Below are 72,089 nucleotides of genomic sequence, written 5' to 3'. Positions count from 1 at the left end.
TACAACAAACTTCCTTTGAAGGCACTTTAGAGGGAGGGTTTCGATTTTTGTTTCAACTGCTACCACCCATAAACCACCAACACTTAACACAAAATTTGAAGCAACAACAAGAAGAAGGGCCTACCTGGAAAATTCATGCAAGGTATGAGCAAATTGGTGAAGTTTCAAACAATTTTCAGGCTTGAGGCTATATGCGCCGCGCTAAGGACCCAGTGCGCCGCGCGCTTCCAGTGCGCCACACCACCTGTTATGTGCGCCGTGCTACCTTAAACTCACACAGTCAGCCTCTTTCAAACCAGTTTTGCTCTTACACTTTCAAAACACAATTTCTCCCTTGGATTCTGAAGGACACTTGTTGCAAAGGAATAAATAGCTTTGAGAAATATCTTGACAAGAGATGGTTTTGATTTTTACTTCTTCAAAACCCATTTTGTAATGTTTTGAATCTGGCACTTTTTCACAATTAATAGAACTCTGACCTTTTTTGTTTCCTCCTTGATTTTTGGTCGAAATGATGAATTTTGGCAATTTTTTGCAGGAATAGCTGACATGGAATTTGGCAAAGGAGACTAGGGCTGCTCCTGAAGAATTCAAGAACTGAAAATTTTGGAAAATTATTACAAAAAAATAAAATGTTGACTTGTCTTCAAAACAAAGTTTTGAAGAAAAGTGATAATCCATCCGTATGACGATAAAAATCTTTGAAATAATAACTTATCATGAACCTCCCTCTGGCCTGCTGGCTTTATTAGACCTTGTGAAGTCACAACTTGACTAACCCTGGACCTAATGACTAAAATGATTGTCATGACCTGGAAACTGAAACAGGACTGCACATGACCTTTAAGATATGATTTTGATGAACAAACCTGAGCTAGCAGTGTAAAGCATGAGGGGGATGAATGAAAAAAGCCCTTCCGACAGATTTATGGCATGCTCCTAACGGGATGCAACTAATCGAGCGAAATGGGACACCTAAACATGAAATGCAAAAATAGTTCTGATCTCTGACGGAGAGATGACCAGACCGACTCTAACACCGCACCCACTTGGAATTCATTCCAGGATGCCATCAAGGAGCAGTACTATCCTATCAAAAGCTATGAGGACAAATACATAAAGTGGACCATGCTGCAGCAGGGAAGGGACCAAGATTTTCTAGAGTTCACAAGCATTTTTCATACCCTTCGCACATAGTTGGGTATCAAGGACTCTGAGCTGCATTTCGTACTCAAGTACCGTAGCTGCCTACACAGGTACATCTAGGATGAGATGGAGTTCCTCAACATCGCCTCGCTCAGCACAGTATACCGATACACTGTCAAAATTGAGCAGAAGTTTAAACAAAAGAACCAATACTTTGGATCTGCGAATCCGAAGAACAAAGGACAAAGCCAAGGCAGGGTGACCCAAGACAACCCGTCGAAGCCGTAAGAAAATAACAACACCACGAAGTAAAAGAAGGAGATAGGAAAGTGGTGTGAGTTCCATAAGAGCATCACTCACAACACAAGTGAGTTTCGGACCAAGCAGTCTCTAGTGGCCAAGTTGAAGGCTTCCGAATCAAATGCATGTTCCGACCCTGAGTCAGAACCCGACAAGGGGAATGACAAAGGGAATAAAATCATTGATTCGGATCCCAACGCCAATGTTGCCACTACCAAGGTCCAGAAGAATGAGCCCAAAGATCCAAAGGAGGGGAGCGTCTTTTCCACTCACAGATGTGGGTGAAGGGTTCGCCACTGTAATTCATTGTTGACATTGGGAGCCAAAAGAACCTCATTTTAGTAGAGGTAGTGAAGCGGTTAGGCCTACCGACTACACCACACCCACAACCATACAGTATTGGGTGGCTTCACCATGGATTAGATCCCTGAGTTCGCCAGCAGTGCCACCTTCCCTACTGCATCAAACCCTTCCTAGATGAGGTATTGTGTGATGTTGCACCTCTTGATGTTTGTGATGTACTATTAGGCCAACCATACTTATGGAGGCAACATGTTGTGTGTGAGTCAAGGCCTCACACTGTTATTATTACTTTGGGTAATTCATTATACAAGATACCAGAGTTAGCCCCATCTACCGCCACCTTTTTGATCTCTACTAAGAAAGGTAGTAAGATCATCTCCCAGACTAGGAAATTTATTTTCTGTCTGGTTTGCTCTCAAAGTAAGGGGAAGATTATAGCCACATACATGACCCCCACGAAGGGTTCCTCCACGTAGCAGCAACAACAGATGGATACGGTCATGAAAGAACACAGGAAAATCTACTCCCCACCCATAGTGGTACCGTTTCACTATCAGATCAAGCATTCATTTGATCTGACTCCCAGAGCACCTCTACCCAACGGGACGATATATCACGGCTCCATTCTGAAAAATGACAACTACAAGAAGTGACATGGTCCTTACACCAGTACCAAGGCTGTGGGGAACAATGCTTTGGAGCACAGAATTCCCGCATTCCTTTGCTTTCACCGAGTGTTCAATGTGGACTGCCCTCTACCATGCTTCCCACCATTACTGGACACATCAGACATTGGAGAATAACTCGCTAGGGACCAAGTTCAGCAGATGGAGGAACTCAATGCAATGGGGACCATTACTCCTTAAGGGGGGAGGAATGATCCAGGTGGATGTTGGTGGCCACCCACCTATCCCACTTGGACCCCCACAATTGTCTCTTTCAGCTTTTCAGTTTCCTTAATTATAGCACAGTTTACTATTTTTAGTAGTTTTTCAGGTCTTGAACTTCTTGAGCCATTTTGAGGACCTAAATGACGTTTTTTGGGAACACTAGGAGCAACATGGGTCCATGGACCAATGTTTCCCTTCCCAAAGTTGTAGTCCTCGGATAGATCTTTCTAACTAGCTATTGTGCGCATCAAACGAAGATTGTATGCCAAAGTTATGACCCCAGGAAGTTGACGTACCAAATTACACAAACTGGGCCCATAGTTTGGTGTTTCATCTCCTAGGGTTAGGTTTTTGGATGTTTAGGGTTTTCCATTATTTCTCAACAATAAATAGGCCTCTGAGCCTCATTATAAGACAGTTCAGAGGCATGTAGTCACCACATCTCTTCTCAGAGATAAGCTACCATCGCCCTAGCTGGTTTATTTCCATTTCTATTCGTAAGCATATTTCAGTATTTTACAGCAACGAAATGAAGTATTATTTCCGTTGCATATGTGTATTTATGGTTATCTCTGTAATTTGTTGCATTCCTGTTTAAATCTGGATTAGTGGTATCAGAGCGGTCTGCTCTTTCTCTGTCTTTCTTTGCATGTTCCCAACGAGGTCAGGATATAAGGAGTTAGGGCTTGAACTGGTCGAACCTTTGCAAGACCAGCCTCGCAAATCCCAACAGCCTCCCATGGCGGATGAAAAGAAAGACGATGGGGCAGGACATCCTATCAAAATCTTGCTCGAAGAAGCCATCAAGTGGCAAAGGAATGCGATGATGGACAGCTTTGCCTAGATCCTTCAGTGGCTACCCAGACGCGACGCATTAGCTTCCAACAACTACTCTGGAAATGCCACACCCTTTAAGGTACAAGTTAATTTTGAAATCCCCATCTTCGAGGGTCAAATAGATGCAGATGTCGTAGATAAATGGTTAAATATGCTAGAAGGGTATTTTCTTGTTCATGATTTTTCTAGTCGAGAAAATATTATTTTCGCTCTTCTAAAAGCAGCCAAGACGAGGTGACCCAAGACAACCCATTGAAGTGGCAAGAAAAGAACAACACCATGATGTTAAAGAAGGACACAGGAAAGTGGTGTGAGTTCCATAAGAGCCCCACTCATAACAAAAGTGAGTGTCGGACCAAGTAGTCATTGGTGGCCGAGTTGAAGGCTTCTGAATCAGATGCATGTTCCAACCCTGAGTTAGAACCCGACAAGGGGAATGAAAAAGGGAAGAAAATCATTGATGCAAATCCTAGCACCACTATTGCCACTACCAAGGTCCAGAAGAATGAGCCCGAAGATCCAGAGGAGGGGGAGCTTCTTTTCCACTCACAGATGTGGGTGAAGGGTTCACTGCTGCAATTCATTGTTTCCAGTGGGAGCCAAAAGAACCTGATTTCAGTAGAGGTAGTGAAGCGGTTAGGCCTATCGACTACACCACACTTGCAACTGTACAATATTGGGTGGCTTCACCAAGGACGAGATCTATGAGTCTGCCAGCAGTGCTGCCTTCCCTACAACATCAAGTCCTTCACAGATGAGGTATCGTGTGATGTTGCACCTCTTAATGTTTGTGATGTACTATTAGGCCAACCATACTTATGGAGGCGACATGTTGTGCATGAGTCAAGGCCTCATGTTGTTATTATTACTTTGGGTAATTCACTATACAAGATACAAGAGGTAGCCCCATCTACCGCCACCTCTTTGATCTCTGTTAAGATAGGCAGTAAGATCATCTCCCAGACTAGGAAATTTATTTTCTGTCTGGTTCACTCTCAAAGTAAGGGGAAGATTGTAGCCACATCCATGACCCCCACGAAGGGTTCCTCAACGCAGTAGCAATAGATGGATATGGTCATGAAAGAACACAGGAACATCTTCTCCCCACCCACAGGGGTACCGTTGCATTGCCAGATCAACAGGGAAAATTTTAGGGGCGAATGTTCGCCCTTTGGCGAAATTAAGGGGTTTTAAATTTTTAGTGGGCAAATATTTTGTATCATAGTACATTTTTACAAATCACCTCAAATAGCCCACCTTATTTTAAGGGAGAGGGTAAAAAAGGTAAATTTAGCCCTTGAAATTAGGAGTTACAACCTTCAATTCGCCCATTTTCAAGAATAGGTTTTATTTAAGTGAATCCATTCGCCCATTTTCAAGAATAGGTTTTATTTAAGTGAATCCTATGGGCCAAAGGCCCAAATACCATATTTATAAAAGAGGCATGGTAAATTAATAAAAATATAAATAAATGAGAGGTATGGTAAATAAATAAAACATTTTTTATATTTAATCCATAAGTCACCTTATATGCAAGGGTGTAAACAAATAAAAATATAAGTAAAGTGGAGGTATGGTAAATAAATAAAACGTCTTTTTATACTTACTCAAAAGGTATGGTAAATAAATAAAAATATAAATAAACTAGAGGCATGGTAAATAAATAAAACCTCTTTTTATATTTAGTCCATAACCCTCTTTCTATTTATGAAGGCTCAATAAAGAGGTTTTATTTAAGTGAATCCTATGGGCCAAATACCGTATTTGTAAAAGAGGTATGGTAAATTAATAAAAATATAAATAAACGAGAGATATGGTAAACAAATAAAACATTTTTTTATATTTACTCCATAAGTCACCTTATATTTACGAACACTCAAAAAATGAGTTATATTTAGGTGAAACCTATGGGCAAAATACTATGGGACAAATACCATGGACTAGATTGTTATTAATATGCAAAAAAACATTATTAACCCTAATATTAGTATTAATAAAAATAAAAATGGCACATGGTATTGACCCATGGTATTCACCAAAATGGCACATGGTATTGACCCATGGTATTCACCTAGAATGTAGCCTATTTAAATGGGGGAATTAAACTTTACTCTGGATCTACTAACCCCCGAGAGGTATCAAATATCGTGATATGCAAACTAGCATAGAGTGAAAAAATATTTGATCCGATATTAATTTTATTAATTTTTATAAATTACTAATAGTAATTTTTAAGCTCCAGGTTTATGATAACCCATGGTATTGACCCATGGTAATACCATGGTGTTCATGTGAGCATAGACTATTTAAAGGGGAAATTTTATCATCTTAGATCCATCTTAATTCTGGGTCTACCAAGTGCTCAGAGGGATAAATAGATTTAATCCCCCTAAGAGTGGTAGATGTGGAGTTAAGATGGATATAGGTTGGTTTTTATGATAATGAAGATATTAAATAGACTTAGGAAATTATATTGTAAAAACATCTTAAGGTGAATGGTTAAAGCATAGACATTGGACAAGTATATTTGTATACCTCTGTTTTAAACTGAAACAAATCCAGGGCTAAAAGGAATGGATTGATTGCACTAGTCATCCTTCTATAACTTCCCAACATATGCTGGAGTAAACAGATTGTAATTTGAGTAATTTTTCTAATTGCAAACAGGAACATACTTTTGTATTGGCAGGGTGGTTACGAGGTCCCTAGAAGTGATGAATTTGAATTTAGTGATGAATTTGAATTTTCTTGGTTTTATATATAGTATTAGGTTTTTTCTCATGCTTTTTGTGAATGGCACGGGTGAATTTTATCCTACACCCACTAGGTTATTGATATGTAATTTCGGTAATTTTGATTTCAAAAAATATTTTAAAGAAATGCAACTAGGTTATTGATATGTAATTTCGGTAATTTTGATTTTAAAAGATATTTTAAAGAAATGCAATGATTTCATTTGTGTATTCAATAAACACAAGATTTTATAATTGAGTAAAATATTCACCATTCCTGGTGAGAGATTCGCCAAAAAATTATATATACATATCATATTATTGATAAAATCGCCTTCCATTTTTCCTATATACCATGGAGATTCGCCCATTTATTATACTTGTAAATTTAGGGGGGGTTCTTAAAATTTTCCCTGCAGATCAAGCCTTCATTCGATCTGACTCCCAGAGCACCTCTACCCAATGGGCCGATATATCACTGCTCCATTCTGAAAAATGACAAGTACAAGAAGCGACATGGTCCTTACACCAGTACCAAGGCTATGGGGAACAATGATTTGGAGCACAACATTCCCCCATTCCTTCGCTTGCACCGAGTGTTCAATGTGGACCACCCTCTACCATGCTTCCCACCATTACTGGACACATTAGAGATTGTAGAACAGCTCACTAGGGACCAAGTTCAACAGATGGAGGAACTCAACGCAATGGGGACCATTGCTTCCTAAGGGGGGAGGAATGATCCAGGTGGATGTTGGTGGCCACCCACCTATCCCTCTTGGACCCCCACAACTGTCTCTTTCAACTTTTCAGTTCCCTTAATTGTAGCATAGTTTACTATTTTTAGCAGTTTTTCGGGTCTTGAACTTCTGGAGCCGTTTTGAGGCCCTAAATGACGTTTTTTGGGAAAACTAAGAGCATGAATTTGCCTAATTTTGCTCTTTGCTCTTCCTAACATTGTAGTCCTCAGATAGATAATTCTAACGAGCTATTGTGTGCATGAAACGAAGATCGTATGCCAAAGTTACGACCTCAGGAAGTTGATGTACCAATTTACCCAAACAGGGTCCACAGTTTGGCGTTTCATCTCCTAGGGTTAGGTTTTTGGATGTTTAGGGTTTTCCATTGTTTCTCAACAATAAATAGGCCTTCGAGCCTCATTGTAAGATAGTTCAGAGGCATGTAGCCACCACATCTCTTCTCAGAGATAAGCTACCATTGCCCTAGCCAGTTTATTTCCATTTCTATTTGTAAGCATATTTCAGTATTTTACAGTAATGAAATGAAGTATTATTTCTGCTGCATATCTATATTTATGGTTACCTCTATAATTTTTTTCATTCCTATTTAAATCCGGATGAACCCGGGCCCTGTCTATTCCTATGTTTCAAAGCATTGATTCCTCTTCTGCACTATTGTTGGCCCCTTTCTTTGCACAAAACTTTCCCTTGTTTCTGAGTGTTTCTTTGATCAGCCTACTTCTAGCTGTTCTTCCTTGAGTCTTGATTTTCTTGTGGTCTCTCTAAAGCCTCCGTTTGGTTTTCATTTGTGTTTAATTGCCTTTGGTAAGAATTCGTTTTGATTTTGCTTTGTTCTTATCATTTGGTCGCTTGCAAATTAATTTTGTTTGGTCATTAACCACTTGGATGAATTGTCGTTATACTCCTCATTCTAAAAAGTGCATTTGAATCAATGATTAAAAATTTGCATCTTATTTTTCTTCATTTCGAAAATTAAGTGTATTGAAAAGAAAATTTTTCATTGGCATTTTGGGTTTTGTGTCTGTATTGATATAAGAATAGTCATATTGAAGGGGAAATTGCATTTTGCATCTTGTTTACTACATGCTGTGTGTTGCATATTGATTGTTTCTTCCCTTCCTTGCCTACATTTTCATTGAAAGAGAAATATTTCCATTTTTTCATGCTAGATTTACACTTTTGGATATTCAGGTGACATTTGTGGTGAGCCCTAAATTGAAACTTAATCAAAGATAAACAATAAAATTTATTGAATCAACCTAAGGATCATTTGTAACATTAATGCAAACATTTAGAGGTATAGGCTCGAGATGTGTTTTGACGTCGTTGAAAGTAGGAGTTGTCGTTGTTTGTCAGCGTTGTATTCTAGGGGTGAAATCTTGTTCCACGTATGTGAGTGTATAAGATTGTTCTCCACTTACCTTTGGGTATATTGGATGGCACTCCACACATGTAAATTATATGGGAATGCTCTCATCAAATGGTTATGCATTAGACAACACTACTACGGACTGTACTTCCATGTACCTTTGAGTATATTTTGGGAGTCCCCTATAGGTTGTTATCCATTCATAGGTAACTGAGTCGGCCACCTTGTATACCGTGATACATCAAACACAACATTTGTGGAGATTTCCTACACGTGTGTTAAGTCCTTGGTTCTCCAAGGTGTATATTGAGGTTCATGGTTGCTTGCTAAACCTTTATGCCTAGTTACCACTTTGTTTTGTTTGTGTCTTTAATTTCTAAAATCAATTAATTGACTGAATAACAACATCCTCTTGGTGGAACAACTCCTTAGTGGATCTTAGGATTGAAACTAATGGCAAAATTTCTGGAGTCTACCAATCAAGGGAACCCCTTTGACAAGAATCCCAGTCCTTTTCCTTCTTTTGGAAATATTGGGGCTCCTCATATGGCAATGTTGTCCCTTCCCGGATTTACCATTGGTTTGCCAGTTTGGTTATTTTCAACCCTTATGGTTCCGAATGTCCAAACTGTTCCGAATGTCCAAACTGCTTCTCAACCAAGTTCTCGTCCACTTGAACAACATCAACCTCATGTTAATCCTAAAGTTGACCCTTTGGCTTCTTCACCTATTTTTTCTTCATCTATTTCTTCCTCTTCACTTGGTGAAAGTCTTGATTCTAGTAACCAAGAGGCTAAGAAAAGAAGAAAAGGACAAAGAAGAAGAAGAAAAATAAGCAGGGGGGCAACTAAGCAACCATTGCTACAAATACAACTAGTATGGATAAATATTCCAGTCAACCCCGTAAAGTTAAATTCCCTTGCATGTTACCCACCTTCTTAGAGATAGTCTCGGTATTCCCAAAGTATAAGAAGTGTGGTCCATAGGCTCACATCGACCTTTGTCACCAAGTTTTAGAGATCATGCTGGTGACAAACCCTCAACTAACGATAGTAAGGTCCATGGGAAAAAGGGTAAAGTCAAATTTCCCTATAAGTTATGTGAAGGGAATAATCCTATTCACCTTTGTTCTTATATGGAAGAAGCCTCAAAGTGTTGGAAAACCTTACAGCTTCTCAGCCGCGACTTCCATGTTGTTACCGGAAGCTTTCTCCCAATCCTCCACTAGTTGATGAAGTGATTGATCAGAATTCTAATCTAATCAATCTCGCTCTCTCTGAATGTGAATCCCATGAGTCCATTCCTGACCAATCATCGATTGAAAAAATGGTTGACTCGATTCCACCTTCACTTGATCGTACCTTTCTAGTAGAGAGTGAACTTCGTATTGCTCAGGTTCTTCTCATTTCTTCAGATTCCAATAAACAGGGGGGCAATCCTCCCATTCACATGGCACAAGGGGGAAGTTATCTCATTCCTACATTCCCCCCTCCAAGTAGTATGATAACTTCCTTTGATTGGAGTCGAACTGAATGATGTATTCTTCCCCCTTATGTGCCCTTCCAAGTCATAGTACATACTTATAATGTTCCCGTACCTGGAAAAATAATATATGAAGGTGCATCTGTTAGTATTCTATCCTCAATTACTTGGAAAGCTTTAGGTTCTTCGCAGCTTGTGCCTGTTACCTAGAATTCGATGGATTTTAACAGAGGAACTAGTCAACCATTAGGGATCCTTCCTAAGTTTCCTATTACTTTGGGAGGAAAGACTATCTATATCAATGTGATGGTAGTCCAAGGCCCTTTGGGTTTTAATTTACTCCTTGGGCATGACTATGTTTATGTCATGGCAGCTCTGTCTCTTCACTATTTCATGTGATGTGTTTCTTGCATGAAGGAAGAATCGTGACTATTGATCAACTTTCATTTGTTGTTCCTAATCTAATTCCCAATCAGCTAAATTCCTTAAATGGTCCTTATAAGAAATCGGTATCTTCCCTACCACAGATTAATTATGTGGCAACCTATTCCATGCCTGTGACTACTGATAATATAGTAGGTTATGTAGCGCATCATTTACTAGGGGCATTGGAGTCTGATCTTTCCAATGGATCCCTTGATATGTATCCCTTCTAGAGAATTTTTCTCCCATTTGATGAGAACCTCTTTGAAGCCATGGCCTCTTGGTGGTCATGATGAAGGTCTAGAGCAAAGTTCCTTTTCATGTGTCAAGCTCATTAAAAATGAAACAAGGTGTCGAAGTAGAGTTCCTTGTCTTGTGTCAATCTCCTTAAAAACTAAAACAAGGTCCTCGGAGCAGAGTTCCTTTTCTTGTTCCAAGATCCTTAAAAAATGATACAAGCTATCAGAGCAGAGTTCGTTTTCTTGTTTCAAGCTCCTTACAAAATGAAACAAGGTTATATGAGCAAAGTTCCTTTTCTTGTGTTAAGCTCATTTAAAAAAGAAACAAATTCATGAGCAAAGTTATTTTCTTGTGTCAAGCTCATTAAAACATGAAACAAGGTCATGGGAAGAGTTATTTTTATTGTGTCAAGCTCGTTAAAAAATGAAACAAATCCCCTTCCAATTCGATTCTTTGATTAGATCTCATAAATTCCTAGTCGAGTCTTTCACTTGATCTCGTAAATGAATCTTCATTCCATCCACCTATTATTACCCAATAATCTACTTAGGTGACTAAAATGAAGCTGGGAGGCATGTACCTCGAATTGAGTCATCATTTTAGGGGCATACAAACTTATTTAAAGCATATTTTTTCGTTTGTTTCAAGTTTGTGTAAAAAATAAACCAATTTCAAGCATAGTATCCCATGTTTCAAGCTTGTGTAAAAATGAAACCATTATCATTTTATCTCGCGTGATTTCCATTTTATCAGCCTATTTCTGCTAGATGAGCCCTTGTTTTTCTCATTCCATAGTCACCATCTTCTTGGCTAATAATATGCTTTGACTTGGTTTTTACCCCTTCTTGAGGAACCGTTGCGATGAGTGGGATTATTAGCCAGCCTCTTTACCTTTGCATTTTTTGAGAAGTTCCATCATGACTGGAACTAGTTTCTACCTTTTATACCACTCGTTCCTCCAGGAGGATTCCTCTTTCAGTGCTTTTCAGACTCCCAAAATTTGAAAATATCGTCGAGCACTTGTATTTTTGAACTTGGAAATTTAAATGAAAAGACATCTACAAAAAGTGAATACCTTAGTCGAATATGGCTGAGAGGATCTCTTGAGTATTTCTGTGAGGATCCCTCCTAGGGTCCTCTAACTAAAAACTAAATTTATCTAATTTTAAACACAATAAGAAGGGAAATAATTTATTTATATCTAAACATTTATTTGATGACAATATACCATTAAAATTTATTTACCACAAATTTAATAAGTAAGAATTTCATTGCAACCATTTACATAAGTAATCAATAAATGGAGGAATACCTATTCCAATAGCTTAGTTGAGATGCTCCTGAATCTGTTGGGATGCTCCTCTTGACTGCCCAACTGGATTTGTCTCCCAGCCAACTAGGAAATATTTCCTAGCCCAGGGAACCTTCACAGGTTCCCTAGCCCTCCGAGCCCAAGTCCAACCAGATGTAGTGTGTCCAAGTTTAACAAACACTCTCCAGATCCAAGTTTGTATTCCCTCATTTATCTCTCCATTCTCTCCCTTCTCTTTCTCCACATTCCTCCCCCAAAACACAATCCTCCAAAACAAAATCAAGACCAAGGATCCTCTCCTCTCCTCTCATCATCCTTCCCCTTTTATGTCTCTTCCTCCCATCCACCTCAACCACCTATCATTAATGTCATGACTACCCCCTCATCCTTTCATTTAGTATCCTTGAATTTTCTTACCATATCTTATTCAAAGTAGATTTGAGAAGACATTTTTGGAATAAAATATGGAAATTTAATTTAGAATTAAATTGGATAAGACCATATCTTCTCCCAAGTAGATTTGAGAATACACCTTGGGATGTGGATATTTAATTTGGAAATTAATTGGAGAAGACCATATCTTCTCAAAACTAGATTTGAAAAGACACCTTGGGATATGGATATCTAATTTGGAATAAATGGGAGGAGACCATATCCTATCCAAAATTAAATTTGAGAAGACAAGTTGGGAATTGAATAATAACAATAATAAAATTTATATCAGTAAAATAAAATTACAGTTTCACAAATGTAGGTATATACCAATATTTCTTGATAATTATAAGTCAATATTTTTAGGTAAATTAAACACTAATAAAAATTTGCATGATAAGATTAAGTAGGGCATTACATACACCCCTCCTTCAAAAAAATTTGTCCCGAAGTTAGAGTGAAAAGATACAAGGAGTTCGAAAGCAGGTTGACAATAAGGCATAACAAAATAGTAGTAAAATTTAGTAAGTCAGACAATGATACCAATTCCCATCAAGAGTCTCCAACTAATCTATATCCTCCTATCCTTCATAACCTACTTCCACTCCCATCCTATCCATCCTCTGTTGCTATATACTATGGCATCAGTTATACCAATCTAACCATTGATAAAACCAATATGGCGAAAGCATCGACTACATCGACCTAACTTCCCCAGTAGGCAACTAGCAATCATCATCACACATCTAGGGGATCGTGTCCATCACTTCCCTCCCATGATTCCAAGTTTGGAGGTTACATGGTGAGAAATACCTCCACCCCTCCTCACAACTAGGGCCAACACCCTAATATGGACCACACTACAACATTGGTTGCATACTTGTCATCGAATTATCTAGTCAAGTAGTCTTGTCACCTGCCATTTACATTTCACCCATGTCATAAGAGTGCATATCAAGTAGATACAAAATGTAATAGAAAAATGTACATCATACTTTTCCTCATTAGATCTCTCGACCTTCCCCAACGGAAGAGTAGATCTTGGCTATCATATAGTTCTTTCCAATCTGCAAGTTAGTTCTCATTCATGCATATATATAACAACAAAATATATATAGATAAGTGATCTTAAACATCATGTTATTAAGTCTAGTATCCACGTGTCAATTTTGTAGTTCATACTGGAAATAAATCTTACATTAGATAAACAATACTTTCACTAAGTCATTCATTAGATAAATCATATCCACTTAAGCCATACATAAAACAACAATAACTATGATAAGTCATGCACTAGATAAATCATCACCAAGTAAGTCATACATTAGGTCATACATTAAACATTCTAATCCATCTAATGATTTATATATGTAGTTTCACATGTCCAACTAAATGCATCAATATTACATAGAATTCATACATAAATAACATGGAATTGCAATAGAGCCTTAGCATAGGTAGCTATCTAAGTCAGAATGGGCACCAAAGATGCTCAAAAAGTGAGGGGTAGTCATGACGTATAGTCTCTGCATCCTCTTAGGTAGCAGATCTTGAGATATACTTGTCCCAGTGGACCTTAACCTAGTCCACCATGCGACGTCTGAGCTATCAAACCCTATGGTCTAAGATGCATAATGGTTCGACAATTATGGTTCACATGTCTGAGACCTGCAATTCCCTCCAATCCAGTTTGTGAGATTCATCAGAAACATAATGTTGTAAAACAGATATATGAAAAACATCATGAGTTTTATGAAAATGGGGTGGTAGTATAAGATGAGAGGCAACTGGTCCAATCTTCTCCTTAATCCTAAAAGGTCTTATAAACCTAGGTGACAACTTCGTCCCTTTCCCAAACCGAATGGTGCTTTTGTTGGGTCGGATATGAATAAAAACTTGGTCTCCTACTTCATAACTTCGATCAGTCCTATGTGAATCAACATAACTCTTCTAGTTGTTTTATTCTTAGGAATTCCACTTTTTGAGCTACGGTCTTGCAATAGTATCTACATCTTCCCAGGAATGTTTGTTTCATCTCTATCCATGTCTTGATCGAATTCCTTCCAATCCCATAAACTACTTCATCACATGAACCTCTAACATGGAGGGGAATATGTTTAGGCTTGTTTATACTCCACATGGTCACATTCATGTCTGGGTTGAATTCCTTCCAATCCCATTAACCACATTAACCACTTCATCACACGACCCTCTTATGTGGAAGGAATAAGTTTAGCTTTTGTTCCTACTCCAGATAGTCATATCCACAATAACCTCAAATTTGAATAGGAATAGAATAGATGCTTGCATAGTCTTCCAGCGCATAATGGTAGAAATTTGTACAGATTTCTTTCCCTTTTCTCTATAAATATTTGTTTTTGGGTGGCACAATAAGGAAAGAGATTGCGTCATCACTAATGTCCTTGGCTCTATTTCGGGTATTGGAAAATATGTCTTCCTCTGTAGGAAGGAATGGAGAATTTAATCCTTTTTCTCTAACCCTATCTTCAAATAATATTTTTGTTCTACCTTTTGATGTCTTCATAAATTTGGGAGGTACACATCCCCTATAACAATGTCAAAAATGTAAGGCACGATCCAGGGTTTGAAATACTTCACTCAAAATCCACCTAGAAACATGTCAACAAGTCGAATATGATCACATACACTTCTAACCACTCTTCCAACCCTTCAACTCTTCAAAGGCAGTGTTGGATTTGTTTTTGGAATTTTCTAATCTATTATTGTTAAAATGCTAAAATTAACAATCTAATTAAAAAAAAGAATGCTGCTATCTTCCAGCTTCATACGTTTAAGAGCTAAAACATCAACTGAATACTTGTGAAAACTTGAAGAAAATACTGAAAATAAAGAAAACCCAAGGGGTGGGTTCTTCTGTCATGATAGGGGCCGGTCCAATTAACGATAAACCCAAGTGCATCTACAAAAAGACAACTTTACCCACACTCAGATTGTTTTAAGCCATAAATAAATGTGTATCCAGTAGTTTCCTTCCTTTCCTTCTATGGTGAAAGGTAGGGTTAAACAGTACAAAATGTTCAAAAGAAAATAAATAAACTCCTTGAATTCTATAGGCCAAAACACTCATTTTTAGATGCAAATCTACGTTTATAAGCACATACTAGGAAAGAAAATAAACAAACTCGTGAAACTATGCAACATGCGGAAAAATAGATAAAAGTCTCTAAATTCCAAACCAACTATCCAAGATGATGCACATAATTTAGATTTTTAAATTTTAAACCAGAAATGAAGACATGGTTTTCAAATTTTAAACCAGAAACGAAGACATAGTTTTCAAATTCTAGAATAAAAATTTGAAATATCTAAATTATACCAAATTTTGTGTTTCACATTAGGAAGCAATATCTACACTATACAATTTGTGTTTCACAATAAAAGGCAACCCCATTTCATTTTTAAATTCATTCCTTATTAAGATATAAGTAGCAGGAGGAGTTACGTGGGGTTATCTTAGGTGGTTAGGTGGAACAATTATTATCATTCTAACCCAAGTTCAAATCCTTACTAGTGACATGATGAGCTTTGATGTTTTTTTATGCGGATCAATTATTATCCTTCTCACCCAGGTTCAAATCCTTGCTAGTGACATGATGAGCTTTGATGTTTTTGATGATTATGATGTAATGGCTTTAAACCTGAGAAAAGCACTCTTAAGTGAGTATAACTGTAGGCTGGCCTGGTACCAACAACCTCACTCTTGCCTTCAGGTTGAGAGCAAGGCCGATTTCTTTATAAGAAAATAAATAAGTAGCAGAAGGAATTTGAACTAGTTATAGGCCCAATATATAATTATAGAACTCATTCATAGTCATGGCCTTCTTTGCATATTTATAACCATGAATTAGAAACTCAGAATGCCACAATTAGTTGGTAATTTTCCATGGATGACAACATGTGTGAGTTGCCTCATTGGGCCAAAATATGCTTACTTGACAACCACATTGTCCAAACTAAAGCTATAAACAAAATAAAATAGTTGCACACACCTACCAGGTGCTCTTCAGACTGTTACATCATACATGCAACCAAAAATAGGCAACCAAGTCCAAGCAGAAAAACATATGTGCATTTTGTAAACCATTTAAGTGCTCATCCAATTCATGCTAATACTTTTTATGATCCAAAGGTTTCAAATACACATACTTATATCAGTCTTCTAAGCAATGAAAATATTTGACATTTAAACTAATGCATATTTAATCTCTAATCAATGCTCATCAAAATTATAAACCATGATATCCAGAGCAGTAAAGACCAGTGCATATTTATCAAACTTATATTTTGTTTACTTATTTATGTTAGTCTTTAAGGTGACGAGAATATCAGATATTTGAACTCATGCATTTTTAATCTCTTATAGCTTCTCAATAAGCCAACCTTTTTAATCTCTAATCAATACTCATCAACACTATAAAACATGATATCCATAGCTTAAAGATCAATGCAGATTAATCAAAACTTATATTCTCTATGTACTTCTTTGGCAAAAGGCATGAAGCACACAGATTGAATAGATATCCTAAATAACATTGATCGAAACACACAATCATGGACGTTCAGAGCATCAAGTAAAATCCAAGAAGAAATCATCAAGCAAGTATGCTGGTGCATGTTCTAAAATCATTAAATTGATCCAAAAATCTGATTATATGTCTGTACGCAGAATATCATTGCTCAATAGAGAGCCATCAATCCTTCCAAGCCTATTCAAATGTACCAAGTCCAATGTCATATATTCTGGAGATGAATATGAGTTCAAATATCAAAAGGCACACTGTAGCTGTGGTAAGAAAACGATCAAGCCATTCAAGTAAACACATGCACAGAAAAGGACTGCTATGGGCAAGAAGTTTAAGACCCAAAAGGCATAAAGTCTAGAAATTTGGACAGATATCTCAAAGAACATTGATGTAAACTCATAATCATAAACATTCAGAACATCCATGTAAAATTCCAACAACTGATTGAGCAAATGTGCTAGTGCAGGCTCTAAAATTATTAAATTGATCTGAAAATCTCAACACGTCTGTTATGAAACCAGATCACAAAAAGGTAGAAATGATAGATCAACGCCTTAGAATTCAACCTCTTTGATGGGGCAACCTCCTTTACATTACACAAATGAACAATTCTTGGATGATACAAATGACAAGACTTCCTTTCTATATATAGGAGTCTAAGGGGTCATAATATAACCAAAGCCGACATAACAATAATAATATAAGGGCACAATAATAACAATAGTAGGCTTCTATGGGGCACAATAATAACAATATGGGGACTACATGGGTACAACAACATAATAAGGGGGTTGTACTAATAACAATAAGGTGTTACACTAGTAGTATAGGGGCCTAACATGCCCCTCTCCTTCAAAAAGTGTTGTTCTCAATGCTTGAGTAGTTCTTGATGCTTCTGTATAAAATTCTTGTCCTCCCATGGGAATCTTCAGTGGGTAAGTTCTTCCACTTGATGAGATACTCTGAAATTGATTGATTTTGTAGTTGTCGGGTGTTTTTTTCTATGACTGCTCCAGGTTCCAATATGATTTTTCCTTCCTCTTCAAGTTCTGGAAATATTGTTTGAATTGGGATCTTCTGCAACTTTTGAATGAGTGGCCACACTTCTTCTTCCTTCTTCCATTCATCCCTTGCTTCGTTTATCCAATATGGTTGGATAATATAAATAACACAAAACAATGCTTCCACATCCTCATCCTTTCTTGAGAGTGCATCTGCAACAAAATTTTTCTTCTCTTTTCTGTAGATGATGTCAAAGTCATAACCCAACATATTTGTGACCCATTTTTTTTGTTCTTCTAAAGATAATATTTGTTCTAAAAAGTATTTAAGACTATCATGATCCATTTTTACCTTGAAGTGTCTTCCCATTGGGTAAGGTTGTTGTTTCTTAAGTGCATGTAGTATTGCCAACATTTCCTTCTCATAAATAGCTTGCTTGAGATGTAGTCGTAAAAATACCCAATCACCCACATCAAAACTTTTTTCACTACGATGTTGATCTACCTATTGTTTCATTCGATTCTGTACCAAAGTGGCGTTATCCTTTAAAAGTTGGAGAACTTGTTGTTGATGCTTGATGTGATCTTTCACTTCTTGAACCTTTTTATTCTTGATATGTCCTTCTATATTGAGAGTTTGAGGAGTGGTAATTTCTTCCAATGCTTTACAAGATATGGTTGGATTCATTTCTTGATGCTCGATGTGATCTTTCACTTCTCGAACATTTTTCTTCTTGATATGTCCTTCTATCTTGATAGTCTGAGGAGTGGTAATTCCGGCCAATGCGTTACAAGATATGGTTGGATTCATTTCTTCTTTCTCGATGTGATCTTTCACTTCTTGAACCCTTTTCTTCTTGACATGTCCTTCTATCTTGAGAGTTTGAGGAGTGATAATTCTTGCCAATGCTTTACAAGATATGGTCGGATTCATTTCTTCTTTCTTGAGGGGTTATTTCCTGGTGTATATCCTCTTCTTTTGACATTTCTTGATCCTTTTCTTCCTCCTCTCCACAATCAATGTAGAATAATTTCTTTTCAGCACACTTATGACCTTTAATGTATTTGTTATCACAATTGTAAGAACACCATTTTTCTCTTTTTTCTTCCAATTGTTGTGGTGTAAGCCTTGTAGGTTGTGGAAGGCTAGGAGAAACAACACTTCCATATTTATAGTTTTGAGGGGTAGACTTCCTTGTTGCCATAATTTTGCTTTCCACTTTGTAACAAAGCCCTTTTTCTCTTTTTTCTTCCAATTGTTGGGTGTTGCTCTAAAGAAGGCGTTGCTCTTTATATCCTCATAATGTGCTATCATTTCCTCCGTAAAAATTGACCACGTAACAAGTTGTTTACGAGAACAAAGCCCTTTATACCATAAAAATTGATCCGGTTCTAAATATGAAGATGCAATACATACCTTTTGTAACAGTGGTACACCATGTAGATCAAAATATTTCTCCATCTGTACTATCCAATTTACCGGATCCTTTGCATCAAACTTCCTCATCGTGATTTTTCTTGATTTTAGGAACTTGATCTTGAAAGGAATATAACTCTATAATTTTAGATCTCCAAGTTCTAAAATTTCTTCCTGCGGTAGCTCTCTGAGTTCTCTTTCTAACCCCACAAGTCTTATCAGAATTTGATTATCCAAGAAAGAGTTATGCCAAATCTCCCACGGTGACCTATTTATAGACTAGTTCAGTAGAGTGAACTTGTACGATGTGCCACGTCTCACTGTTTCGACCTTAGTACCTGAAACTACACCAAAAACTACAGAAAGTTATCTTTCTTAAACTTCTTACAAAATTTCAATATTGTTTAGAAAATCTTCGGCAAAATCACATAATCAATCTTTTGTCGACGCGTTTCGAACCAACCAGTGTGGTTCATCATCAGGACAAGTTGAAGGACTGATCTGGCTAAGCTTGATTAAATAGAGTGTGCAGAGATTAAAAAATTTTAAATTAAAATGATTTTTTGGTTTAAACTTTTACCTATTATAACTTGATTCTAAAAACAATAGTAATTTATTACCATTATAGGTAGTTTACCATTATGAATTTACCATAATTTATTAACTATTATATCTTTACCATTGGATCCTTAGGTATAAACAATTTTTAAATACCAATTACCATTGTAACTAAATTCTAAAGATTAATAGTATTTTAATACTATTTATTTGGAATTAATTAATTTAAGAATAATAATAAATATAGATTTTTAATAAATATAATGACCATTATATTTAAACATTATATTTATTATATTCAATTAACTAATAATAGTAGGTTTCGGTTAATAATAAAATTATTAGTTTGACTAAGTCAAAATTAGTCGTTGCAATATAACCGTTGGGATCTCTGCACACTCTATTTAATCAAGCTTAGCCAGATCAGTCCTTCAACTTGTCCTGATGATGAACCACACTGGTTGGTTCGAAACGCGTCGACAAAAGATTGATTATGTGATTTTGCTGAAGATTTTCTAAACAATGTTATGGATCACAGAAGTCTAAATTCCTTAAAAATTTCAATATGATGCTCAAAACAAAAGTTATGACGATTTTCCCATGGTCACCTATTTCAAATGTAATTCGAGAGTCTGCAAAAACCCTAACTTCCGCGGATCATATCTCTGCAAATATAGTGAGACAAGCTCTGAAATTTGGACCCGAAGTTCAGAACGATTTTGTCGCAAACGGGTTTTTTTTTTTTGTAGCTTTTGAAATGTCGTAGAAAAAATATTATAGCAAAAATTCCAGGATGACTTGTTTGGAGCAGAGAAACCCTAGAATCTAAAGCTCTGATACCAAATGTTATGAAACCAGCTCACGAAAAGATAGAAAAGATAGATCAACGCCTTATAATTCAGCCTCTTCGAGGGGGCAACCTCCTTTACATTACACAAATGAACAATTCTTGGATGATACAAATGACAAGACCTCCTTTGTATATATAGGAGTCTAAGGGGTCATAATATAACCATAGCCGACATAACAATAATAATGTAAGGGCACAATAATAACGATAGTAGGCTTCTATGGGGCACAATAATAACAATATGGGGATTACATGGGTACAACAATATAATAAGGGGGCTGTACTAATAACAATAAGGGGTTACACTAGTAGCATAGGGGCCTAACATGTGTAGGCTCTAAAATGATTAAATTGCTAGTGCAGGCTTGAGCAAATGTGCTAGTGCAAGATCTAAAATTATTAAATTGATTTGAAAATATCAACACGTCCATAGACAAAGTATCATGACTCGTAAGCGAGTCATCAATCCTTTCTACCCAAATGTACCAAATTCAATGTCATATACTCTAGAGATGAATATGAACTTGAATACCCAAAAGTGCATAACTATAGGTGTTGTAAGAAAATGATTAATACATTCAAATGCATACATGCACAAAAAAAGGGCTACAAAGGGGTGGGAGGTCCCAAAAAGAAAGAGTGAAGTTGAGTGAGGTAATTATTTGCTTGGATCCAAATCCAAAATAAAGAGTGAAGTAAAGAGTGAAGCAGAGCATGAGCTAATTATTTATTTGGGTGAAAATCCATTTTTAGGATAATAATAGCTTGTGATATTTGGATCCAAATTTTTTTTTTTTTTTTTTTTTTTTTTTTTTTTTTTTTTTTTTTCGTTAGCGTTGGCTAGATCCTTGATTAAGATAGATCTATACTAATAATAATAATTATACAAACTAGAGAAATACCACACAGTAGGTAAATAACAACCCTACAGCCTACTGCCTGTAATAAATCACATAGATAACAACCTCAACAAGAAATAGCATGCTTGGCATGACACCGATACCTCTAATACAACTGACGATATTCATCAAATGAAGGGTCAAGGGTGTGGATTTTAGGGCGGGAAACATAGAATCCTAGCACCCGGACAAAAGTGGCGAAGCATCTTACCTCTTCAAGGGCTCGTTGGGCATGAGGGTCTGCCTCGGAAGCTTCAAAATCTATATAGAAAATGTACTCGAACTGCCTTACGGTGGCACCACCCTTGGCATCGATGTCGAGAACTCTGAGAGGGGCGCTACCTTGCGGATTCACCTCCAATTTCGTCAGACTGATGTTGTGGAAGGAGAACATGAAAAGAAATTTCAGAAGTACATCCAAACCCCCTTCGTGCACAATCACGATGCTCGTCTTCCAGGCGCGGTCAACGCCAACAACGGCGCCAACCCCAACGTTGTCGTCGTCCGTATAGGGTTGTCTGGTGAACACTAGGAACTAAGTCACATTCCAGGGCTCATCCCGCACATTATGGGCCGCAACGTTGAGGTTGTTGATCTAGCGGCCCTACAACTGGCAATGGCAACAATGTCCCTAAGGTAACGAGAGTGCACGAACTTCGCAGCACCGACAGTGTCATCGACGGCCTCACTGGTGACCACATCAAGCCCTAGATCTTTTATACCATGGATGCAGTGCAACAATGCCATGGGATGGCCCATCACATGGCACACTTGCTCCTTCCGAACACCGGGTGCCACCAACAAACAATAATCAACGAAGAACTGAATGTTCTCCATGATGTGCAGGTTGTGGTGAAGCAATAGGTCGTAGTTTCGAACTGCGTTGCCCTCCAGAGAGCCCTCTAATGGAAATATGTCCTGATCTGCCTTGTGGGACTCCATGGCCCAGACAGCGTCCTCATATCCCTTGCAAGGCACCCCCTCGCAAACAGGGTGGGTTGTCGTTGCTGCCACCTCGCTGAAAGCACTGGGAATTGTAGAACTTCCCACTGTAGATCACCTGATAATGAAATATACTAAAGCGAAATACAAGATCTAATTCTACAACAAACTTTGCAGAAGCTTAATCGAATATGAGCAAGATCAATGAGAACAAATATAACTAAGAATGAGAAATCAATCACACATAACACAAATGAAATAACCCGGGGGAAGCCTCAGCCTAAAACCCCAATCTCTGTATTATCATACAAGTGGAAATATGTTCAAGTTACAAAATGAATCAGCTCTCAAGCTATCCTTCTCTCTCTAAAATCAAACAATACAACTCACAGACTAAATAGACACTAGATATGTCCTCCTCAAGCCCTCCAAGCCTCCTATTTCCTTGCGCAGTTTTTCTTGGGGCCCAGTGATGCGCATCATGTGTGAATTGGCCTCATCACACTCATAAAAACTGAAGAAGTAACTACACAATCCCCAAGGAAAGAATTCCTTCTACATGCAAGAGATATTTACAATGGAATATTCTTGCAACTGATAGTACACTACCCCTCCATCTGATCTCAACTAGGTCTCTGTCTGAACTGACATGCATGAGTTATTTATGAGAGAATATTCAGTTATCTGAAGTGCAACAGTTACATGCATGCATGCATTAACTAACTGAACTCACAATTAATTCAACAAACTGTTTGAATTAATCTAACTAGACTTGACTCAGTTAACTGAGCCAACTAATTACAACTCATCCTTATCTCTTTAACTGATGGATAAATTCCTCAATTAATGGAGAAACTGTTGCATGTCCTCACATAGACTTCATGTTTGATTTTCTACAACTAATTAACTCAAGGTGAATTAATTAATTATTTTAAAAATATCTGCTAAGATCAAATTCGAATTTTACTTCTCTATTTTAGTTCAGGGACTAACTAAAATAGGAAGGTATCCCGAAATGATATTTACAGTAGTACTGAATTTGGCACTTCTATATTTAGCATTTCTTGTTGCTATTTTCAACACTCCCTCTCAACAAGAAAGGGATTATCAGTAACCCCAATCCTATCTCTGTGGAACTCCAACTTGCATTTTGAAAATGCCTTAGTCAAAATATCTGCATCCTGTTCCTCAGTCGAAACATACAGAAACAACATGATCCTCTTGACCACACAGTCCCGAAGATGGTGATACCAGATATTAATGTGCTTAGACCTTTCATGAAAAACTGGATTCTCAGAGAGTTTTATACAACTCTTATTATCGCAGTAGATCATAGTTGGATCCATCCTTTGACCAAACAATCCCACTAGAATCTTCTGCATCCAAATGGCCTCACATGCAGCCTAACTAGCAGCCATGTATTCAACCTCTATTGAGCTAAGTGCAACTAACCTTTGTTTCCTGCTGTACCAGGAAACTGCACCTGAACCAAGGTTGAAGATGTAGAAATTTTGAATAATATGACACATATTCATAGAGATTATCCCGATTATCCACTATTGCATAATACATGCATAATACATAATCTCCTCTACGTTGATCATCAATTTACAGAAGCAGAAACAATAACATGCACACATAGAAGCATCAATCACACATATCAACACAGTATTTTCCCGGGGAAAGCATCTCGCTAGAAACCCCAACTATCTGTATATTATATTGATTGAGAACATGTAACAAACATAGTACAATACTCCTCACAAGTACTCAGAACTATCTCCACCTGTTACACACAATACAACTCAGATCTGATCTCCAAATCTCCCCCGCTGCTTTGCCTGCCTCCACTGCACAATCCTGCAAGAGAATGAATGAATCCAAACTCGTTCCAAGTTCTATTTACCTTGGGAAAATCACTCACACTGGAAATCACGTGAGCACATGCTATATCACTGGGCATATGCAATTCTCATGGGCATACTTAATCCTTTGATTGTGCAAAATCTCATGCACAACTATAGTCACAACTGATAACAATCTCAACCTCTAACACCTGTCTCCATTGAACTGTACATGCATTGAGTTAACTGATGTATTCTTCAGTTGCTTTATGAGTTAATAATTAGTGAATTAATTAATAACTAATTCACACAACTCATCACTTAGTCTATTGGCTAGTTAGACTAAATACAACTAGTTCAACTAAGTCAAATTGAACACAACTCCATTAACTGCTCATCCAACTCCATAGAACTCAACCACATGAGCTCTAACTAATGTCCTGCATGCAATAGATCAATTGACCGACCAAGAAAGCGTATTTCCTTCTGACAGCTGCATGTGCCACATCTGTAGCTCAAACTGAAGTGCTTCAAGAGGATAAGATAAAGTTTATAGTCTAAATATTATTATGAGACAATAATATTTGACTTTTCTATTTTTGACTAGTAGTCTAAAAATAGACTCTAATCACTCCTGCTGTGATCCAAAAATAGAAGTCCATTTATTTTTCCCAACATGACCAATCATCCATAAACAGCATCCTGCAACTCATAGACCATGATCCATATGTCTAAAAATAGACATAGTCTAAAAATAGACTTTGTGCCATAATTTGCCTGCGGGCCCACTTAGTGAAGGTGACTCCTTTCCACTAAGCTCCATCATCTTGTTTCATTCTCAACAAGAATTTCTTTTTGCACACTTTTCAACACTCCCTCTCAACAAGAAAGGCTTCCTCTCAAACCCGATCCTGTAACTCCGAAATTTTCTGCATGCAACACATTTGCCCGGTCCACTTGCTCCAACAATACTTGGAACAAAAAACACTCCCAACTGACCACTCTGATGGGCTAGGAACATACTCTGATGCTGAAGCTCTACCTGCTGCTGACAAATGTTCCCTCTCTGACATCTACGCTACTGCAACATCTCCATGCATCTCGCACCATTGCACACTTCTCTGTGCCACCTAGCACTGTGCAAAACACTTGTGCCTCTCGCATTGCTGCAGCCTGATAGCTATGCGCTGTCCTGGGATTCCCTGCACTGTCGCTCTCTCTGCCGCTCCATCTGCTTCTGTCTCTACTCAATCAGTCAGTTCCTGCTACTCCACGTCGGGGCTCCCGTAGCAAGGTCTCATCCAAGAGGTTGGGTACCTCAAGGATCTTGCCCCTCCTCCTTGGGACGATCAATCCACATCACCCCACCTCCTACCTGGAGGTATGAATGCATGCGATCCCTCAGCCAACCTGGCTCGAAGTTTCCCTCTACTGGAGGTCTCTGTATGAGTAGATGTCTCTACTCGATCTCCTCTCAGCTTCCCTTGTTGTGGCTGCTCCACAACCTTCTAAAGCTGTTGCACCAATCGTGGCTCCTCCACAATCGTCTGAGACTTCTTCTGGCTATGCATGTTAAGAGGTAATATACGCCCCTCTCAACCACCAAGTCTCCATCAGTTGCCTCGCTGCTCAAGGCTTTGCAAGCATCTACATGCAACTGATAAAGGTTCCTCACTCGAACCCCTATCTTCCGGGTTTCTCCAGTTGTCTTGCTACGCAGGAAAGCCTTTCCCTCACTGAAAACAACATCATATCCCTTGTCTTATAACATCGCCACAGAGATAATATTCTTCTTCAATCCTGAAACATGCATCACTTCCTTCAATCTGAAGGGTTTACTAGACTCCCTCTCAAAGGAAATGGTACCGATACCAGTCGCACTGTATCTACCATCATCGCTCATCTTGATGTGCACTCCAAAATCTTTCTCATCCAGATCAGAAAACAAATCTCGATCTCCTGTAATGTGAGAAGATGCACCACTATCCAAGAACCACACCGATCCCATCACACTTGATACCAAGCATGCGATCAACGAAAAATCCAGCTCAAACTGCGAGGCTAAGGCCTCTCCCGCTGCAAATCCAACAGCTTGCTTATTTTTCTTCTTCTGCGGACAATTTGTAGCATCTCCATTCTCAGCTTTGATGTTTCTGAGTTTATCCTTGAGAGCCATTCCACCAGCTCAAAACTCAACCGCTTCTGATCTAAAATTCGTGAGAACAAAGTATTTCTTGTACAGATATCGACTGTATGGGCATTCACCGGATATCTCACCTTCCAAAAGAAGGATGAATCCAGAGGCTACCTGGCCCAATTACAGAATCTGCCTAAAGAAATAGAATGTAAACACTTTCTGAATAATATATCTGATGATCAATCCTGCTTTGATATCCTATAGAAATTTTTCTACAAATCATGTAGCTCCTATAACATGTAGAAATTTTGAATAATATGACACATATTCACAGAGATTATCCCGATTATCCACTATTGTGGAATACATGCATAATACATAATCTCCTCTACGTTGATCATCAATTTACAGAAGCAGAAACAATAACATGCACACATAGAAGCATCAATCACACATATCAACATAGTATTTTCCCGGGGAAAGCATCTTGCTAAAAACCTCAACTATCTGTATATTATATTGATTGAGAACATGTAACAAACATAGTACAATACTCCTCACAAGTACTCAATACTATCTCCACCTGTTACACACAATACAACTCAGATCTGATCTCCAAATCTCCCCCGCTGCTTTGCCTGCCTCCACTGCACAATCCTGCAAGAGAATGAATGAATCCAAACTCGTTCCAAGTTCTATTTACCTTGGGAAAATCACTCACACTGGAAATCACGTGAGCACAGGCTATATCACTGGGCATATGCAATTCTCATGGGCATACTCAATCCTTTGATTGTGAAAAATCTCATGCACAACTATAGTCACAACTGATAGTAATCTCAACCTCTAACACCTGTCTCCACTGAACTGTACATGCACTGAGTTAACTGATGTATTCTTCAGTTGCTTTATGAGTTAATAATTAGTGAATTAATTAATAACTAATTCACACAACTCATCACTTAGTCTATTGTCCAGTTTGACTAAATACAACTAGTTCAACTAAGTCAAACTGAACACAACTCCATTAACTGCTCATCCAACTCCACAGATGATCCGGATTTAAACAGGAATGCAACAAATTACAGAGATAACCATATACACAAAGATGCAACGGAAATAATACTTCATTTCATTAATGGAAAATACTGAAATATGCTTACAACCAGAAATGGAAATAAACCAGCTAGGGCGATGGTAGCTTATCTCTGAGAAGAGATGTGATGGCTACATGCCTATGAACTGTGTTACAATGAGGCTCGAAGGCCTATTTATTGTTGAGAAACAATGGAAAACCCTTAACATTCCAAAACCTAACCCTAGGAGATGAAACGCCAAACTGTGGGCCCCGTTTGGGGTAAATTGGTACATCAACTTCCCGGGGTCGTAACTTTGGCATATGATCTCCGTTTGACGCATACAATATCTCATTAGAAAGATCTATCCGAGCACTATCATTGTTGGAACGGGCAACATCGGTCCATTCCATGGACCCATGTTGCCCTCGGATTCCCCAAAAAACGTCGTTTAGGGCCTCAAAACGGCTCCGGAATTTCAGGACCCGAAAAACTGCTAAAAATAGTAAGTTGTGCTACAATTAAGGAAACTGAAAATGTTGAGAAAGAAAATGGTGGGGGTCCAGGTGGACTTGGCAGGTGGCCACCAATATCCACCTGGATCATTCCTCCCCCCTTAGGAAGCAATGGTCCCCATTGCGTTGAGCTCCTCCATGAGATGAGGAAACTTCTGCTGAACTTGTTCCCTGGTGAGCCACTTGCCCTGCTAAAGGAGTTGGCCTGCTTTGACAACTCGATACAGTTGGATATTCTGTTGGCGAGTGTTCTTGATCTGTGTGTCCATGATCCGATCAGTTGCAGCTTGTTCCATGCAATCTGGATATAATTCTGTGGGTTTGAGCTGTTCTGCAATGTCGGATGTGTCTAGCAATGGTGGAAAGTATGGCCGAAGGCGGTCCACATTGAACACTGGGTGCAGGCCAAGGAATGGGGGAATGCTGAGCTCAAATGCATTGTCTCCCATAGCCTTAGTAATGGTGTAAGGACCATATCGGAGTGGTCTCAATTTCCGATAGGCTCCAGTAAGGCGTTCCTTTTGCAAATGCAACCAGACTTTGTCGCCTACCTGAAACTTGTGTGGCACCCGATGTTGATCATGTCGTTGTTTGTACTTGGCATTTGATTTCTCAAGAATGTCATGGACCTGCTGGCGAATATTTTGGATGTGCTCAATGAAGCTGGTGGCCTTATCTATTTCGGACTGGACATGAGCTGAATTCATGTGAGTAGCTGCAAGTGGCATGGCCACATCAATGGGGCATAGTGGCTGGAATCTCAAACCCACCTGAAAAGGGCTATGGCCAGTGGAGCTGTGAAGAGCTCAGTTGTAGCTATGCTGAACATAGGGGAGGCTCTCGTCCCATGTGCGTGGATGCTTTGAGTTATACATGCGCAGAATGTGCACAATCATCCTATTGACAACCTCTGTCTGGCCATCAGTTTGAGGATGGAAGGTTGTGGACTTCGTGAGTTTGGTGTCCAGCATTGACCAGAGACTGGACCAAAATGTGTTGAGAAACCGACTGTCCCGATCTGAGATGATAGACTGTGGGATCCCAAAGTGCACCCACACTCGTTCAAAGAAGAGTTTAGCAGTGGCTTCTGCTGTGATATTCTTCTTGCAGGCCACCATAATGGCCATCTTCGAGAACCTGTCGATGACCACAAAAACATAGTCATTTCCATGCTTAGTGGAAGGAAGGCCTGACATGTAATCCATGGAGATGGATTCCCAAGGTCGACTAGGGGTAGGCAACGGGGTATAGAGGCCGTGCTTCTTAATGGTCGGTTTGGCAATGGCACAGGCAGTACATGATCGGATGTACTTCCCAACATCCTGTCGAAGATTCGGCCAATAGAAATAATTTTGCAGTACTGCCACTGTTTTCTCGACCCCGAAATTCCCAGCAGCCCGACTGTAGTGTGCTTCCCAAATCATCTTGGCACGCTCGCTTGAAGGAACACAAAGGTGACCGAGGTGGCATAATAGGGCATCCTGGAGGTGAAAATCTGCAACATGCCGACCCTCCAAGAGTGTCTAGTATGTGTGGCCGAATTCTGGGTCGCTTTTGTAGAGAAGTGGCCAATCAGAAGTCTCGTGCCCACAAGAGTTGAGCACGGTGGTTAGCGCCATGATCGGTGGTCGACTGAGGCAATCTACAACATTATTGGTGCTGCCCTTTTTATACTTGATATTCAAGTGGAACTGTTGCAGGTATGTAGACCACTTTTGATGGCGATCATTCTGCAATTTCCCTTGGGTCTGTATGAACTGCAGGGGTCGGTGGTCTGTGTGGATGACCGTTTCCTTCCCCAAAATGTAATGCTTCCATTGTCGGCAGGCCTGTACAATGGAATACATCTCTTTATCATAAGTGGGGTACTTCCAGACTGTGTCTGAAAGTGTTTCACTGTGATATGCCACTGGATGTCCATGTTGAGTAAGGACTGCCCCAATAGCATAGTCAGAGGCATCTGTCTCGACCTCAAATGGTTGTTGTAAATATGGTAACGCGAGCACTGGTGCCGTGCAGAGGCGATCCTTCAACTCCCTGAATGCCTTCTGTTGAGATTCAGACCAAAAGAATTTTGCTTTCACCCCTCCCTTGGTGACTTGACTCAAGGGCCAAGAAATATGAGAAAACCCCAACACAAACTTGCGGTAGAAGTTGGCAAGACCTAGAAAGCTGCGGAGCTCTGTTAGAGTGGTTGGAGAGGGCCAATCCAAAATGACTTGGATCTTGGCTGGATCGACATGCACCCCCTGTTCATCAATGATGTATCCTAGATACTGAACCTGGGTCATGCCAGAAGTGCATTTCTCCAAATTGGCACATAGCTTGTGTTGCCGCAGTGTTTGGAGAACCTGTCGGATGTGGTGGAGGTGCTCTTCCCAACTCTGGCTGAAGATCAGAATGTCATCCAAGTATACTACTACAAAGGAGTTGGTGAATGGCCGCAAGATGTCATTCATTAGCCTCATAAAGGTTGCAGGAGCATTCGTCAATCCGAAAGGCATGACCAACCATTCGAAGAGGCCCTCCTTGGATTTGAAGGCAGTCTTCCACACATCAGAGGGTTCGATTGGTACCTGGTGATATCCTGACTTCAGATCGATCTTGCTGAAATATTTCGCCCCCTTTAGTTGGTCTAGGAGGTCATCAATCTGCGGTATCGGGTACCTATTACGGACAATGAACTTGTTCAGCGCCCGATAGTCAATACAGAGTCTCCATGTCCCATCCTTCTTCTGTACCAACACGATCGGGCTCCCATAGGGCGATGAACTCGGATGGATGTGACCTTTCTGCAGGAGCTCCTGAATCTGCCTCTTGATTTCATTGTTCTCCAGAATGGAGCGCCGATAAATTGGTCCATTGGGTAGCGGCGCACCTGGGGTCAGATCGATGGAGTGCTTGACTTGACAGTGCAGAGGAACCCCTGCCGGGGAGGTGAAGATGTCCTCGTACTCCTCCACAATCTTGTCCATCTGTAGTTGTCGTGCAGAGGGACCCCGTCTGGAGGCCGCGGCCACTGTCTTCTTCTTTCCTTGAGGGCGTATCATCAGGAAAACAAATTTCCTGGTTTTGGAGATGATCTTACTGCATTGTTTTGCAGTAATCAAAGAGATGGCGGCAGGTGGTGCTACCTCTGGTATCCTGAACAACTTATTTCCCAATGTAATAATAACAGCACGGGGCCTTGATTCATACACAGCATGTCGCTTCCACAAGTATGGTTGTCCTAGTAATACATCACAAACTTCAAGGGGAGCAATGTCACACAATACCTCATCCGTGAAGGGCTTGATGTTGTATGGAAGGCGACACTGCTGGCTCACGCGAAGATCTCGTCCCTGGTGAAGCCACCCAATGGTGTATGGTTGTGGATGTGCTGTGGTTGGTAAGCCCAACCGCTTCACGACCTCTGCCGAAATGAGGTTCTTTTGACTCCCGCTATCAACAATGAACTGTATCGGGGAGCCCTTTACCCACATCTGGGAGTGGAAGAGACGCTCCTCCTCCTCTGGATCTTCGGGTTCATTTTTCTGGATCTTTGCGGTAGCAACAGTGGTGCTGGGATCCGCATCAATGATCTACTTCCCTTTTTCATACCCCTTATCGGGTTCTGACTCAGAGTCAGAACATGCATCTGATTTTGAAACCTTTAGCTCAGCCACCAGTGACTGCTTGGCCCGACACTCACTTGTGTTGTGAGTGGAGCTCTTATGGAACTCGCACCATTTTCCAGTGTCCTTTCTCGGCTTCGCGGCGCTGTTCTTTGCTTGCAGCTTCGACTGGTTGTCTTGGGCTGTCCCGCCTTGGCTTTGTCCTTTGTTCTGTGGTTTAGGGGCACCTTTCCCCTGCTTTGGATTCACAGATCCAAAGTCTCGCTTCTTTTGTTTAAACTTCTGCTCGACCTTGACGGCATATCGGTATGCTGCGCCGAGCGAGGGGATGTTTAGGAATTGTATTTCTTCCTGGATGTACTTGTGCAGGCAGCCACCGTATTTGAGTATCAAATGTTGCTCCGAATCCTTGATACCCAACTTTGTGCGAAGGGTATGGAAAAGATTGGTGAACTCTGGCACGTCTTGGTCCCTTACCTGCCGCAGCGTGGTCCACTTTATGTATTCATCCTCATAGCTTCCGACAGGGTAGTACTGCTCCTTGATGGCATCCCGGAACGAATCCCAGGTGGGTGCGGCTGAAAATAGTGAGCCAGTACTTTCATCCTTCTGCTCTCAGTAGGTTTCCCACCAGTCCTTGACGTGGGGGGCTGCTTTGAGAAGAGCAAAAACAATCTTTTCCCGACTCGAAAATTCATGAACAGAAAAATAACCCTCTAGCAGATTTAACCATTTATCTACGGCATCTGCGTCTATCTGACCCTTGAATATGGGGATTTCAAAATTAACTTGTACCTTAAAGGGTGTGGCGTTCCCAGAGTAGCTGCTGGAAGCCGATGCGTCGCTTCTGGGTAGCCGCTGAAGGATCTGGGCAAAGCTGTCCATCATCGCGTTCCGTTGTCGCTCGAGGGCTTCTTCGAGCAAGATTTTGATGGGATCTCCTGCCCCCTCGTCTTTCTTCTCGTCCGCCATGGGAGGCCGTCGGGATTTGCGAGGCTGGTCTTGCAAAGGTTCAACCAGTTCAAGCCCTAACTCCTTATATCCCGACCTTGTTGGGGACATGCAAAGAAAAACAGAGAAAAATCAGACCCCTCTGATACCACTGATCCAGATTTAAACAGGAACGCAACAAATTACAGAGATAACCATATACACAAAGATGCAGCGGAAATAATACTTCATTTCATTAATGGAAAATACTGAAATATGCTTACAACCAGAAATGGAAATAAACCAGCTAGGGCGATGGTAGCTTATCTCTGAGAAGAGATGTGATGGCTACATGCCTCTGAACTGTGTTACAATGAGGCTCGAAGGCCTATTTATTGTTGAGAAACAATGGAAAACCCTTAACATTCCAAAACCTAACCCTAGGAGATGAAACGCCAAACTGTGGGCCCCGTTTGGGGTAAATTGGTACATCAACTTCCCGGGGTCGTAACTTTGGCATATGATCTCCGTTTGACGCGTACAATAGCTCATTAGAAAGATCTATCCGAGCACTATCATTGTTGGAACGACCCATGTTGCCCCCAGATTCCCCAAAAAACGTCGTTTAGGGCCTCAAAATGGCTCCAGAAGTTCAGGACCCGAAAAACTGCTAAAAATAGTAAGTTGTGCTACAATTAAGGAAACTGAAAATGCTGAGAAAGACAATGGTGGGGGTCCCGGTGGACTTGGCAGGTGGCCACCAATATCCACCTGGATCAACATAACTCAACCACATGAGTTCTAACTGATGTCCTGCATGCAATAGCTCAACTGACCCACAAAGAAAGCTTATTTCCTTTTGACAGCTGCATGTGCCACATTTGTAGCTCAAACTGAAGTGCTCCAAGAGGATAAGATAAAGTTTATAGTCTAAATATTATTATGAGACAATAATATTTGACTTTTCTATTTTTGACTAGTAGTCTAAAAATAGACTCTGATCACTCCTGCTGTGATCCAAAAATAGAATTCCATCTATTTTTCCCAACATGACCAATCATCCATAAACAACATCCTGCAACTCATAGACCATGATCCATATGTCTAAAAATAGACTTTGCGCCATAATTTGCCTGCGGGCCCACTTAGTGAAGGCGACTCCTTTCTGCTAAGCTCCATCATCTTGTTGCATTCCCAACAAGAATTTCTTGTTGCACACTTTTCAACAAAAGATTCCTTCAGAAGTGCTCTTCCGGTCTGATGGACTCCCTGCCCAATCCACATCTGTGAAGCCCTGAAGGTTCACTCCCTCTATCCGTCTATACCACAATCCAAACTAAGATGTGCCTCTGAGGTATCTCAGCACATGCTTCATTGCTTTCCAAAACAACCTGGTAGGCTGAACCATAGCTTGACTCAGCTGGTTCACCGCAAAGAATAAGTCGAGTCATGTGTTCACCAGATACATAAGTGAACCCACCAGCTGTCGATAAACAGTAGCAGCTACTACCTCACTTGAAGTAGCATCCTCCTTCCTCCAGTTATCAGCTAGAGGAGTCTGCATGGGCTTGCACTCCTCCATGTGAAAGCGCCTGAGTATCTCATTTGCATACTTGCCTTGAGACACAAATACTTCACCATCTTTCTGCCACACCTCCATGCCTAGAAAGTAGTGCATAAGACCCATGTCTTTCATTTCGAACTCTCTTGCAAGGTCCTCCTTGCAAGACTGTATCAACTGATCATCACCTGTCAAAATCAAATCATCGACATAAAGAACAATGATCAATGGTTTACCTTCTACCATGATGTGGTAAAGGTTCGCATCTACTTCACTCTTGGTGAAGCCCAACCCAGTGAAATATCTGTTGATCCTAGTGTACCAAGCATGGGGTGCTTGCTTCAGTCCATACAAAGCCCTCTTGAGTCGGCACACATGTGACACATGATTGAAGGTCTCGAAACCCTTTGGCTGCTCAATGTACATCTCCTCCTCAATCTTCCCATTAAAGAATGTTGTCTTCATGTCCATCTGATGGATCTTCCAACCCATCTGAGCTGATAGTTCCAACATCGATCTGATAGATAAGTACCTTGCTACAAGAGCAAAGATCTCATTGTAGTCGATCCCCTTGACCCGTGAGAAACCACGGGCAACAAACCTTACCTTATGTTTCTCAACACTGCCATTAGCTACCTACTTTACCTTGTAAAGCTATCTGGAACTAACCACTGACTTTCCCTAAGGTCTTGGGACAACATTCCACACACTGTTCCAAATGATAGAGTCGTAATCCTCTACCATTGCATCAACCTAAACTAGTTGCTGCACTGCCTCCTCGAATGGAGAAGGTTCAGTATCTACACACTCCCTAACCAAGGCCATGTACCCAGTGTACCGCTCAGGCGACCTCCTCTATCTGCGTAGAGAAGATGGATATCCCACATTCTCTCGCGCATCCAGCATCAACCTGTTAGCTTCCCTTGAGTATTTCTGCCCATCTCTAGAAGTCTCAGCATGAATGGATGTCTCCGCTCCCAGATCCTCTGCATGTGGCTACTTCGCATCAATCTGAGGCTCCTCATCCTTAGGAACTAAAAGTTCCTCCTCTGCATACAACTTGAGCTCCCTCTCAAGTGATAACCGCATGGCTTTCTGCTCGTCGAACTTCAGATCCCTACGTACCACTGTCCTCTGACTGGTAGGCAGGTACACCTGATAGTTATGGGGTGTATCTGTGTACCCCACAAGTATTCCCAACTCAGCTATTGGATCCAGCTTCTTCCAAGCATCTTTGGTCACATGACAGTAAATTGATGATCCAAAGATTCGGAAGTGACTCACATCTGATCGCTTCCTGAAAAAGGCCTCCATAGGTGTCTTCATTCCTAGTAAACGGTGTGGGCTTCTGTTTGCAAGTATACTGCTATATTGCATGCCTCAGCCCACAAATGCAGTGGTAGGCTTTGGTCATGCAACATCGCTCGAGCTGCTCCCATAATCGATCTATTTTTCCTTTCGGCCACCCCATTCTGCTATGGGTTATGGGGTGCCGTCAATTCCCATTTAATTCCTTCTGCAGCGCAGAAGTCTTTAAAGTGTTGGGAGACATACTCTCCACCATTGTTGCTACGCAAGGCTTTTATTTTATTTCCAGATTCTTTCTATACCAAGGCTTTAAACTCACAAAACCACAAGAAGGTCTGATCCTTCTTTTGCATAAAGTAGATCCAACATCTATGAGAAAATAAAAATAACATGGTACCTTTGTTTAGCAGTGGAGGTTGTAGAGGAAGGTCCACAAACATCTGAGTGAACTCACTCTAGGATTGCTCCAACTCTACTATCTCAATCTGGAAAGGAATATTTCACATACTTACCCAAGGTACAACCTTTGCATGTATTCTTCTGCTCCAGTTTTCCCTTGGGTAGCCTGGTAGAAATCTGCTGCATAATCTTCAGGGCTCCATGGTGTAAGTGGCCCAGTCTTCTATGCCATAGCTCGCCAACATCTTGGCTCTGCACCATCCCAGCTTTGGAACTCAATGCAGCACAGTCGTCTACCTCCAGGTTGTAGATATTCTTTACTCAAATCCAAATTCGCTTTGTATATCCAGTACCGATATGCCTCAAGAACACCTTTCCTTTACTAAAGACTACATCATAGCCTTTATCTTCTAGCATAGCAACAGACACAAGATTCTTCTTCAGACCTGGTACATACTTTACATCAATCAGGGTGAGGGGGATCCATTCTCCCTCTGAAACACAACCATACCTTCACCTGAAACATAGTACTTTCCATCATCGCCCATCTCGATCCGCATCTGGAGATCCTTCTCCTCCAAGGTACTGAAAAGATTCTTTTCACCTGACATGTGGAATGAAGCTCCACTATCTAGGTACCACACACATCCCACCATGGATGAAACCATGCATGCGACAAGAGAGAAATCCAACTCAAACTATGAGGCCAGTGCCTCACCATCAGATCCCTTTGAGGAACCCTTCTTGGATTTATTCTATGGATAATTCGTAGCATAATGGCCCACTTCATGACAATGAAAGCATCACACTTTCGATTTGTCAACCTTCTTCCCACCACGGGATGAACCGGATTTTGGATGTGACGCATTCCCTTTCCCTTTCCTCGCCTTACTCACTAAGGCTAGATTTTCCTCATCATCTTGCTTTAATGAGGATCCATCTCTAATGCTTCTTCTTATCTCCTCCTACGTCAGATCCGACCAAAGTCGTTTCCAATCTAGCAGTTTTTCTCTTCCATTGACCGAGTCTTGGTAGCTATGTCAGATCTTAGGAAAACCAAGGAGTGCAAGACTCACCATGTCATTATCAACGATCATGATCCCTACACTTCCAAGCTCATCCCTACAGGTGGTGAGCTTGTTCAGATATGTAGAGATCGTGTCGCCCTTTTCACACTTGATTTTCCGAAGCTTGTCTTTCAGCACCAGCTTCCTCTAATCGCTGCTATTCTGATATAGGTCTTTCAATGTTTTCCACATCAAAAATGGTGTCTCCTTCCCATGGAGACTCAAGACTATGTGGTCTCAAACTCCCTCCAGAAGGATTCTCCTTGCTCTAGCCACACATTTCTTCCATTCTGCCAATTCAGTAGCATCAGTCAGCTCGGGGACTTCTTGATCAATGAAGTCCTTTAGAACGTTATCCTCTAATATTGCTTCCATCGATCCTTCCAGGCTATATAATTCGAACTGCCATCAAGAGCATATTCGAGTCTTAAAACATTGAACTCCATTGGTGAAATTGAGATGTGATAAGAACTCGATTTCTATATTCAGGAACCACAAACTTTGAACTTTTCCCTTCTTGTATACTATTCTTCTCCTTTGATCACCTTTGCTCCGATACCATGTAGAAATTCCCACTGTAGATCACCTAATAATGCAATATACTAAAGAAAAATACGAGATCTACTGCTACAACAAACTTTGCAGAAGCTTAATCGAATATGAGCAAGATCAATGAGAACACATATAACTGAGAATGAGAAATCAATCACACATAACATAGAAGAAATAATCTGGGGAAAGCCTCAGCCTAAAACCCCAATCTCTGTATTATCATACAAGTGGAAATATGTTCAAGTTACAAAATGAATCAACTCTCAAGCTATCCCGCTCTCTCTGCAATCAAACAATACAACTCATAGACTGAATAGACACTAGATATGTCCTCCTCAAGCCCTCCAAGCCTCCTATTTCCTTGCACAGTTTTTCTTGGGGTCTAGTGATGCCACATGTGTGAATTGGCCTCATCACACTCACAAAAACTGAAGAAGTAACTGTGCAATCCTTAAGGAAAGAATTCCTTCTACATGCAAGAGATATTCACAATGGAATATTCCTACAACTGATAGTACACCACCCCTCCATCTGATCTCAACTGGGTCTCTATCTGAACTGACATGCATGAGTTATTTATGAGAGAATATTCAGTTATCTGAAGTGCAACAGTTACATGCATGCATGCATTAACTAAGTGAACTCACAATTAATTCAACAAACTATTTGAATTAATCTAATTGGACTTGACTCAGTTAACTGAGCCAACTAATTACAACTCATCCTTATCTCTTTAACTGATGGATAAATTCCTCAATTAATGGAGAAATTGTTGCATGTCCTCACATAGACTTCATGTTTAATTTTCTACAACCAATTAACTCAAGGTGAATTAATTAATTATTTTACAAATAGCTACTAAGATCAAATTCGAATTTTAGTTCTCTATTTTAGTTCAAGGACTAACTAAAATAGGAAGGCATCCTGAAATGTTATTTATAGCAGTACTAAATTTAGCACTTCCATATTTATCATTTCTTGTTGCTATTTTCAATAGGAATCCCCTAATACGCTACCCTCACCTTCTTCCGTACACCATTGTCTCCCTATGCCACCCACTTGGTATCCTTGCCCGGTTGTTGTTACCGTTGATGGCCAGCGTTGCATGCTTCCCTCCCATTATCAATTTCGCTGCTCTACACCGACGCTTCTGATAAAACTGCACATGCACACCAGGCCAGAATGGGGGGGAGTCGGTCACGCGACACCTGCCATCAGTATTGAATCCTGATCCAAAACATAGTTTTGTGGAGGCAAGGAGTTTAGTGACCATGGTAAACAAGCATTCTTTGCTTCCTATTACCAGAATTTACAGATTCCGAAAGCCCACTATGCGCTTAACGAATTGCAGAAGCGAGAGCAACTGTTTTCTGTATTTATTGATTGATGGGAGGATTACACTTTCGAGATTTGAAAGCCGGGCATGATTGTTTTTAGGTCGAAAGTAATTTTTTTTAGAGTTTGATGGGTTATTAATAAGATGGGTACATGAAATGCTTGAATATATTTTAGTGCATGAGTATTTCTGACTTTCATATCTTTTTGAATGGTTATTCAACAATTTATGTATGCATGACTGTGTATTCTTATCCAGTATGCCTATTCTACTTATTATTATGTTGGAGAAGGGGAGTCTACAAAATTATGGTCTTGCAAATTCAGGTTACAGCTTGCAGATGCTTTGACAACTGAAGGGGATTTTCAAGCTACAATACGTGCTTTAGAGACTGGACAACAACATGCTATTGAAATGACGTATCTTGAACTTGAGATGGTCTTTGCAACATCGATATTTCACATTCATCTTATGCAGTGGGAAGATGCAAGTGATCTAGAGAGAGCTGTGAACAAATGTGATGCCATTTGGAATTTAATTCCTGAGGATCAAAGTCAATGTTGTCGTGGTCTACACCTTTATAATGAATTGTTGCACACATTTTATCTTCTACGAATATGTGATAAGGAGGCTTCAAACCATGTGAATATCTTAGATGTTTCCTTGGAAGATGATATGCAGCAAACAGAATAAGTTCAGAAGTTGAGAGTAGAACTTAACAAAGTAGAGAGCAGGTTATTGCAACCTGGTCTATAGCAACAGAAAAGTCAGAATTGTCCGAGAAAAGCAAATCCTCTTAATGGAGAGTGATTACCAAAGAGTGTAGTATATGTCTTGGTTGACCTTATGGTAGTTATATGTGGTTGGCCTAAGGGGTTATTTAAAGATTGTGCAAAGCAGATCTTATTAGGAATGTCTTGAATTGAAGAGGAGATGGGGAAGCTTGGAATTAGTGGGGATGTGAGAGAGGTAGATTTGCAACATTGGGCAATTTGGATGGCATGTGTTTATCTGATGCTTCTTGTGCAACTATTGTAAAACACAACTATAATAGAATTGACTCGTACAGAGTTTCTTGAAGCACAGAAGGCTCTAAAGAAAATTGTTGACTAGTTTGGGCACTTTCCAACCATTTTACAAGGGTGTGAGAACACCATTCAAATGCTTCTTGGCCAATATGCACACTCATTAGGTTGCTTCAATGAAGCTTCTTTACACTTTATTGAAGCAACAAAGCTAACCGAGAATAAAAGCATGTAAGCCATGTGTTAGGTGTATGCAGCCATATCTTACATTTGTATAGGTAATGTTGAGTCATCTTCTAGGTCTTTGGACTTAATAGGTCCTGTTTTAGGTCTTTGGACTCATATGTGGGCTTTCGAGAGAAAACAGGTGCACGTTTTGCTTCCGATCTTCTACAAATGAAGCAACACAGTTTACAAGAAGCACGAATACGATCTGTGGTGATCCTGGTTCAATCTTCTACTTAAAATTTAACACTGAAATGGATCACTTATACACTATGTTTATTGATGCTGCAGGAATTGTAGTAATTGACTGCCAAGTACCATGGTTTTCTCACAATAATAATTTTCCTAACCCCAGTTTGTAATCTATTTGATAAAACTATGTTATACTATGGAATATTCTGAAGGCAATTTTCACTTTTGAGTGGTGCTACAAAAATGTACGTTTGTGGATGAAAGGACAATTTCTATCAAAAAGGATGTAGATTAAATTTTCAAAACATGCACTATAAGCTTCCTCTCTGTTACTGCAAAATAGCTCGAGACATCTAAGGAAAATGAATTGGCACATTGTGAGTAAAGGTAGATTAGGACCAATATGGTATGGTAGCTACAACTAAGTAAAGCAAAGATGTTGATAGGGCTTAGTTGATTGGTAAAGTAGGGTGTGATTATTTGGTCCACCAGGGTTCAAATCACCCTAGTAGCATGTTTCCCCTTGTGAGCCTGTGAACCTGTGTAAACAAACCTGTTATTGTGGTTGGGGTGAGGTGCAGCTCCTAAGCACTTGGAAAAATAGATACCCTACTCACAGATACTTACATGAAGGAGAGCCACTGTTAGGCCTCAGATTCTGAAAACGGATCTGATACCATATGTGAGGATCCCTCCTAGGGTCCTCTAACTAAAAACTAAATTTATCTAATTTTAAACACAATAAGAAGGGAAATAATTTATTTATATCTAAACATTTATTTGATGACAATATACCATTAAAATTTATTTACCACAAATTAAATAAGTAAGAATTTCATTGCAACCATTTACATAAGTAATCAATAAATGGAGGAATACATGTTCCAATAGCTTAGTTGAGATGCTCCTGAGCTCCTGACTCTATTGGGATGCTCCTCTTGACTACCTGACTGGATTTTCCTCCCAGCCAACTAGGAAGTATTTCCTAGCCCAGGGAACCTCCACAGGTTCCCTAGCCCTCCAAGCCCAAGTCCAACCAGATGTAGTGTGTCCAAGTTTAACAAACACTCTCCAGATCCAAGTTTGTATTCCTTCATTTATCTCTCCATTCTCTCCCTTCTCTTTCTCCACATTCCTCCCCCAAAACACAATCCTCCAAAACAAAATCAAGACCAAGGATCCCCCCCCTCTCCTCTCATCATCCTTCCCCTTTTATGTCTCTTCCTCCCATCCACCTCAACCACCTATCATTAATGTCATGACTACCCCCTCATCCTTTCATTTAGTATTCTTGACTTTTTTTACCATATCTTATTCAAAGTAGATTTGAGAAGACATTTTGGGAATAAAATATGGAAATTTAATTTAGAATTAAATTGGAGAAGACCATATCTTCTCCCAAGTAGATTTGAGAAGACACCTTGGGATATGGATATTTAATTTGGAAATTAATTGGAGAAGACCATATCTTCTCAAAACTAGATTTGAAAAGACACCTTGGGATATGGATATCTAATTTGGAATAAATGGGAGGAGACCATATCCTATCCCAAAATAAATTTGAGAAGACAAGTTGGGAATTGAATAATAACAATAATAAAATTTATATCAATAAAATAAAATTAAAGTTTCACAAATGTAGGTATATACCAATATTTCTTGATAATTATAAGTCAATATTTTCAGGTAAATTAAACACTAATAAAAATTTGCTTGATAAGATTAAGTAGGGAATTACAATTTATTTCTACCTTTTTGGACTTGAGAGACTATCTACGAAAATGTACATCTGGAGTTTTCTTTTTCGCCTCTTTTTCAAACTCTCTAAACATGAAAAAGATGTCGAATTTTACCTTCGTTGGACTCATTAAAACATCAAGCAGTGATGGACTTGTCAAACATAACAAGACTAAACCACTCCTTCTCAGGGTTCGTTAAATATACTCGGAGGGATTCATCCAAAGGGTGAACTTACAAATCAAGCATATGTTATCCTCCTCAAGCTTATTAAAAAATAAAGAGGTACTGACCAGTATGGTTGGGGAAATTGGGAAGATAGGGTATTCCCTTTGCTAATGGCTGCAAGTCACTCTTAAACACAACACTCTTCCACTTCATATTTGTGGTTGTTGGGTTTGGTAACCTACTTGTATTTTGGTTATCATACCTGTCGGCCGGATAAATCGTTCTTGCGGACAAGACCGATCTCCCTAGTATCTATGGATATCTAGCGACAAGCAAGACAAACAAATTCTATCTTTCTCTAAATATTGTGATTTATAAATAAAGGCCAATAGATGTTTTAGACCCTACCTCAAGTCCAGTGCTAGTTTGTGGAAGCCATGCTCCATTTGTCCAAATGAGCTCCCTTTTAAAGAACCTGCAAACACAAACAGACACACATCAAATAACACCTGCATAGCCAATATAATAAACCATATTTATCATGATGATCAAGGAATTCATGAAATAAACCATAGAAGACAATTTATTGAGAAAAATGAATCTGATTGTATTAACTTTAATCAAAGAAGAACTTTACAACCTTGGTGCCTTGATGCTGTACAAGCTCCTCCCAGGGTCCAGCAAGAATCTCCTCTACTTTAACAAGTTTTAGTCTCTTCCCAAAGAGATCAAAAGGTATGTAATCTCTCCTCTCAAGCTCAAATATGAAGTCTAAATTCCAACAGCATTTACTCTAAAAAATATTCAGCTTTCAACCTCCCTAGCAACCAGCCCAATGCCTCATTTTATAGTGCAGAGGAGGGAAGTTACCAGGTCCACCTTCAAAGGGATAGAGTCCACCTTCAAAGGGATAAGCTCCTCTCATCAAGGGGTTAGCTCCTTTAGTTATGGGATGCATGAACCACCTAGGAGTGAACTTGCCACCTCAAGATTCCTTCTAGAAGTGTCCAGAATTAATCCAAAGTGAGTTTTTAATAATAAAATTGCACATTTTTTACTTTTACAGGGGTCCGCACACTTTCCTTTAGAGACAGAGCGGGCAGGTCCGCAGGGGACATGACCAAGGGGTGCGAGACCGCAGTTAATGCTAAGAGAAAGTGCGGAACTAGAGTTTTAAAGATTTTCAAAGGATTTCTCTCATTTTTAAGGCTTTGACATGAAGAGATGAGGTTTAAGACTTGCATAGGAGGACAGTATAAGTGGTGATAGACTCACACTGATTGTAGAAAGTCATGGTGATAATATTTTGTGTAACGGATTGCCCCCTAAAGTGCGAAGTCTACAATAGATATTATTTGTCATCTAAGAAGAGTGAAGTACTTTATCATTTTGAGGATCATCTTGTGGAGAGCCCGGTTGGAACCTATAAAAACATTCAATACAAAATATATATATGAGATCATATCATCGTTGAGGTAGGAATTCCCATACTCAGATCAAAACTGACTAGAAAACTAACTAAACTGCTCTAATATAGGAATGATCTTGTAATACATCATAAGTATAGACATATGTAGACACAGTATGGGCACAACCATCTGTTTATGAATATTCCACTGTATAATGAATAACAAAATTCCTCGCAGCCTGGATGGTGGAAACTAGATCCAGGGTCTTGATTTCTACTTCCCAAAATAGTAAGATTCTATCCATGTGAATGAATGTGTCGAAGTCGAACATGGTAGAAACCACTTGATTACCAGTAAATGATGTAAATTGTTAACAAGTGTGAGAGAAACCACCAGTAATGTCAATGGCTCTCAAAGTACTCAGTACAATCCATGAAATGTGAATAGATGAGTTGATGTCAAACATCTCACGGAATCCTTTGATCGAAGGTCAATGATGCAACTTGTCGTCGAAGGCGAGAAACGTGCCATTGCGACATGCAGATTCCAAGGTACTGACGATTTCTATATCATCTTTCTAGATAATTAGCTGAAGTCGATAGAAAGCGATCCATCGTAGGCAAGCCCACAACACGAAATCATAGATCAAGTTTGAAGAAATATAGTTGCAAGGACTGACTCAGGGATGGTCAAGATGGATGATAGATATTTTGCAGATGAATGGTTTATTTGCACTGACCTCTTGAACACATAACGACACAACAGATGGTTTGGTGACAATTGACCCAAAGTTGATACCCAGAAACTGGCTAAAGACTTTCAATATGGCTTGATCAACTATTAGGCAAAGGATTTCCCAACCCAGGTGAATAAAAAGTGTCGTGTTCAAGAGTGGTTAAATGTTTTTTTGAGACACAAAGTATAACAAACAGGTTCATTTTTCTCTCTTTCCCCCACCATTTCTGGCAAGTACCTCTTTATTTTTGACAAGCTTGAGGAGGATAACATTTGCTTGATTATAAGTTCATCCTTCGGATGAGTCCAACTTAGTTTAGAATTCGAACCCTTAGAAGGAGTGGTCCGTTCCTGTTTGTAATTGAACAGGTCCTTTACTGTTAAATTTTAACGAGTCCAGTATAGGAGAAACTCGACGTTTTTCAATTTTAGGGAGTCAGAAGAAAAACTTAAGAAAACTCCATGGTTGTCCTTTTTCATAAATTTGTGTCTCCCAAGCCCGAAAAAGTATAAAATAATACTTGAGAGAACCGCTTGACCATTATGATCAAGGAGTACTTTTCATAATTAGTGTCTCTGATTCGAAAAAGTAAAAAAGCGATCAAGGACACGTCGTTTTATAACCAATATCGAATTTGAAACGACAAAAATCCGGCAATCTTTTCATGTTTATACGGTCAGAAAAGAGTTGTAAGTGGACCGTCCTTTTAATTCCATTTTAACGAGCTTAAAAAGAAAAACTCAGCAATCTTTTCATATTTTAGGAGTCAGAAAAGAGCTTAAAGATGACTCTAATGTTTTTTGTTGAAAATGATCAATTTTGCCCGAAAAATTCGATATTCTGCACAAAAACTCAAACATTACTCATACCTGTTTAAAATAAATAAAAATGCATCAAAAGTTTACCTTTTTAAAGTGAAAAATAAACAAATTAAAAATTCATTTATTCAAAAAAGCTTATAAAAAGGGATTTTGTAAATTCATTTTTACCTTTTGACTTCAAAGTGATAAAAGAGAGCTTTTGGGTAAAAAACTTCCTGTGAATATTGCGGAAAATCCGTCCGTTGGAATCGAAAACCGTCGCCTCCAGGTAATCCACATCACTTTACTCTTGCATTTCAACGATTTGAAATTTGTTTTTAGGTGTTTATTTTGATTTTTAGGAAAAAATTTTGTTTAAAAATCTGCTTGCGGGGGTCCGCAGGCGCAACATGCGAAACCTGTGGACCCCAACTTTTTCGCACACAACAAAAAGCCAGGGGCTCGCACCCGCTGTTTAGGCAGAGTGCAGACCTATGCACTGTCTCTAACTGGAGAGTGCAGTCCCCGTGACATAGGTTTTATAATTTCCAATTCTTCAATTTCTGCCCAAAAACTTTGATTTAAGATGTTCTAATCCGCCTTTTCTTTCAATGTAAGATATATACCATGCTTAGCTAGTGGGAACGGGAGCACGAAGATGTAGATCTCACTGCAATTAATTATCAACCTTCGATAGATGCATTGAAGGCATGCGGTTTATTTAAATTCTGGGCCATACCTGGCATGAGGGCCCAGGTGGACTTTTTGCAGTCGCTGGTGGACAGATGGAATATACAGGACCAGTGTTTCATTATTGGTGGCCACCAGATTGAAATGGAGCCAGAGGATATTTACTTTTTGACTAGTTTTCCCAAAAGAGGTGAACAATTGACTCTATTCGGGACTAGGCCAGGTGGCCAGTCTGTCGATAGTCTCGGGCTAGAGTTTTGTAACAACCAAACCAAGGACAAAGGGATTGATATCAAAACCATCTCCCGTCCTGATCTCAAAGTGATTGCATTTACTGTCACCAGACTCTGCGGAAGTGCAGCACTACATATGGCCACCGGATCCCAAATGTGGATGGCAGTAGACTGTTTTCGAGGCACCATCTTCAACTGGTGCGAAGCTGTGTTGGCTAATGTAAAAGGCCTGTTACACTAAAAAATGTCACCATGACTATTTACAGTTAGTATGGCTCAATCAACAGTCATGCTACCCTCTTAGGCAAGTCTTATGCCTCTGCTATCCATCTCAAACTCAAAAAAGAGAGAAAGTCTTGTAAAAAATGTGTTTATCTCTGGGGACGCAGGTTCTCTCAAGCCTTACCTGCGGGGACGCTCACAATGTTCACAAAGGCTGCGTCCTTGGACGCTCTGTATGTTAAGGGACAGGTGCGTCCTTCTGTAAAAGGCAAAATGCGCAAGTTTCATCTTAAAAAAGTTACTTGTGGTTACTTCTAGAACTTTCTAGAGGTCGGTTTGATGAAATGGATGCGCCTCCAGTTGGTTCATGTATCCCTATTAAGGAGGAACTTATCCCATCAATAAGGGAGCTATCCCACCCAAAGAGGGGGATTATCCCATTGATGGTGGACCTGAATAACCTCTTTACAGCACTATAAATAAAGGCATTGAGCCAGAAGGAGAAGAGGTTGGAGCTATACATTTTCTTTGGGTAAATGCTGCAGGAATTAGGACTCCCATTTAGAACCTTGTGAGGAGAGATTGTCTTTGCTTGATTCTACTTGGAAGTGGGTGAGCTTTGTCAAAGTAGAGGAAAACCCTTGATGGACCCTGGGAGGAACTTGCACAACACCAAGGCCAGGTTGTAAGAGTTTCTTTGTTTCGTTATTAATACAAACTGGTTTATTTTTCTCAATAGCTTGTGTTAATGAGTTATTTCATGTGTTCCTTGGTCTGCATGTTGAATATATGTTTTATTATATGAAATGCAAGTGCTTGGTAATTGTTTGATTGTTTGTGGTTGCAGGAATTGACTTGAAGGAGGAGCTCATCCGGATCGGCAAGGACGGACTACAACAACAGCGTTTTGGAATAAGGTAAGCCTAAACACTTATAGTTTTCATGTTTTAAAAGGTATATTTAGAGAAATATCACTCCATTTTGTCTTGTTTGTCGCTAGAGAGTTTAGACTCCTAGGGAGGTCAGTTGTGTCCGCACAAACGACTTTTTCCGCCACGACAAATTGGCGACCATACTGGGGAAGCCATTAATGTGAAAGTCTTTTCCTTTGTGTGAACTTTGCTCTGAGAAAATCATTTTTATTTTCTGGTTTTTGACTGTGAGAATTAGTATTTGGGTGGCTTAGCTTTAGATTTAGTTAGATTTGGTTTTTCTTAACTTTTCCAGAAGGACGCACCCTCTGAGTACTGCACAGTGCGTCTTTGGACGCACTGTTGCCGTTTGCACAGAGCGGGCCCGTGCCTGTTCTAACGGGTTGCCTGCGTCTTCCTGTAAAAATTTAGGAAAACTCCATTTTTGCTTTAATTGCTTTTAGATTTTGTTTTTTTCTTAGTGTTTTCTGCCCAGATCCTTTAGTACCCTGTCAAAAATTTTCACCTGAACTTGTTTCATTAGCATTCCTGCTTTTAGCTTTCATCAATTGGGTGTTTTGAGTCTCTTTTTTGAGAAATTCTTAATTTGATTTCCTTTTGTCATTACTTGGAGGTTTCTCTCAGTCTTTTGATCTTTGGAACTCTCACCCAATTTTCTCGACTTGCACTTGATTGGTTCTTAGATTACATTAGAATCATCTTGTGTTTGAGAATTCTCTTGCATAGATCACATTTGCATAATTAGAGTTCTCAGTTTCAGAATATGAATGAAAAATGTGCATAGATTACATTTGCATACTTTTCATGTGAATTGTGCATAGATTACAATTGCATAGTTTACATTCTGAAAAATCAATCGTAGATTTAGATCAGCTTTCTTTGATTTGAATTTACACAAAAATAAAAATAAAAATTGGTTTGGAATTGATTTGCGTTAGTTTTTCTTGATGAAATTAGTGCATTAGAGGATTTGTTAAATTTTCTCTTAATGATCAATTTTTTGCATTGTTGGAAGTGAATGGAAACTCTCTCCTTACTCTAGTTAGGATTCATCGAATTGAAAGGATTGCATTATCATATTCGATTGCATTCAGTTGAGTCGGGTCATAACACCATTGGTTTCATCTCCATTTACCCATTTGAGTAATAACAGCCTTAATAACACAGCGCTTAATTAAAATTCATCTAGTAATTTTTACATTTCTAGGGCTCTGAAACACCAACATAGCTTAGGCTAGGGTCTTGGAGTAGGTGAGTACTTAACTCTCCAAGACTACAAAACCAAACAGATAGTTTATCTTGAGTAGAATAAATCCAATTGTTTCAATTGCACTCTGGGAAAGCTCCTCTTAAAGGAGAAGCACGAGCTCGTGTCCGAACCAGTGAGGGGATCATTCCCCCCTCGTTGGGAACGACGCCAGACAGTACGTATTACAAACGGTAAACCTCGGATTAACCATTGTCGAGGAGCCAGGGGTCACTTATCGGTAAACCTTGGATTACTGTCAAGGAGCCGGTAAGGGGATTGAGCTTGTTACTCTGCCCTTGTGTGCTGTCGGAGTTTAGACTGTTCCCCCAGGTGTAATTGTTGTGATTGGTAACTTTAGTGACCATAATCTTTAGGGTTCTACCGAGGTGACGGTGGAGGGAAGGTCCCACTGTACCTGGAGCAGACGTCGGTTATACTCACTTGGATTTTCCGGGGGGTTCACTTCACTTCGAGACGGTTAAAGTGGAGGAACTTGTGCCGGTCTATTCATTAAGCAGGTTGCCGGGGTAACTGTTCCACCCACCACTTCTGTACTGAATTCGGCGAGGTTGGGCTTAATCACCAACTAGTGTTTTCGGTCCGGAGAGCTTACTGTTTGTGTGTGGTTTGACTCCTAGATTTGATAGCGCATGTTAATTTGTTTGTTTTTACTTTTAGAGACCATAGGTGTGAATTGTGAATTTTAATTGTTAGGTGTGAATTGTGCATTGTTAATTTTAGTTTTAAATTGTTAATAAAATTCACTGAAGTTGAATATAATGGCAAATGTTCCGGAATTTATCAACCTAGGAACCCCTCCTAATGAGAATCCTAGTACTTTTCCTTACTTTGGAAATGTTGGTCCTCCTTATATGGCTACTTTGTCATTACCTGGATTTACAATAGGTTTACCGATATGGTTATTTTCAACTTCGTTGGCCCAAAATACTCCAATTGTTCCATCTCAACCGGATGCTTCACCTCAACAGAGTTCACCATCTCAACATCACCAACCTTTTGTTGACCCTTTACCTTCTTCACCTAATTTTTCTTCCTCCATTTCTTCCTCTTCGCCTGGTAAAAGCCTTGATGCTAGTAACCAGGAGGCTAAGAAGAAGAAGAAAGGGAAGAAGAAGAAGAAGAGGAAGAAGCAAGATAAGAAAGAAGTCAACCAACCAACCATGGCTGTAAGTGTTAGTTGTGTTGAGGAAAATTCCGACATGCATCGTAAACCCAAATACCCTTGCAGGCTTTGTAAGGGTGACCACTTCCTTGTCAATTGTCCTGGTATTCCAAAGGTCTTGGAAGTATGGTCAGAAAAATCTCATCAACTTTCCATTGATCCATCAACCAGTGATAGTCAGGTTCCTGGGAAAAAGGGTAAAGTTAGGTTTCCTTGTAAGTTATGCAAAGGGAGTCATCAAACTCACATTTGCCCTCACATGGATGAAGCCTCAACATTGTTGGAAAACCTTACTGTTCCACAGCAAGAATTTCCAACTGGTTACCGTAAACTTTCTCCCAACCTACCGTCAACTGACGGAGTGATTGATCTAAATTCAAGTACAGTCGATCACACTCTCCCATTGGAGAGTGAAACTCATGTCACTTAGGTTGATGATCCATTAGTTGATCAAGTGGTCGATTCAATTTCACATTCGGTCGATCACACTCTCCTTTTCGAGAGTAAATTTCATACCACTGATGTTCTTCTTGTTACATCAGATTCTTCTATGCCGGGGGGAATTTCACCTGTTTCTACAGAACCCCCTCCAAGTACTGAGGTCTTTTCCTTTGATTGGAATAGACTGACAGAACCTCGTCTTCCTTCCTCCATCCCTTTCCAAATCATTGTCAAGGCTGGTGGTAGGGACATACATCGTACTCAGGTAGATGAAGGTGCTTCTGTTAGTATTTTATCCTCAGCTGTTTGGAAAGCTTTGGGTTCCCCTCAGCTTGCGCCTATTACGCAGAATCTGAAAGCTTTTAACAGAACAATTAGTGACCCTTTAGGGATCCTTCCTAAGTTTTCTATTACCTTGGAAGGTAAAACTGTTTGTGTTGATCTTATGGTAGTTCGAGGTCCCTTGGATTTCAATTTACTCCTTGGGCGAGACTATGTTTATGCAATGAAAGCTGTCGTATCGACACTCTTTCGCGTGATGTCTTTCCCTCACAATGGCAGTATTGTGACTGTAGACCAGCTTTCGTTCCCTAGTTTTTTTTCAACTACCAATAATATGACACCCCTAAATGTTCCTGATTCTAAAGTGGTATCTACCCTGCCACGGGTTAATTATGTGGCAACTGGTCCCATGATTTCGGTTACCGATGTAAGTGAGCCTCTCACTGTTTGCTCATCTTCCTTTGATTTAGCTCTGGTAATTGACATGGAAAACTCTATGGGATTACTTGAACACGATGTTCTTATCCCTTTTGAGTCCCTTGACATGTGTTCCTTCCCAAGAAGTATTCTTCCTTCGGATGAAGACCTCTTGGAAGCCATGATCAAGGTGTGTCCATTGACATGTCTTTCCTCCAGTTGGAAGCCATGATCAATGTTACGAGGATAGTTTTTTCCTGTATCAACCTCGTTAAAAAATGAAATAGGCTAGCATGAGGACAGTTATTTTACTGAGTCAACCTCATTAAAAAATGAATCGGCTAGATTTTAGGATATGTAGGTAGATTGTAGAAAGTAGGGTTTTGAGGACAGTTCCTGTTACTGAGTCAACCTCATTAAAAAATGAATCAGGTTTGAGGACAGTTCCTGTTACTGAGTCAACCTCATTAAAAAATGAATCAGGTTTGAGGATAGTTCCTGTTACTGAGTCAACCTCGTTAAAAAATGAATTAGGTATGAGGATAGTTCCTGTTACTGAGTCAACCTCGTTAAAAAATGAATCAGGTATGAGGATAGTTCTTTTCTTGTGTCAACCTCTTTAAAAATGAAACAACTCCCTTTTCAAGTTAAATATTGAAAGTAAACCTTCATTTCATCCAGCCGGTTGAATGCAATGAAGCCTGGGGGGCATGTACCTCATTTCGCATCATTATGCTGGGGGCATGCGAACTTCTGAGCATAGTTCCTTGTCTTGTGTCAAGCTCGTTAAAAAATGAAACAAGGGTAGGTTAAGTAGGTAGATTGTAGAGAGTAGTCATGAGCATAGTTCCTTGTCTTGTGTCAAGCTCATTAAAAAATGAATCAAGGATTTTAGAGCATAGTTCCTTGTCTTGTGTCAAGCTCGTTAAAAAATGAATCAAGGTTTTTAGAGTAGAGTTTTTGTTAGGTAGATTGTAGAGAATAGTTACGAGCATAGTTCCTTATATTGTGTCAAGCTCGTTTAAAAAATGAAACAACTCCCACAAGTCTTTCCAAGATCTTGAAAGTAAAGCTTCATTCCATCCACCTCATTGAATGCAATGAAGCTTGGGGGGCATGTACCTCGTTTTGCGTCATTATGCTGGGGGCACGCGAACTTATAACAAGCATAGTTTTTCGTTTCAAGTTTGCATAAACATGAAACCGAATCCGAGCATAGTTCTTTTCCTGTGTCAAGCTTGTTAAAAAATGAAACAAATCCTCCTCTACTTGAGTCGAGAGATTGACTAGATCTCGTAAATGTTAAGTTGTATATTTAGGTTAGTTGTTTCGGTGTTTTGCATAATTTTCTTACAGTTTTAGGTCAAAGTCTTTTAAATGATCTCGTCACTAAACCTTCATTTCATCCAAATGGTTGAATGAAATGAAGCTAGGGGGGCATGCACTCTAGCAGTTATGCTTAGGGGGCATCAAGCACAGTTTTATCTCTGTTTCAAGCTTGTGTAAAAATGAAACTACTCTGAAGCATAGTTTTTCTCTGTTTCAAGCTTTTGTAAAAATGAAACCTATCTCGAGTCAATTTCAGTTATTTTCAAGACTCGTTAAACTCATGAAAATACCGAGATTATTTTGCTATCTTTCATTCTCGTAAAATAAACGAAAATGCCGAGTTCTTTCCGTCTTTTCCTGCTCGTAAATTAAATTGAAAGTCGGCCACATGAGTACATTTCTATCCCTTTTTCAAACTCGTTAAAACTTACGAAAAAGTGAAACCTTGGAGTTCTCTTTTAAGCCCTTTTCAGACTCTTAAAACATGAAAAGATTGCTGAGCGTTTCTTTTACACTTGTTAAAACGGAATTAAAAGACGGTCCCCTTTTAGCTCTTTTCTGACCGCAAAATCAGGAAAAGATTGCCGGGTTTTTGTCGTTTCAAACTCGATAAGGAAATAAAACAACGTGTCCTTGATCGCTTTTTACTTTTCAGGTCAACGACACTATTATGAAAGTACTCCTTGGTCGCAAGATCAAGCAGTTCCCCCAGGTATTATTTTATACTTTTTCGGGCTTGAGGGACACAAATCTACGAAAAAGTTCAACTTGGAGTCTTCTTAAGTTTTTCAGACTCTCTAAAATTGAAAAACACCGAGTTTCTCCTATACTGGGCTCGTTAAACATTTCACAGTAAAGGACCTGTTCAATTACAAACAGGAACGAACCACTCCTTCCTAGGGTTCGAATCAAAACTAGGTTGGACTCATTCGAAGGATGAGCTTATAATCAAGCACATGTTATCCTCCTCAAGCTTGTTAAAAATAAAGAGGTACTTGCCAAAAATGGTGGGGGAAAAGAGAGAAGAATGAACCTGTTTGTTACCTTTTGTCTCAAAAGAAACTTTATTACCACTCTTGAACACGACACTTTTTCATTCACCTGGGTTGGGAAATCTTTTACCTCACAGTTGATCAAACCACTTTGAAAGTCTTTAACCGGGTTCCAGGGATTAACTTTGAGTTATTCGTCACCAAGCCATCTGTCGTGTCGTTATGTGTTCAAGAGGTCTGCAAGCAAAACTTTCATCTGCAAAATACTTGTCATCCATTTGACCATCCCTGAGTCAGTCCTTACAGCAACATTTCTTCAACTTGAACAATGATTTCGTGTTGCGGGCTTGCCTGCAACGGGTCGCTTTCTATCGACATCGACACATTATCTAGAAAGATGACTTAGGAATCGACAGTACCTTGAAGTCTGCATGCATCAATGGCAGGTTTCTCGCCTTTGACGTCAGTTTACATCATTGACTTTCGATCAAAGGATTCCGTGAACTGTTCGACATCAAAACATCTATTCACATTTCACGGGTTGTGCTTGGTACTTTGAGAACCATTGACATTACTGGTGGTCTCTCTCACGCTTGTTAACAGTTTACATCATCGACTGGTAATCAAGTGGTTTCTAACATGTTTGACATCAAATCATTTAATCACATGGCTAGAATCGTACCAATTCGGGAAGTAGAAGTGAAGACCCTGGATCTAGTTTCTACCATCCAGGTTGCGAGGAGTTTTGTATTCATTATCTATGTAGACTAATCATAAACAGATGGCTGCGTCCATACTGTGTCTACAAAAGTCTATAAAAATGATGTACTGCAAGATCATTCCTGTATCAGAGTAGTTAGTCCATTAGTTAAAGTTTTGAATCTGAGTATGGAATGCCTACCTCAGTGATGATATAATCTTATACATGTATTTTGTGTTGAAAATTGCAGGTTCCAACTAGGTCATCCACAAGACAATCCTTGCAATGATAAAGCGCTTCACCCTTCCTAGAATTACAAAACCCTAATCTATTCCAGGCTTCGCACTTTAGGGGGCAATCTGTTACACTAAAAAATGTCACCATGACTATTTACAGTTAGTATGGCTCAATCAACAGTCATGCTACCCTCTTAGGCAAGTCTTATGCCTCTGCTATCCATCTCAAACTCAAAAAAGAGAGAAAGTCTTGTAAAAAATGTGTTTATCTCTGGGGACGCAGGTTCTCTCAAGCCTTACCTGCGGGGACGCTCACAATGTTCACAAAGGCTGCGTCCTTGGACGCTCTGTATGTTAAGGGACAGGTGCGTCCGTCTATAAAAGGCAAAATGCGCAAGTTTCATCTTAAAAAAGTTACTTGTGGTTACTTCTAGAACTTTCTAGAGGTCGGTTTGATGAAATGGATGCGCCTCCAGTTGGTTCATGTATCCCTATTAAGGAGGAACTTATCCCATCAATAAGGGAGCTATCCCACCCAAAGAGGGGGATTATCCCATTGATGGTGGACCTGAATAACCTCTTTACAGCACTATAAATAAAGGCATTGAGCCAGAAGGAGAAGAGGTTGGAGCTATACATTTTCTTTGGGTAAATGCTGCAGGAATTAGGACTCCCATTTAGAACCTTGTGAGGAGAGATTGTCTTTGCTTGATTCTACTTGGAAGTGGGTGAGCTTTGTCAAAGTAGAGGAAAACCCTTGATGGACCCTGGGAGGAACTTGCACAACACCAAGGCCAGGTTGTAAGAGTTTCTTTGTTTCGTTATTAATACAAACTGGTTTATTTTTCTCAATAGCTTGTGTTAATGAGTTATTTCATGTGTTCCTTGGTCTGCATGTTGAATATATGTTTTATTATATGAAATGCAAGTGCTTGGTAATTGTTTGATTGTTTGTGGTTGCAGGAATTGACTTGAAGGAGGAGCTCATCCGGATCGGCAAGGACGGACTACAACAACAGCGTTTTGGAATAAGGTAAGCCTAAACACTTGTAGTTTTCATGTTTTAAAAGGTATATTTAGAGAAAGATCACTCCATTTTGTCTTGTTTGTCGCTAGAGAGTTTAGACTCCTAGGGAGGTCAGTTGTGTCCGCACAAACGAATTTTTCCGCCACGACAAGGCCAACCGACTAAAGCAAAGAACGGACAACTAAAAAACTTTGGATATGGTTTCTTAGTTGTGAGCTTTGGTCTATAGAGGGTCCCAATGTTGGTCCCACAACATCTTTACGTTGAAGCTGGACTTCCCCGAGAGCCCAAGCTGATGCGTTGGGTTGCAGTTATGGCCCGTCATCCTGAGGAGGGTTTAGAGGTTGTTCGATTTCCTCCTGAGTATTTTCATTGGTTAGAGAACCAAGTTTTTGCTATTCAGGATTTTCCTTATGCTGGGATGGATTATCGTGGTGACCCAGACATGGCTTTTCCACCAGGAGAGAAATGGGATGACTCAGGTAAAATAATTTTTAACATTTTCTAATTTAATTTTTTTTTTGTTTTTAAATCTTCCCAAAATTGATAGTAAAAAGTTTCAAATGCAGATGTAGGTCCATGGTGACCAGCCACTCTCCGACCCTATGAGAGGAAACAGCCAACTGCAACAGCACCAGCCCCATGGGACGAATCTACAGAGACCCTGGCCAAATTGGAAAACCATCTAGAGCGTTTGACCGCAAACATTCCAGAGACTAGCATAAATGACATTTCTCTTAGGCTACAACGCTATGTGATTGGGGTCCCAGGACCTTTTAGGAGGTTCCTTTGTAGGGTGGCCCGTATAGTGGTTTATTATCGTGATCATCACCAGTGATAGGATGATCGCCTTTTTTGGACTCATATGACATTTTTTCTTTTTGTACTATCATTTTTGCCGATCATAAGGTGTTTTTCAACCTATGATCGAAGACGATGTACATTTGACACACTTTTATGCTATGCTATATCACTATTACTGGCTATCTTGTAAAACATGTTATGAAATGTTTTTAAATTTACTGTTTGATTATTGCAAATGTCTACCTAACATTCAAGAAGCAATTGCATCTGCTAATGTATTTAAATATCTTGGATTATGTTGATATTCAATATAGTCAAATTCACGTTCCAAGAGACGAACTCTCAAAAATAATCTTAATAACACTGGATTTCTAATGGCATAAACTCTATTAAGTTGTAATACAACGAGTTCAGAATCTAACCTCACAACCAAACTCCGAATCCCAAATGAATTGGATTCGGATAATAACTCAATCACTGCACTATACTCTGCAATGTTGTTCGTTGTTTGACCGAGGCTTACCCCATGCATAGATACCAACTCATCAAAGGGTGAATAGATGACCGAAGATGCGGAAGAAATGTTCCATGTATTACGACAAGCACCATCAGTGAAACCAATGTATGTTTGAAGAGACGTCGACATCTGCAATATCAAGAGTAAAATCAAGATAAGCATGAATAATGACAAAAACACTCTCTAAACTAAGCACACTTTTCTAATCTAAAACACACCAGCTAGAAATAAAACTAACCTAACTAAAATCTCCACACCCATATTTAAGCTAATATCTCTTCCGATAAAGACCATTTCTGGGTTTACCTAAAGAGACACAGTCAAAATCTATCAATTCATAGGCCCCTTTTGCCAGCTTCCGCTTAACAACATAAGGACCATGCCACATAGGTACGAATTTACCAGCGCCTAGCTTATCATTTGCTTGATCATATAGTAAGACTAGGTCTCCTTCCAAAAAATTACGAGGTGTAACATTTCGATCATACTGAGCTTTAATACGTTTGACATGAGTTTCGATTGCTAGTGCAGCATCACGTCGATTCTCATCTAGCTGACCCAAGTACAACAAACGTTTCTCCTCTTTGGAAGTGGCTGGGAGTAACTCTATGGCTATTTGCAATGACGGGATTTCGCATTCAATGGGTAACACAGCTTCCAAACTGTAAACTAGTTGGAAAGGAGTGAAACCAGTTGATGTTTTTACTGAGGTTTGATATGCCCAAAGCGCTGAAAATAACATGTTATGCCAATTCTACCTATGAATCCCAATGATTCGTCGGATCATAATGACTAAAACTTTGTTGATGGCTTTAACCAGACCATTAGCCTGTGGGTAATATGGAGTAGAACTATCGTGACGTAGGCCAAGTTGATCTGTTAGTTTAGTCATCATAATTTTTCAAAAAAGACGCCCATGATCAGTGATAATCACTTGTGGAACACCGAACCTATCAATTATATGATTGAAAATGAAAATCGCAACATTTTTGCCGTCTGCCGAAAATGTAGGCATCGCCTCGGCCCACTTGGTAAAATAATCTACCGCAAGGATGATATACTCATGCCCCCCCGCCGAGTGAGGGTTACATGTAATAAAATCGATACCCCATTTCGCAAAAGGACCGACGGAAATTATAGGGTGGAGAGGAGTAGGTGGAGCGCGCATCTTTCGATCAAAAATTTGGCAGTTGTGGCATTTTCGGACCGCGTCAATACAATCTTTAAACAAAGAGGGCCAGAAATAGCCAGCGCACAATATCTTTTGGGCTGTGGCATACCCAGACATATGACCGCCACACTCTCCAGAGTGACAGTCATTGAGAACCCTTTCAGCTTCCTCATGAGTTAAGCAACGTCGGAAAACAGAGTCCACCCCACGCCAATAAAGTGTATCTCTAATAATTTTGTATTGTTGGGATTGAAAACATATTTTCCGACGCTGAGATCTTGAAATTTCGTTCCGAAAGGATTGGGTTTGGAGATAAACTATGATATCTCCATACCATGGATCAAGAGTGCTAATAAGAAACAAGGATTCATCTGCAATGGACTCTTCCACCACAGTTTCAGTATCAGCAAGTGGCAAGTCACACATCAACTCCGCAAAAACTAAAGATTTCTTTGACTTAGATTTTTCAAACTCCAAGTCAAATTCCTGCAGGATAAAAATCCATTTGGAATACTTTCCCCCTAGAAATTGTTTGGTCAAAATATAGATCATAGGGTTACAGTCGGAAATTATAGTAGTTTTGCGTAGTAAAATGTAATGACAAAATCGTTGGACAGGTTGAACAGCTGCCAAGGCCAATTTCTCCACATGTGAATATTTTAGCTCGGTCGGATTCAAAGTTTGACTAAGATAATAAATCACATGTTCACTACCAAATTCATCTTCCTGAACTAATACCATTCCGATGGTGGAATGAGAGGCGGCGAGATATAAGAAGTAGTCCTGGTTGTAGTTGCGAGGATGCAATAACGGTTTATGGGTCAATGCATGTTTATGTGCATCAAAATATTTGTCAACTATCTCATCCCAAAAGAATGGAGTATTCTGTTTCAACAACCTGGTAAAACCCTTTGTTATCTCGACGTAGTTAGGAATGAATCGACGTAAAAAGTTTGCTTTCCCTTGCAAACTTTGGAGTTGGCGAAGAGTCGAAGGAGGAGGCAATTTGACAATAGCTTCAACCTTCGAGGGATCGACACGAATGTTGGCTTTTGAAACAACAAATCCCAGTAAACGACCCGTTTCTATACAAAAAACACAATTGTGTGGATTCAACCTAATTCGATAATGCCTACATCTCATAAAGATTGCTCATAAATGAATGAGATGATCGGCTCTACGTAATGAATGAGCAAGTAAATCATCGAGATAGGGTTGCACAATGTGCTTGATGTCATGAAACGCGTAAGACATAGCTCTTTGAAAAGTTTCTCCGGCGTTTTTCAACCCAAAAGGTAATTTGCAATAAGCAAATGTCTCCCATGGACAAATGAAAGCCATTTTTGGTTGATCAGCAGGTAGAATGTTGATTTGGTTGTAACTGGAAAAACCATCCATAAAGGAAAATATTTCACTGCTGGCACAATCATCAATGATTTGATCGATATAGGGAGTTGGATAATCGTCTTTAGGACAGGCTCGATTAATGTCCCTATAATCGATACATATTCTTATTGTTCCTTGCTTTCTATTAACAGGAATAATATTCGATACCCAATCTGTTAAAGGAATTGGATAAATGAAACCTGCTTTAAGTAATTTTTCAACTTCTGCTTTAATTGCAGTAGCTTTTCGCGGGTGAATCTGACGCAAACGTTGCTAGACGGGTTTAGCATCTGGGTAAGTTTTGATTTCATGAACAACAATTTTTGGATCAATTCCTAACATTTCTTCATATGACCAGGAAAACACGTCTCAGAATTCTTGAAATAGGGCCTTATATGTTTGAAATTCATTTTCCGTACAAGAGGCACCTATCTGAATGTTTTCAACAATTCCAGGTTTAACTGAAATGTCAATAGGAACAGTTCAAGAAATATTTCCCAGATTTTAACTCAGAATCAGGATTTTTCAATGGATTCTGTGATTCCTTGACATAATCAGTCATAAAAATAGATGAAAAATCATTTTCAAAATAATCAATCTCAGGTAAGAACGAAGATCTATGATGAAGATCTTCCCATGGTAAATCATCAACAGACAAAATTTCTTGAATCTGCTCATCAGTATGAACAAGTTTGGAAAAAGTTCTTGAATCTGAGTTTGATGTTGAAAGTGATTCTTCATGGACCACATTCATTAGGTCAATTTTGGTTGAAGAAGGGTCGGAAAACGACTGTACGGCCTGATACACAATTTCATAGGGACTCAAAGGCATAGCATCACCAAATGAATCCATCTCAGATTCGAAAGGTACGATCCAAGGATCGTCATATACAATAGTGTCTGATGAAATCATATGAATGGTTTCAGTAGAAGGCGATACGTTAGGAGGAGGAAAGGAAAAAGTTCCTAGTAAACCAGAATCTTTAACTAGTCCTACTCCAACATCCTTGTAAGGGATAGTTGTTTTGCCGACATGCTGGATACTTTCAGAAGAGGCTGGGTCGGATGAAAAGTAAGTTAGTTGGTCTATAGTTATGATCTTTCCATTATGAGGAAACTTTATAAGCCGAAAGACCGATGAAATAACAACAGTCATAGCGTAAGACCAACTACGACCCAAGAGAAGGTTGTAATCGAGAGGGGTATCAACCACTTCCACATCTAGATTAATAGTTTTGCCTTCAACCCCTATAGGTAAATCCTATAAAATTCCAAAAGGATGGAACCCACAGCCATCAAAAGCCTTTAGAATCATCGGGGATCGATTAAGTGTAGGAGAACCAAGCGATCTCCAACACTAGATCGACATAATACATGTTGAAGCTCCCTCATCAATCACAGTCCTATAACAAGGTCTGTTTTTGACTAACACTGGAATTTGGAAAGCCATTTGATGAGGTAAACGAGGTGTACTATTTTCTAAATCGAAGATTATAAGGTTCGAGTTCTGAATATCAACAGCTCCTATAGCCAACAATAGAAATTTACGTTGTGCTGGACATGATTGCAGCACCTCCAAAGCTGGCATTGCTGAAGGTGAAATAGCTAAATCTTCAACAATGTTATAGTTCTGAGCAGCTCTCGCATGTGGATTGAAAGTTGACTTTCGAAGTATACCATTAGCGGGCGGTTTGATTACTAAGTCTGGGTTAGGTTTCTTGATCTGTAGCGGATCGGAACCAGGAGTTGAAGTTGATGGGTTCAAATTAAAAGATTCTGCTTCCTTACCACCAACAGGACTTTTACTTCCATAATCTTGCAATTGTGTTGACCCAAAACAAAGTAATGGATGGTATGATAGACCAATGGTGTGATAACCATCAAGCTAAATGACCCAACCCACATAGTCACAGTGATGAGGTGAAAGTGTCATGTTCAAGAGTGACTTGCTACCATAAAGTTTTCTTGACTTTTTCCCTTTTTCCCCAGTCATTACTGACCAGTACCTCTTTATTTTTTATCAAGCTTGAGGAGAAAAACATATGCTTGTTGTATAATTCAGCCTTCGGGTGAACCCATTGCTATTTGATGCTTTAACGAGTCTAGCGAAGGTGAAACTTGGTCTTGTCTAGATGGACAAGTTTGTCGCTATTTGATGTTTTTAACAAGTTTAACGACAAAGACAACTCGATCCTTTTCTTCTTTAGAGAGTTTGAAAAGGGACGAAAAGGAAACTCCATAAGTTCTTTTTCATAAAATAATCTCTCAAGTTCAAAAGAGCGTAAAATAATACAAGAGAGATGTCATTTCCAATCCTTTAACGAGTTGGATAGACAAGCACTCGACAATCTTTTCATTTTTAGAGAGTCTAAAAAGAGTTTAAAGAGGACTCTATGGGGTTTCTTTTCATTTTTAACAAAGCTCGAAAAAGAAACAAAAGTTTGCTTTGTGGTCAAAGATGTTCAATTTACACTTAAGCACGTCGAATTCTGCTTTCAGCTATTAAACCTACTCAAAACTCCATCAAAGAGGATTAAAAATACATGTTCATGGATAAAATGAATAAAAACCAATGTTTACTCGATTAACGTGCAAGTAATAAACATAAAAACAAGTTTTATTATTCATTTTCACCATTTTACTTTTACCCTTTGATTTTGGTGCTCTGGAGCAGTTTTTACCTCAAAGTTCACTAGCTGATTGCGGAGGATTCTGTGGATCATTTCTTGTGCCGTCCAGACCAGGTAGGAGCTATCCCTGTTCTCTTCCATTTTATTCCATTTATTTTCAGTTTTGAGAAAAAAAAATTGGTTTTTGAGGCCCCTAGGGTTTCATTTTGCGCTCTCTGGATCAGCGCACCCTTTCAATATCGAAAGGTGCGCTGCATTACATACACCTAGAAGGCAGTATGCATTGTAGCACACTGTCTCTAATGGAGGGGTGAGATGGGCGCAAAAACCAAATTTTGACAGCTATTTTCTCCCAAATTTTCAACTGTTTTTTGCAAAAATTGGATCCTAATTTGTCTAATGGTTGCATTTCAGACATTCATCAGATCAAAATGGTCATTATATGGAGACAATGAGAGCATCAAGAACAAGATGTGATTGCACTAAATGATCAGGGAACAGTTAATGCCCTAAGAAATTGAGGGTTACTGAAGTATTTTCGATTATCCAGCATGCAACAGCAAATTGAACTTCTTCAGTACCTTATTCGTTCTTGGGATCCTACCGATCAAGCTTTTCACATTAGGGGAAAAGTGATCCCCTTTACCATCGAGGATATTTACTTTCTGATGGGACTGTCGAGGCGAGGTGCCCCCATCTCATTATCGGGATTTACCAGAGGAGGTGAATCAGTGAGAGATTATATATGACAGTTCTGCCAGGAAGGAGCTCAACCTAGCAGAGATGGAAATATCAATATCAGGGATGTTGACGATGTACCGTTGAGAACAATCTTTTTTACCCTTCCCAAATTGGCTGGCAACACAAATTTACACTTGGCAAACAGGTCATATATGCAATATGCTTTAGAATGTTTGGAGCCAAAGGTGTTTAACTGGTGTGAGGCAGTTTTTTCATTGATGAAAGAACAACTGACCAAGGTAAAGAATGGGAAGAAAAAAAAAATTGGTTATGGGTCTATCTTGGTTTCTTTTGCCTTGGAGAGAATCCCACTCATGCAGCCACAACACATCTCACTGGGAGTACCTGGACCTAGAGACCCACAGATGCAGAGGTGGGTAGATCTTATGGCTAGGCATGCTGGCTAGTCATTGATCTCATTTTCCTCTGCTTTCTTTGAGTGGTTCAACCGACAGGACATGATCTTCGCAGAATATCCATATTCAGGGATGGATTTCCATGATGATCCAGATCTGGTATTGCCGGTTGGAGCGCAATGGCATGCTATTGGTAAATTGTTTTGACACCAGTGTTTTTGTTTTTAAAGTTTCTACCTTTTTTGTGTTTTTTTTTTTTTTATTGTTGCCAAGACTAAAAAAACCTTTTTTATATGTATGCAGATGTTGGATTTGTTCGACCTATGGGATGCCAACGGGAGGCAGGTGCGCCAGTACAGAGAGCTGTTGGGAGAGCAGTTCTCTGGGACTTGGATTTAGCAGAGACATTGGCCGAGTTGCAGGATCACATAGAGGGTTTAACCCTGGGTATTCCGGATGTCCAGATCGAGGAGTTACCTATGCGATTGCAGCACCATACCATTGGAGTGCTGAGTCGTTGGATGATACTCCTACGCATGATAGCACAAGATGTGACCTATTTTCATGAGTAGCACTATTTTACTTGGATATTTTCTGCATACATTTTTGAGTTGTTTGGGTCAGATGACCGATTTTTTTCTTGGACACAAAATATTTGTAAAAACTTCTATACAACTATCTATTTGACTTTCAAAGTTTTATTATGTTTAAGTGATGCAATCATATTCAAATGATGATGTGAATTGAAAATGTTTATTTTACATATGTCGCAAGTGTCTATTTAACACATAATTCGCTAGAGAGTCAGTTAATGTGTTTAGATTTCTGGAAATATGTTGATATTGAATAAACTCAAAATACCTTTCCAAAATACGAACTCTAAGGAACACGCGATGAATTGTTGGGTTTCAGACGTAATAGATGGCAATAAGCTATAGTACGACAAGTTGTGAGTCTAGCCTAATGATGATTCGGCATATTCCAAGTGAAATGGCATCAGAGAGGAGTTCAATCAACGTGCTATACTCATCGATATTGTTTTTCAATCATCCAATACATATCCCTATAAAACTCACTAACTCGCTACTTGGAGCGAAAATGACCCTTGTTGCAGAAGATAAATTATGCGCACTACGACTAGCTCCATCGGCATACCCAACAAATGGTTCTGAAAAATTTGACATATGAAACAAATGAAAAGTGGATTACCTAACCAAATAAAAACTCTAAAATAAACACACACACAAATGCAATAAAAGCATATATACAGTGAGTTGTACTACACTCAACTAAGCATAGTAATGTTTAAGGTACAACCCATTTCGGGGCTGCGACAATGAAATCCCGTCATAATCCACTAACTCGTAGGCACCTTTCATCAACACACATTTAAAAATATAAGGGCCCATCCATAGTGGTTCAAATTTTCCTGCTCCAAGTTTATCAAAATCCTAATCGTAAAGCAAGACTAGGTCACCTTCTTAGAAGACACGAGACTTAACATTTCTATCATATTGCGCCTTGATGCGTTTCTTATGCACCTCATTAGCCACTGCGGTATCATGATGGGTTTCATCCAAATGGATTAACTCCAAGAAACGTGCTTCTTCTTTAGAAGTGTCAGGTAGTAGGTCAATCGTGAGTTTGAGAGACGAGATTTCACATTGGACTGGTAACACTGCTTCCAAACCATACACCAACTGAAAAGGCATAAATCCAGTCACATTTATCACTGAGGTTCGATATTCCCACAAAGCTGAGTACAGGATTAAATGCCAATTCTTTTTATGAACTCCAACCATTTTTTGCAACATGCACTTAAAGACTTTGTTGATAGCCTCAACTTGTCCGTTAGCTTGCAGGTAGTATGGAGTAGAACTATCATGTGACAGTCCTAATTTGGCAATTAATTCGACCATCATGTGATTGCGAAAATGCGACCCATGATCTATAACTATAGCTTGTGGTACACCAAACCTGGCAACCACATGGTTGAAAAAAAACAGAGCAGCCGTTTCGCCACTGTTGTTCAATGTTGGCATCGCCTCGACCCATTTGGTAAAATAGTCAACAACGACTATAATATACCCATGCCCCCCGACCAAGGTGGGGTTACATGTCATAAAGTCAATGCCCCATTTTGCGAATGGGCCAACAACAACGACTGGATGCAGTGGTGCAAGTGGTAATCTAGTTTTACGGTCAAAAATCTGGCAAGCATCGAAACTTCTGATAGCAAGAATGCAATATTTCAATATTGTTGGCCAGAAGTAACCAGAAAATAGAATTTTTCGTGCAGTTTTGTAACCAGATAAATGCCCCCCACAAGCACTTGAATGACACTCATTCAAAGCTTTTTCGACCTTCTCATGAGTAAGTCACCTACGTAAGATCGTATCGACAACACGACGATAAAGTGCATCACCAATGATCAGATAATCTTTGGCTTGGTATCGAGTAAGTCATTGTTCAGAGAAAGAGGTATTAGGCTGAAAAGCTTTGGTCTGGAGATAGACAAGTATATCTCTATACCATGGATCACTTGACGAGATCAAAAATAGAGACTCATCCAAGATTCATGCTTCGGATGTTAAATCATTGGATGATGAGGGAAGATCGCAAAGTAACTCAGCAAAGACAAGAGATTTCTTTGATTTAGATTTGATAAATTCCAAATCAAACTCCTACAAAATAACTATCCATTTAGAATATTTGCCCCCCAACAATTGACGTGACAAGATGTATGTCATAGTGTTACAATATGATACAATGGTAGTTTTGCGAAGGAGGATGTAATGACGAAATCTCTGCACAACTTGAATGGCTGCCAAGGCTAACTTTTTGACATAGGAATACTTACTTTCTGTATCATTGAGATTATGACTCAAATAGTAAATAGGATGTTCAGTTCCACTTTCTTCTTGAACTAAAACCATACCAATGGTTGTATCTACAGCAGCGAGATATAGGCAAAAGTATTTTTGATAGTTTGGGGCATATATCAATGATGCTCTAATCAGGGAATCTTTAAGAGCATCAAAAGAAGCTTGCACAACTTGGTCCCAATGGAAGGGTACCCCTTTCTTCAATAGACGTGTATAACCTTTAGCTAATTCAGCATAGTTTGGAATGAACCTCCTCAGAAATTTTTCCTTCTCTTGAAGTCTCTGTATCTGTAACAAGTTTGAAGGTGGAGGAAAGTCAAGGATTGCCTGAACCTTAATGGGATCGAGTCGAATTCCATATTTTGAAACTACGAATCCAAGCAATCGACCAGAGCCAACACAAAACACACATTTGTGTGGATTGAGTCTTATCTTGTAGTGTCGATATCATAAGAATATTGCTCTCAAATGTTGTGGGTGATCAGTCCGTTTTCACGCATGAGCAGGCAAATAATCAAGATAAGGTTGAACAATGCGCTTGATGTCATGGAAGGCATAATTCATCACCCTCTGAAATGTAGCCCCTGAATTCTTCAAACCAAAAGGTAGATTTCGATAAGAGAATGTGCCCCACAAACATATAAAAGCGGTTTTTGATTGGTCCCGTGGGTGGATATTGATTTGATTGTAGCCAGAAAATCCATCCATGAATGAAAAGATTTCACATCGGGCACATTCGTCAATAATCTAGTTGATAAAAGGTGTAGGATAATTGTCCTTTGGACATGCATGGTTTACATCCCTATAATCGACGCACACTCAAATTTTCCCTTGTTTTTTCATCACTAGAACAATATTAGATACCCAATCAGTAAGAGGTATAGGGAAAATGAAGCCAACACGCAAAAGTTTTTCAACCTCTGCTTTAATGGCAGCGGCTTTCTTAGGATGAACAGGTCGAAGCTGTTGTTGTACTAGTTTGACATCAGGGTACATTTTAATCTCATGTTCAACAATACTTGAGTCAATACCTGGAATCTCCTCATAAGACCATGCGAAGATATCTCGAAATTCGTGAAAAAGAGCACAATAAGTATCAAGTTCCAATGGAGAACAGGATTTGCTGACATGAATGTTTTCTACAATGTTAGGCTTGGTTGAAATGTTTATAGAAATCGTTTCTTCTATGTTGGACAAATTACACTAAGAATCTACAGTATTTATAGAATTTGACAAGAAATCAACGATCGATGGGTGATTTAGTTGATCTGAATAATCTTCATTTTCATTGTGAAGGTGGGAACGATGATGATAATCCTCCCACGACGTCTCTCCTATCATCATTGATTTGACGATTCCTTCATTCGTAGAATGTATACATGAAAAAGGATCCGAAGAGGTACCATATTCTAATGATCTATCTACCCATACAATTGTTGAGTGCGATTAGGGTTTGCTGCACAAGCCCAAAAAATTGATTGCTATGATGATTCAATGGGGCGGAACAACAACCCCACACTATGACTATCAATTTCAAAGTTGTTGGAAATCTTCGTAAAATCAGACGATGTTGAACAAATCATGTTGCAAGTCTCCACTCTTGCCACTTCCGCGAAACTAGATGGTGACGGGAGGGTAAAAGTGCCCATTAAAGAAGGATCTTTAAGGAGACCTACTCCAACACTTTGAAGTGACAGTGGGTTTCCGTGTATCAACGGAATGCTTCCCGTAGCCTGTGAACTATTGGCAAAGAAGGCTAGCTGATCAATGACTGTGATTCCACCCTTGAAAGGGAATGCAAGTGTACGAAAGTACATGGAAATGACAGCAGCCATAGCATATACCCAAGGCCTTCCTAGTAAAATGTTGTAATCAAGGAGTCTATTAACTACCTCAATGTCAACAGTTACTGTCTTTCCCCCTAGTTCGATAAGATGAAGTCTGATCGAATCATCATTCAAAGTGTTGGATGAACACCATAATTGAAAGGTAATAACATGATTCGATGGGTCTTCTCTAGGATTTCCATTAAACTTTAGAATATCAGATGGTAACTTATGTGGAATTACCAGCCACCAAGGTGCATATGCGATTGGATCATCAGTGAGCCGGTTTAAATCTGGTAATTTTAAAGTTGCTACAAATGGCAACTGTCGATTCAAGTCAGATTGAGCATACCCAGGATATGATGGAATTTCCTGTGCATTAGGTCTTTGCATACCAGCATAGGGCATCTACATTTGGTAACCTTGGTATGGTTGTTGAACAAAACTAGTATAAGGTGGTTGTTGATAACCAAAGTGTAGAAATTTGAATAATATAACACTTATTCATAGAGATTATCTTGATTATACACTATTTTTGGAATGCATGCATAATACATAACCTCCTCTACCATTGATCATCAATTTGCGGAATTAAAAAAACAATCGCATGCGCACATTGAAACATCAATCACACATATCAACACATTATTTAATGCGGAAAGCATGCAGCTGAAAACCCCCAACTATCTATATATTATAATGATAGAGAACATGTAACAATACATAGTACAATACTCCTCACAAGTACTCAGTACTATCTCCACATGCTACACACAAACTAGCTCAGATCTTAACAAGTCACGGGTTCAAATCTCCTCCACTGTTTTCCTGCCTCTACTGCGCAATCCAAGTTGAGAATAGATGAGATCCAAGTTTGAAATTCCCTTAGCTTGTACTGCGCAATCCTCATTGGCAATCTCAATCAATGATTTTGCAAATCTCATGCACAGCTATAGTCACAACTGATAGTAGTCTCACCCTTTCACCCACCTCTAACACTTGTCTCCATTGAACTATCCATGCACTGAGTTAACTGATGTATTCTTTAGTTGATTTATGAGTTAATAATTAGTGAATTAATTAATAATTAATTCACATCACTCATCACTAGTGTATTTGGCAGTCAGACTAAATACAACTAGTTCAACTAAGTCAAACTGAACACAACTCCATCAACTCCTCAATCAACTCCACCAAACTCAATCACTTGAGTTCTAACTGAAGTCCATCATGGAATAGCTCAACTAACCCATAGGAAAAGCATATTTCCTTCTGGCAGTTGCATGTGCCACATCCGTAGCTCGAATTGAAGTGCTGCAAGAGGATAAGATAATGTTTATAGTCTAAATATTATTAAGAGCTAATAATATTTGACTGTTCTATTTTTTGACTGGCAGTCTAAAAATAGACTCCGCCCATATGTCTAAAAATAGAGGTCCATCTATTTTTATCAACATGACCAATCATCCATAAATAGCATCCTGCAACTCATAGACCATGATCCATATGTCTAAAAATAGACATAGTCTAAAAATAGACTTTGCGCCAAAAATAGCCTGCGGACCCACTTAGTGAAGGCGACTTCTTTTCAATAAGCTCCATCATCTTGTTGAATTTTCAACACAAACTGAATTTGTGGTTGTCCATAACCTGCAAAGCCTTGTTGCACATGACCTTGGTAAGCTTGATATTGACCAAAACCAGGTTGAGCTTGTGAACCAAGTCCAAACTAAGGTTGGAACTATTGGAATTGTGGTTGTTGGAATTGTGGCAACCACGGTTGTTGAGACAACTATTGTTTCCCAGCAATGAAAGGTTGACCAAGTTGTGAATCAACTATACTAGTGTAAGCCTGGGTCAATCCAAATAAAGGTATACTAACCTGAGGTTGTTGCTGAGCTCCAGAAATAAGTGGTTGTTGTATAACAACTTGAGAAACTTGAACCTCTTGACTTGAAACTTGTGGTTGCAAGGAAGAAGGATCAGTTTGTACCGGTTGAGATACAACAGTTTGAGCTTGTGACTGTGGCACAGTAGTAACAACAGGTGTAGTAGGAATATTTGACACAATTTGCATTGGTTTTGTAGGATACACAAGTCTAGGTTGAGTTGGCATTGTTGGTTTCCATTGACAAACTCTAATTCTAGGTTGACTTGAATATTGTGGGAAATTACCATATGGCTGTCCTCTGGAATAAGGAGGATATGATGAATAAGCATATTGATTTCCATATGGTGGAAAACCAATATTTAATGGATATATAGGTCTTTTTTGACTAGATTTCCCAGTCTGATACTGATGTGCAGGATCAAACTGTTGGGTTCCCATTAGAGAAGAACCAGATAAAATTCCGGATGAGGACATGGGTGATGACCATGGTGTAGAAGCAACCCCTGAGTGGGTTCCTGACAATGATTGGTAACTAACCGAGACAGACGATTCACCATACAAGTGCGACTCAGGTGTGGTAGAAAACATTGAAGGAGTTACAACAGAAGATTTTGTTGTTGCTGCATCAAATGATACAGTCTTGGATGTTAACAGTTGTTCAGTCATAGTTAACTGACCCAAAAGTTGTCCTAAATATTCGACAGGTACTTGAAAGGGAGCAAGATCAGATGAAGCAAAGTAATCAAGAGTAGTAGGATAAAGATTAATCCCAGTTCCAAAGTTAAACGGGGTTCCAGTTGTGGAATATTCTACTAATTCCTCCTCTATGGCAATCAAACCTGGTGGAAGAACTTGACCGTCAAGTCCGTAAAAGATTTCTGGTGTTGATGAAAGTGTAATTTCAACAGTAACTAATGTCTGAGGGGTAAAAACTTCTGAATTTTGAAATTCGAAGTCCATATGTTCAGGTAAATAAACAACGGTTTCAAAGGGAGGTTCCTGAACAACTTCAAGTTCAGATGTAACTTCTATTTGAACTGGGATAGATTCTAGACCAACTCCTAGTTGAGTTGTTTCAAGTTCAGAAGCACTTTCTTGTTGAACAATTTCAAGTTGAGTATCAACTTGTTGTTTTACAAACTCAGTTACTGTTACACTAGGATCAGTGCTAATGTCCTCAGGTAATTGTGAAACTTCTTCTTTAGGAACGAATGTACTAGAAATAGTTGGAGTAACTGGAGTCTCTGTAGCTACTGAAACAAATGTTTCAGGTAACCCAGATGAAGAACTAGGAGTTCTTGATGTACTAGACTCAGTTAAACGAGACTGCTTTGTCTGAATTAGTGTCGCTTCGGGAGGCAAAGGCGGTTGGCTTGCTGTTCTCCGCGAACGATGGGGTTTGGGTTGATTTTCCTCCACGATTTCTGATTAACTTTATCAACTTAAAATCAACTAAGGAATGAGGATGTTATTCGTGGTCAATTAATTTTTACGACACTGGAACACAACTTTTCTTTTTCATTTTTAAAGAGTCGAGAAAAAACAAAAGATGACTCTAGTCGCCTTCAATTTTTAATGAGCCTGAAAGGACAAGTGCTTAGATGATCCTTTTACTTTTAAAGATTCGAAAAGGAACGAAAGTGACTACTCTGGAGATTTTAGAAAAGAGGGTTTACCAGACAAATCACAAAACTGCAATATCCACCTTGGTGATAAATGAAAGAGAAATGACCAAGGACTTTACGTACGACAATCAATCTTCCAGATTGTTGTGTTCGGTGCATTGTGATCTGTTAGTCGGAAGACTCGACTTACTAGGGATAAAGGATTTCAACCTATTTGGGTCTCCCAACATATACTCAATGGTATAGGGAGCACAAGTTCGTACTAGCACTTATCGAATCAGAGAGGAGGAATCACCCAGCCTTCAGTGAAAACGATAGCCACTAGGTTTAAATATTTCGGAACACGTCTCTAGCCTAGATCTCTATATGTTTTTCGTTAAGTTCAAATGTGTTTTTATATAAATTGATGTTCATTTTAAGTTGATCTTGCTTAGAAATTTGCCTTTCAAGTTCACCACGTGATGTATTATGAAATTCCCAAAAATGCATCTAGAATGAGAAGCACTCTTTCGATTTAATTTTAACAATGAAAATCCTAGCTTTAAGGGATAGAGCATACAAGTACTTTTTGAACAAGCAACAAAAAGCACAAACTAATGCAATTCCCTAAACCATTCCTTTTGAACACACAAAATCAAGCTCTAAAATGCAGAGTGCATGTATTTCTTTTCAGTTTCTCTTAATGTGAATGATGTAATAAGAAAAACTAATGCACAAATGATTCAAAACTCTTTTCATAAAAAATGATGATTTGTGACAATTTCTTTTAAAAGGGAAAGGAAGACTGTATGACACTTTCGATTTTTAAAGAAATGAATATTTTCGACACTTTAAATGAAAATAAAAATCAAATGCACAAATAAATCAATCGATTATTTATGAAGGAAGACTCCACAACACTTCAATTTTCGAAGAAAATGACGATTTTACGACACTTTTCTATCGACAAAACAATCGATCAAAACTACCTTTCGACAGTGGATTGCAAATGATAAATCAAATAGATAAAAAACATCCAACAATCCAGTCTAAGTAGGGCCAAATTAAGGAGATGAAAACTAATTTTAGAGACAAAACATCATTGACATTCAACAACTCATTCAAATAGGAGAAAATTGGCAAAACTTTCAGTTCCTAGATGGGAAACTGACTCTCAAGGGATCAACGCAAGCTGCAGTTAGAGACAGTGTGTTGAATCACTCTATACCTATGCGGGAAGTGCATTGCAGCGCAG

General features: G+C 39.3%; 2 pseudogenes; one reads left to right on the top strand and one right to left on the bottom strand.

Annotated features, from left to right (window-relative positions):
* Positions 1-21,623: 21,623 nt before the first annotated feature.
* LOC149144632 (arogenate dehydratase/prephenate dehydratase 6, chloroplastic pseudogene) lies at positions 21,624-38,735 on the bottom strand (annotated as a pseudogene).
* LOC149144631 (sister chromatid cohesion protein SCC4 pseudogene) lies at positions 38,734-40,288 on the top strand (annotated as a pseudogene).
* Positions 40,289-72,089: the final 31,801 nt, after the last annotated feature.

This window comes from Pinus tabuliformis, chromosome X (assembly GCF_031772625.1).
Source record: "Pinus tabuliformis cultivar Carrire ecotype Pingquan chromosome X, CPIR1, whole genome shotgun sequence".
Taxonomy (NCBI): Eukaryota; Viridiplantae; Streptophyta; class Pinopsida; order Pinales; family Pinaceae; genus Pinus; species Pinus tabuliformis.
The sequence above is the reverse complement of the archived record's forward strand: the minus strand, read 5'-3'. Positions and strand labels throughout refer to the sequence as shown.